Source organism: Pogona vitticeps, chromosome 3, assembly GCF_051106095.1.
Source record: "Pogona vitticeps strain Pit_001003342236 chromosome 3, PviZW2.1, whole genome shotgun sequence".
NCBI classification, from domain to species: Eukaryota; Metazoa; Chordata; class Lepidosauria; order Squamata; family Agamidae; genus Pogona; species Pogona vitticeps.
Window position 1 is genome coordinate 197,522,170 of NC_135785.1, and position 72,089 is coordinate 197,594,258.

At 40.2% G+C, this 72,089-nt stretch overlaps 1 protein-coding gene across 2 annotated transcripts; it reads right to left on the bottom strand.

The window, feature by feature from the left end:
* Nucleotides 1-14,269: 14,269 nt before the first annotated feature.
* DIPK2B (divergent protein kinase domain 2B) lies at nt 14,270-53,802 on the bottom strand. 2 transcript variants are annotated; one of them, XM_020783965.3, is made up of 5 exons: nt 53,329-53,802; nt 47,293-47,557; nt 26,966-27,139; nt 20,009-20,297; nt 14,270-15,013 (listed from the first exon to the last, which is right to left on the bottom strand). In XM_020783965.3, exons 1-5 carry the CDS (start codon nt 53,544-53,546, stop codon nt 14,673-14,675), a joined length of 1,287 nt encoding a protein of 428 aa, XP_020639624.3. In that variant the 5' UTR covers nt 53,547-53,802; the 3' UTR covers nt 14,270-14,672. The 2 variants fall into 2 exon arrangements, with proteins under 2 accessions (XP_020639624.3, XP_078246630.1); XM_078390504.1 differs by having other exon boundaries at nt 53,667-53,772.
* Nucleotides 53,803-72,089: the final 18,287 nt, after the last annotated feature.

The window sequence follows — 72,089 nt, forward strand, 5'->3', positions numbered from 1 at the left end:
CCATGGGAAGACTTGAGTGTGTTAGAATGTGAATGTCAGAATAGCATCTAGGAGAGACAATAGGATATGTGCATCATGTGGGCATGCTCTTGGTTGTATCTAGTAATGTAGTGTTAGTAATAAACTGGATGAGGTGAAGAAGCTGAAAATCTGAACAAGACAGAAGGACTCCTGGTGAGTTGAAAGACAGATCAGGGAACAGGGAGGCAGCCTGTGCTTGATGGAGTTACATTCCCCCTGAAAACCCAGGTGCACATCCTCAGGTACTCCTGGATTTGTCTCTGAGTCTGGATGTCTAGATTTCAGCTATGGCCAGGAGTGAATCTGCACAGTTAAAACCAGTGCATACTAGAGTCTGTTTTCTTGGTTTCTAAGGGTGATGACAGTAAAATAAAAAACATACCTTCACATAATAATACAGGCAATATCAGGTTTCGAATTCACCTTTTGATATGCTCATCAAATCAAACCCAAAACTAGAGCTGTGAATAATTTTTGATGAGAAGAGACACAGAAGTGTCTCTTCTCTTTGTGAACTTGGGAAATGAGAGTGTCAGGCTTTTGTTTCTGATTTCTCTGAATTGTCATAATAACCGCTCAGAGTGGTCGCATAGACCAGATGGGCGGGATACAAATAAAATAAAATAAATAAATAAATAAAATCTAATTGGGGGTGGGGACAGTGGCTGAATCAATAGAACTTATGGGGATGTTGACTCACCAAACTCCACTGATTCAGGGGGCCTCCTCCAGTGTGACTTACTACACTAAGCAACAGGATTTCAGTCAATGTATGACATTGTTATAGTGAATTCACTGACAGCAAGACCACAATTGTTACATATATTCTTAGAGGAAAATGTTCCTGAAAAGCTTCCAGTTCAATTTTTTGATAAAACCTACGTTACTAGTTGTATCCCATTCTTCCATCTGCCACAAAGTCCTCAAGAAAGGTCATCTATGTTGTGCTGTGACCTAGGTGCCAATGTGTTGGGAAGTAGCTAATCACTTTTCCAACTCTATAGTCCCTTTGCTGGGCTATCCTTAAGCCCAAATCGTAACATTCAAACTGATTTAATTGTAAAAGAAACAATAATTGATTTTATTTTATGAAGCATAATGGTTAAGTGGCACAATTCTTAGTCACACAGTTTATTGGGTGTTAAAGAACCAACTTTCTAACTATATCAAGTTCTTTCTTAGCAATGTAACTATGTTAGACAATTCTCATTTGGAAACCCACACTACTATGCTGCTAAACTACAGTATGTATCAACCTCCTTCCAGCCCTCTCTCTTAACTGAAAACACTCTCAGACTGCTTTTTTTCTTCCCTTGAAACCACCTGGTGAGTCGTGATTGCTTCTACCCTGGCCAATCATCTTCTCCTTGATGACCCGAGTGAAGTTGGCCCATCACAGGAAGTGAGAAGTGATATGACTCCATGGCAAAATATATGCTTTGCCTGTATACGTTTGGAGGCTTTGTTCATGATATTTGAAAGTAGGACTGGGGAAGACTTGTCTGGAAGATCATCTGTCTGTATTGACTAGGAGTAGATAAAGTATGGCCCACCAGATGTTGGACTGAAATTCCCAGCATTCCTTACCTTGGCTATACTGGTGATAACTGGAATGAAAAGCACCTGAAGGCCTGCACTTTGCCCACCCCACCTATAGATCACTATTAAATGAACCCATTGTCATGGTTTAGGTTATTAAGGCTAAAATACAATTTCTGTATGGGATTTGTAGTCATGGAATTATGTAGAAGGTATCCATATGATCTGTGTTAGCATAACTAGATGCTTCAAGAAGCTGTTTTCTCCTAGAGCGAGCTGGAATTTTCCATGAAGCTGACTTGGCCAGAGACGATAAGGAGCCATCAGGACAATGGTCAACAACACCTGGACATCCCGTGGGAAATGGAGGTGGAGTGTGAAGAGACAGCCCTTCATCCTAATTAGTTAACATCACTGAATAGTGGAGAAGAAGGGTGGTCCCAGCATGGAAGAAAATGGAGAATGGAGACAGACAGAGAGCTTGGATTTTTTTTTTTGAACCTTAACAAGCTGCAGTTTATTTTTCTTTTTTAAGGTAGTGAGCTAGATAAGGCAAAATAAAAGCAAAAATATAGCAGAAGCCAGATTAGAAAGCATTACATACAGGCTGGGTGTGTGTGTGGTAATTTTCAAAGTACGTAAAAGACCCCTTTCCTCCAGGTTTGCATCACTCTCATTTTTGAATGACTAAATAGAATTTTGGGCAACATGTCCATTGTCTGTTATGAGTAGATCACACCTGTAGAAGGCCACATCTGGATTGCTCAGTGACTTAAGTGTCTGGCTGGGGAGCTGGAAGTTGGGAACTCGATTCTCACTGAGCCACCCTGTCAGGGCATGACTTTTATGATCCATAGAGTCCCTTCTAGCTCTGCAGGTCTAAGATGATGATGATGAGGTCTGCAATTACAGCCCAAACTGATTTTGAACTTATCTCCATCAGCATCAGATGCAGGGGTGGTCCTAGGATAAAGTGTGATTGGGCAGGGAGTGCTTTTGGCATGCACTTGCCCACATGCAGTTTACCTGGCAGGAGAAATACACACAGCAACCCCAAGAGTGTTTTTATGATGTGTGAGATATTTAAGGAGCAGTTAGACCAGATCTCTGAGTCCCAGTCTTATCTCTCTAGCCACTATACCTTACAGGCCATCCTTGGTGCCCTCTTACATTCTTTTTTTTATTTACACAGAAAAAAGACAAATAAGAGACAAGGGAAAAATAAAGAAAGAAAGGGAAAAAACTAACCCCTCAAATTAAACTAACCCCTCCCCCCCGGAGTCAGAGACTCCAGCCTCGTTAACCACTCTGCTCCCCCAATTTCATTTTCAGTATACAGAGGTGCCTCGCACAACGATTGCTTCATACAATGATGAATTCACGCAGCGATGGGTTTCTTTGAGGAATTTCCCCCATCATTTAACGATGTTCTCTATGGGGGAATTTCACTCAATGATGTCCCTTTTTCGCTTCTGTAAAAGTGTCTTAAACTGTTAGAAACCTGTTTTAAATGCTTACAATCGTTAGCCCACCTCCTGAACCCTATGCAAACTTAATTTGGTGTTGTTCTGTGTCGTCATTAATTTTTGGTGATTTTTTGTTTTTTCTCTCATTGAAATGCATTGGACGGACAGTTCAATAGAGTTCAATGAGAGAAAAAACAAAAAATCACCAAAAATTAACGACGACTCGGAACAGCACCAAATTAAGTTTGCATAGGTTTCAGGAGGTGGGCTAACGATTGCAAGCATTTAAAACAGGTTCCAAACATTGTAAGACACTTAAAAATGAGCGAAAACAGAAGAGCTTCAAAAGCACTGAAGCCGGCTTCAGTGCTTTTGAAGTCCTTTCCGATGTCTGAATTTCAGAATTAAATAAGATTAAATAAGATAATTAAAGGAAAAGAAGAACACAGAATTTTGAAATTGTACAAATTAATACTACAGAGAGAAATAGAGCAGGTGGTAATCAAAGAAAACATGATCAGGTGGATGAAGGATATAGGAAGAACAATGCAATTTGATGACTGGAATAGAGTGTGGAATGAAAACCAAAAATTAATTAAAGTACTTATTTGAAGGAAAACTTCATGAAGATGCTGTACAGATGGTACATGACACCTGAGAAACTAGCAAAAATAACTAAATCTAACAAAAATAAATGCTGGAGATGCCAATCAGAAGAGGGATTATTATACCACACGTGGTAGAGCTGCAAGGTAATAAAGAAGTTTTGGAAAGAAATTGATCAAATAATAAAGAAGAACCTGAATATTCAAGTAAAATTGAAACCAGAGAATTAGTTGTTAAATATGATAACGGGAAAATCAAGACAGGAAACTATATATTTGAGGAGCAGCTAGAATTCAAATAGCAAGACAATAGAAAAGTAAGGAAGAACCATCGGTTGAGGAGTGTTTACTAAAACTACATGAATTTATTTTGTGGGATAAACTGACAAAATCATTAAAGGGGGAGAATACAGAAGAATTTGAAAATCAATGGGGTGGTATAAAGAAATACTTAGAAGAAAGATGGAAAAATAAAGTTAACATCTGAAATTAATAGAAGGTTTTAATAAAATCAAGAACCACATTGTCACTGATAGATGTATAATTATGTAACAACCTATTTTTAAAAGAACTGTTAATGTAAAGAATGAGAAGAAAATTAAGCAAAAGTATTATTGTATGGGCGAGGAAAATAATAAATAAAAACTAATTGGAAGGAGGTTAAATAGAAGCAACATTTTTCCTTTTGGAAAATGGAAAGGAATGTTATATTTGATTTTTTTTATTTGCTAATTAAAAAAATCTGGGTTACAAAATTGAATGTAAAAGACTTAGGGAATATTGTCAAAAGAAAAAGAACTGAAACATTGTTAAATGAAAACAAAGTGAATTTAATACTTTTGCAGGAAATAAATAAAGAGATGGAATGAATGAACTAAAATTGTTTTGGGCTGCAACTTATGAGAAAGTGTTCAGTAATTAAAGTTCCAGAGGTGTGGCAATAGTTATTTTGAAGAAATGTGAATTTAAGATGAAAAACTCATTGGGTGATCCAAATGAGAAATGTTTAATTTTGCAAGGGGCAATCAGAGAAATGGATGATACATTAGTTATGTTTATGCACCTGTAGTGTTCACCCTTATTATGTTAAGTAGTTATGAATATTCATGTTGCAGGCTAATGTTGCTGAAAGGCGGAGCCAAGAGAAATGTAATAAAGAGGCAGAGTCAGCGAGTGAGTCAGTCAGTAAGAGTCAGTAAGAGAGTAAGAGTCAGAGTGAGAGAGTGGAGAAGGAGATAAGAGTGTGGTATTTGGGAGATCTGAGGTGATTAGAATGAAAAGTGAATAAGAACTGTAATAACTAATAGAAGGTTGTGATTGATGATAATAGAAGTTACCAATGACTAATAATATCTGTAACCAATAAAAATGTTTTATTTAAAAAACAGCGAAATTTGGACCTGCATCTTCATCCTTCCAGAAGTAATGTCGATTTAGTGATCAACTGGTGGCAGCGGGGTAAAAGGAGTAGTAGTTTGCCTTTGTGTGCTCAGTGTTTGGAGGGTCAGGCAAGGGGGGCATGCGGGTGAACGCCACAGCACCCAATGAGAATCAGAATTTTATAAAGTTATTGTGACAATCGTCCATGTCACTCGTGCCATTCATATTCATGAGTTGATTTGCATAAACCTATGAGAGGGCTGGAGAGGCGGAATCAGCAGCTACATGAGGCTTGGCTGGAAAAGGAGGAGTCAGATAGGGCTGGTTAGTCAGAGAGATGAGAAAAAATAGAGAAAAGTTAGTCTGTGGTAGTTAGAGAGGGTAGCAGAATTAGGAGTTAAGAGTGTGGAACTTATAGAGAGCTAAAAGAGTTAAGAGTCAAACAAGTTATTAATAATCAAATGAATACATTAAAGTCTGTGAAGAACCTGTTTAAGCAAACTGTAATCAATAGACCTGTGTTGTTCAACTTTATGCTCAGCTCGGACATCAATCTTTCTAATTAAATGGTGTTGACAGAGGTCAACTGGTGGCAGCGAGGTAAAGGACGTGTTGGGATACTCGTGTGAGTTCTGTGTTTGGTGACACAAGGGCCACATGGGTAAACGTCACAGTTATTAAGAAAGTTAACAGAAATAAGGAGGGGATGTGTTGCAATGGTAGGGGACTTTAATATGAAGACGAATAAAATGGAAAAAATCTTATCCCTCTAAGAGAGAAAAAAAGAAATAATAGTACAATTTTGAACAATGTGATAGGTGAAATGGAATTAATAGATGTGTGGAAAAAACTGAATAGCAATGACAAGTTTTTCTTTCTTTTCTTCACCAGTACATGAAAGTTATCTGAGAATAGATTATATGTTCATTACAAGAATGATTGATTCTACAATAGATATAATAAAAGTACGAGGATATTAAAGTGAAGTATGATTACAGAGGCAAAGAAATGGAGAACTGATTCAAATATTTTTAGATGTAAAGGTAGTATTGAAAAGATAGAAAAAGAATTAATAGAAATCTGGTATGCTTCTCTACTGTCCAATACACAATGACATTTCCTCCTCAAACCTGGAATTGATAATTGTTATTTGTACCAGATGGGCAGAGGAAGCAATCTTGTACAATCTTCTGCTAGGTGTGAATAAAACCTGTACCAGACAGACGGACAAATGTTTTAATGCTTGCATTGAGTCTTATTGATTTATTTCATAGTGGGTATGCATCCCCCATCTATCTGTGGACTGCTGTTTGCTGTACCTTTTTGTGCCAATAAAGGTTATGATGATGATGAATAGATATCTGGAAAATTAAGAATACGGAAGGTACAAAAAAAGGGGGATAATATGGGATTCCATGACACTTTAGAGGAGGCCTATATTATAAAGGATCATAATATAATTTAAGAAAGAAAAAGATAGAAATAATCAAAAATTAAATAATTAGTTTGAAAAATTCATTCAGAGAATTCAAATGCATCACCACTAATCAACGGGTGATTACCATCATATCCCATGGTTATGATATTGAATTCAAAACAATTCCACTTGTTGACACCATAGGAAGTTCCAGAAGAGGAGATAAAGACATTGTTTCAAAATGATGCAATAAAGAGAGTTCCTCACAGCTTCAAAAACAAGAGGTTATATTGGTATTTTACAATACTAAAAAAAGCCAGCGGTTTATGCCCTATTCCAGACTAGAAAAAGGTCGTTACATCAAAGAAAAAGAAAAAAAATCCAGATCCACTATCAAGTATACTCCTGCTTCCAAGGAAAAGGAAACTGGTTCGTAGTTGTGGATTTGAAAGATGGTTACTTCCACATATCAATAAGAATGGACCGACATAATTTCCTGCTGTTTGTCTTGAGTCACTATAGCAGTAGGCATCCTTCAGTCTCGAGAGACTATGATAACGTGCTCTGTATGGAGGACTTAGAACAGCGTCTAGTGTGGCTGAGAAGGCCAATTCGAGAGTGATAATCCCTTCCACACTGAGGACAAATGCATTCTGTCCCCTGTCCAGCTCCCTGATTTTGGTGGTTTTGGGACTGCCTCTTTGTCTTGGCCTGCTGAACAAGTGTCTCTTCAAATTGAGAGAGGCCATGCTGCACTGCCTGCCTCTAGGCTGAATGCTCAGATGTCAACATTTACCATCTGTTGAGGTCCATTCCTAAGGCCTTCAGATCCTGTTTGCAGATATCCTTGTATCGCAGCTGTGGTCTCCCTCTGGGGCAATTTCAATGCACTAATTTTCCATACAGGAGATCTTTTGGAATCCAACCATCAGCCATTCGCACGACATGTCTGAGCCAATGTAGACGTTGCTGTTTCAGTAATGTATAGATGCTAAAAATTCTAGCTCATTCTAGGACTAATCTATTTGGAACTTTGTCCTGCCAGGTGATACCAAAAATCTGTCAGAGGCAACGCATATGGAAGGTGTTCAACTTCCTCTCCTGCTGTGCACAAAGGATCCAGGACTCACTGCTGTACAGGAGTGTACTCAGGTGACAGGCTCTATAGACCTGGATCTTGGTATATGCCTTCAGCTTTTTATTCAGCCATATTCTCTTTGTGAGTCTTGAGAACATGGTAGCTGCTTTGCCAATGCATTTATCCAGCTCAACATCTAGGGAGAGAGTGTATGATATTGTTGAGCCAAGGTACACAAAGTCATGAACAACCTCCAATTCTTGTGTGGAGATGATAATAGAGGGAGGTGAGTCCATGCCCTGGCCTATGACTTGTGTTTTCTTCAGGCTGATTGTTAATCCCAAATCTTGGCAGGCCTTACTAAAATGATTCATAAGTTGTTGGAGGTCTTCAGCAGAGTGGGCAACAATGGCTGCATCATCAGCGAAGAGGAAGTCTCACATGCATTTCAGCGGGACTTTGGTCTTCGTTCTCAATCCAGAGAGATTAAAGAGCTTTCCATCTGATCTAGTCCGGAGATAGACATCTTCTGTTGCAGTTCCAAAGGCGTGCTTCAGATGACAGCAAAAAAAGAGTTGCTGCAAGGACACAGCCCTGTTTCATTCTGCTTTGGATGTCAAAGGGATCTGATGTTGAGCCATCAAAAACTACAGTGCTCTTTATTTCCTCATGAAAGGACCTGATGATGTTAAGGAGTCGAGGTGGACATCCAATCTTAGGAAGTATTTTAAAAAGGCCAACCCTGAGTCACTATACAATAAATATACAAATTCAATGTACTCCCTTTTGCAATGGCACCAAGAGTATTCACCAGTGGCAGCACATTTGAGGGTCAAAAGAATAAATGTACTTCTTTACAGAAACGACTGGTTAATTGTAGCAAATGTGAAAGAGAGACTGAAACAAAATGTAAAAAAAGACATTGCAAATACTGCTGAATTGAAGTCTAAATTTGAAAAAAATAATCACATCTTCAACCTTCAAACAAAATCAAGTATATCGGAGCAATTTTGGATTTGAAAAACAGAGCATTTCTGCCCAAAGACAGAGTGGACAAAATAATTACAATGACAATGAAGTTCATGCCACACAAAAAATTAAGGCCCACACAATTTAAAAGTTACTGGTGTTGATGGTATTTATTACAGTGTTGGTAGCTCATGCACACCATAAAACGAGACATTTTAATCTTGGTTTCTGTCCTCTTTCAACAGCATGAGAGACAGTGCTTGAAAAAATGCTAACTGTCATGGAATAGTTAGCAAATCAGCTACAGTGGTGGCAAAAGGACACTTATCAGGTCACATTCACAGTTATCTCTCACCCTTTTCCTCATTAAAATGTGATTTTCCTGCTTTAACATATTCCTCCAGCTCTCTGTTCCAGCTCAACAGGGTCCTGAACCCCATCACTACACTGTCGCACATTTGGTGGGCAATGACTGAATAATGTAGGAGGACTTAGAATTAAAACATAACTAGAATACATTCTGATTCTGTACTGATTTTATTGTATCTTATTAATTTATTGGATATACATTTTATATTATTTCTCCAGTCTTATAATAAAATATGGTTATTTTAGTACACTTTAATTACAAGCTCTCATTCTCTTTGGCCATTCATAGGCTGCAATCCCATAGCTTGGTTTTGGAAAAGAAGGGTCAGCTGTGGAAATATGGGCCCAGGTCTGGAACTTTTAATCCAAACTCATCCCTTGACAACCATGTAGGGCTGCTGTTAGCATAAATCCTAGCTCTTGAATGTGCCAGCAGAAAGACCTGCTTCAGCAATGGATACCTATAGTCTGTTCCCAGTTAGAATGCGCTTTGCAGACGGAACCATGGCACCTGCACCATCAGAGAGATGTAATTCCTTTTTCTGAGGAACGCACAAGTCATGTGCCCAGGAGCAGCCAGAGTAAGCAAAGATGTTAAATCAGAGGGTGGGAAAGCCCAGTAACACGGACACAGAGGGGCTATGCAATTCAAAGGCTCGCCTGAATTCTTTGATTTCCCTTAGATATCAGAGATGTTAGATAAGCAGAGTGGAAACTATCTGAGGCAAAGGTTCTCTCTACACAGTTTAAATATTATTTGCCACTTTTCACAGTAAACTGTGCCAAATGTGTATCACATAAAACATTAACATCAACATTTGTAACATTTGAAAAGTCAGTGGAACAGAATGTATATATCAACACTCAACTCCAAATCAACAATTCAGCAAACACAGAGGAAACTCAATAGCCTGAATTCTGTTGGCATTCACATACAGACTACATCTTCAGTGCATTCACTTTTTCAGGCAAGCAGCCATGGCACAGTGAAAAACTGCAAACTTCCAAAGATGATGCAACAGTAATGTTTATACTGCCAATATGATAACATGCAGGGTTTTGAGATTTTGATATAAAAATGTATTGAATATTAATGTTGTATAGTTAAATGTAAAATGGCTGATTTTACCTGAGTCATGTATATATTATATTCAGGTGTGGTATCAAGGATTAAGACTTAATGTTGTACAGCTGTGGTACACAATGAAACTCTGTGTAACAGAAAATGAAGCAATGTATTTTCTGATTGGTCACAGAACAGTACATAAGTCATGTGTAAAATGAACGTCTTTATCTGCTGTAAGTCAGATCACTTTTTCCTATGCTGTGTGTTGCCATGGTAGAACGAAGATTTAGTACTCCCGTAGTGTCTGTTCAGACAAATTGAGGGGGAGAGTTTTTAGCACATTATTTTGTAGACTGACTTAAGAAAAAAAGCCATTTGTCAGAGGTGTACAAACTTAGCCACACCTGCTGAGAATGGAGTTACAGAAAGAAGAAATGGAGTTTTGCAAACTGTGTTAGATTCATTACTTGCTGATGCCAAGTTACCCAGACTTTTTGGGATAAAGCCATAAAATGTGCTAATTATATTATGAACAGAGTGTGGAACTCTGCAGTAAAAAATACAGTACATCCTATTTTCTATTAAATGGGAGACAACCTTGTTTGAAACATATGAAATTTTTTGGTTGTCACGCTTGAGCTCATATACCCAAAACATGCAGGAAAAAAGGTAGCCCTAAGGTAAGAAAGTTGATTTTCTTAGGCTATCAAACAGGAAGCAAACGCTATAGATTTTGTGATCAGTATGGAAATGTGATAATTAGCAGGTCAGTTAATTTTTGTGAAAATGAGAATTGGTCACAAATTCATGGAAATAGTGAAATACTTTTGCCATTGTCTAAAGATAGACAAGAGAGGTTTGAAAATGAGGAAGAACAAAGTGAGACATATGAAGAAGGAAATGAAGCTGTAGGAGGGGAACATGAGACATGTAGTGAGGCTGAGGAAATTGTTCCAAGATGCTCACAGAGGTCTAATTTTGGTGTCCCACCTGAGAGGTTTACAGAATCATATGTAAATATGGTACTGTCTGAACCTAAAAGTTATGAGCAGATGTTAAAATTGCCTCATGCCCAACAAGAAAAAATGGTTGGTGGCATATGGGTTCACAAGTTGAAGACATTACCAGATAGTACCCAGCAACATAAGGCACATTTGGTGAATCAAAGTTTTACTTTGCAGCCAAAGTAAAACATTTTAAGTCAGAGTGCTGCAAAACCCTTGCAAAAGCACTGGAATGGTGTCAAAAGTGTGCTGAGATATTTAAAGGGAACCATAGACTGCAAGTTGAAGGTAAATGCATCTAACAATCTAAAATTAAAGTGCTATGCAGATTCAGATTGGGGTTCATGTGAAACTGATAGAAAGTCAATTTCTGGAATAGCTATTAGTCTAGGTGAATCTTTAATAGGCTGGAAGTCTAGAAAACAAGGTTTAGTTCCCACAAGCACAGAAGAAGCTGAGTATGCTTCATTAAGTGATTTATGTGGAGAAGTCACATGGTTTGTGCAGTTACTGAAAGATGCAAACATGCAAATTGATTTCCCTCTCACAGTGCATAGTGACAGCACCACTTGCATTCAGTTGGCAACTGAGAGTCAAACAAAGGGTAGAAGCAAGCATACTTGCATAAAATATTGCAATGTAAAGAGTGCTGTGGATCAGAAGCTGATAGATTTACAATATTGTCCAAGGGAAAATAATATTTCAGATATTTTCACGAAGCCATTGCCAATGCACAAGCATGTTTATCTATGCAATAAGCTTGGTCTATACAATTAAATTTAAGGAGGGCTATTGAGATTTTGATATGAAAATATATTAAATAATAATGTTGTATAGTTAGATGTAAAATGGATGATTTTACCTGAGTCATGTGTAGATTGCATTCAGGTGTGGTTTCAAGGATTAAGACTTAATGTTGTACAGCTGTGGTACATGATGAAAATTTGTGTAACAGAAAATGAAGTAATGTATTTTCTGACTGGTCACAGAAATGTACATAAGTCATGTGTAACTGTACATAAGTCATGCTGTAAATCAGATAACTTTTTCCTATGCTGTGTATTGCTTCATATCATATTATGCTGCCAGAGGAATACTGTATCTATTCTCTATGTATATATGTAAATATACTAGGTTGTTGGTTTTACTCTCTCAGTGTCGTAGTATCATAAATATCTCTGCTAACCAATATCTCCTTACTCTGCTGATGTTATGAGACTACATGTTATAATCAAAATTCTCAACAGGTTTTAGCTAAATGTGACTTAATGTTATTTGAAAGTGCTCTGATATTGTGACGGGTAAAAGACAGTTTTGATCACGTGCAATTTATAGTGCAATCATGTATCTGTCTGCTCAAAAGAAAATCTCTGTGAATTCAAAGGACTTTACTCCTAGTGGCTATAGAATTACAGCCTTACCAATTTTTAAAAACAGAAACTGTGCCATGTGTATAAACCTGCTCATTCTTGTGTGTGGCTTTAGCCCTCCATACATCTCCTTTGAGTGACATTGTAGTTTGCCACTCAAGGCTGACACAGAATTCATAGGGTGTCAGGTGAATGCTAATACCTGATGTGTACACTTTTTCCTGTAGTAGCAAAATGTCCCAAATTGATCCTAAAATCATGGTAAAACTCTATTACAGCAAGGTAAGAAATACTTTGAAATGGGATTTATAATTCATCTGCTCTTCAGCATACCATATCTGATGTTTAACCCTATAATGTCCGAAGAGTGAAAATATAGATAGCCAATCTTTTTTTTTTGGTTAGTGCACTGAATTCCTTTCAGTTGTAGTGATTGTAGACAATAAAATAAAATTTAACAGGAAGAACTGATGCATGTATTAAAGACTGGAAAATCCCAACATCATAGCAACGTGGAATATGTCTCTAATAGAGAGCAAGTTTTCTTCACAAAGATTACCATTTGTTCAGTATCCACATGTTCAAAAGCAATACAAACCCATATTACTATGTTGGTTGGATTTTACATTGTATGGAGGTTCATTAGGATACTAACCTCTAGAGTGGCTCTTTTAAAAAAAAAATAACAATATAAAAGCAGCTTAGAAATTACAAATAGTATCAAAATGATTGAATAATTCAATGTAATATAGAGAAAGTATGGCTCTTTATAGTGCATGCCAGTCTTTGAAGTTTTGCATTCAATTTTGTTTTATGTATGGCTTGATGCCGTAACAATAAAGTATGTATGTATGAAATGTGCTGTCATTAAAACAACTATTTTGGTACATGTGCACCTATCAGTTAACTTGAAAATAATACATCTATAATTATGTATTATTTTTCATGATAATATAATGAATAAAACCCCATGTTACTTAAATAGAAAGTGTAAAATATATATATATAAGATCTGGAGCAATCGAGGGTTGGAAAGTGCGAGCTCTCTTTCAGGAAGTCTGCCCTTAACATTTCACCTCAATTGTGAATAGACATGCAGAGCCTTAACCTCAGACTTCCACCTTATAGAAGGTATTAGTAAGCATCTTGATCACCAATTGCACTATAAACAGGCATGTTTTTTCTCCAGGTATTCTTTGGGCCACTCCTTGATACATCAAACCGTTTCTCTTACTGTTGAGATCAACTTACTGAGTGAAGCCCTCTTCTGTTGCCACTTGACTTTTGCTTCTCCCTTCCCCCTTCATTTGTCAAATGTGCTTCTCCTCACACATCCTCCATTTTGTCCATTTAACTATGAACCATTTGAGCAAGAATCCCTTTTGTTATGATCCCAACTCTCCCTATGATGCCATCATTAATTCCATTTTAAACAGTTAACAGCTGCTATGTGGTTCTTTCTCCAAATTGCTAGAAGAGAACTCATTGGCAAAGATTCGTTTCCCCTCCTTCAATGATTGTCCAAGGCCTTTCACTTCATCTGTCTCTGTCCTCACAGGAGGCCAGAAGAACAAATGAATTACTCTGGATGGAAGAGAAAAGAAAGGACAGCAAAATTTTATGCACATGTAATGGAAGATGGTGACTCGGAAGCTGTCAGGTGGTGGGACCCAAATGTTCCAGTGGCAGTTACTGATTCCAAAAAGTCAGTCTGAGACAAAAGGGAAATTAAAGAGTGTATGACTTCCAGTTGGACTTTTGGAGTTTGTTTTACATTTCCACCAGAACTGGAGGGAAAAGAAGATTATGCTGCAAGATAGCAGTATGTCTTTGTTGCATCATGGGGAACAATCGATCCCATCCCCTACCAGTGGTCAGGAAAGCTATTTGTAGCTGATTCAAGAATTGTTTTCTGTGCAGATGTACAAAGCAGCTCTCTAGAGAGAAAATGTAAATATCCTAACACAAGCTTAATGCACATTAGAGAGGCTCTAAAAGTCTTTATTAGGACTGCATCCTTTTCAATAACTAGGCTATGGGGTATACATATTATTAAAAAATCTCTTAGGATGAAGTAAATATGAGGTTAGAAAATAATGGATAAATAATAAGTGGCTAGGAGATATTTAGTCACATGTGAGCTGCAAGTCTTTGAAGGGTTAACCCAAAACATTCACAATTTCACCCTGGAATGTTAGTGCAATAAATGAGTGTCTATTTATGCAGCAAAATTAGTATTAGTATCTTGCTGGGTGTATAATTCCACTTCAAAAATGGATGGGAGTAGATGGATGATTTCACTTTAGGAGGCAGAAGAAATAAGGAGAGGACAATCCAGCATACTAGAAAAGTTTTTCCATTGATTGATGATTGATTGATTGATTGATTTTAAGGCTTGATGCTATATTTGCAGTCAGGGTAGCGGTAGGCAAAATGAGAATCACAGATCTGCAAGGGTTTCAAAATTTCTACCAACACCTCAGCTGCTATGATAACCTCTTGCTCAGTGAGAAAGTTGTCTGCACAGATGCTCAGAGTACTGTCAATCTTCACCTGCATCGGAGGCAGAAATTTATCTTTTAAAAGCTTAGGCAGAAGTTCCATACACACCATGCTGAGGCTCTGAGTGCGTTTTATAGAATTACAGGAGGGGAGTGCATTCTGGCAATCTGTCATCAAGCAGCTAAATATGTCCTTTTCTTCCTGTAGTCCAGTCATCAAGTGGCTATCTAACAAAAAGGTAAGCAAAATGGTGGGTTATCAATTTGTATATTACTTTAGACACATTTTTAGCTCACAGTTACTGAAGCTTCCTGGGTGGTGAACAGGAACTTTAAAAACAAATAAAATTACAATGGTATTCCTCTAACAAAATTACTTGTACTGAAACAGCAATAAATCCAGCAGCTGGCGAACGAAAACCAGGGCCAGCTCTTCTACTGTGCCATGGCAGCAGTGGCTTACTAGAGAATAATTAGAATTGGGATCCATCACCCTGTTCCCCCTACAACTGCAAGAGAACAAGTGACATCAATGTGCAGGCTTCCCTCCACCCTACCCCCACCGCGGATGAAAGGGAAGGCAGTGGCTGAAGCTGGCCCACCCCTAAAATGATGGTTGTGGTGGTGTCAGTTGCACTGCTACCCTACTAACTGGGGGGTGGAAGAAAAACTTACCAAGGGTGAGTCACATGGATCTTGGTGTCCAAACCCCAAATAAGAGAATAAATTGGTGGCTATGTAAAGTGGCAGTGTGTACCTGCAACATATACAGCTATTGGCTCTACTGTGCAGGTCTGGCATTTTCCAAAATGCCTGGCTTAGGGTGTCCTCAAAGGCAGGTCCTCTCTGAATGATTCATTCTATTTAGCCAAACCCCAAGGCTCCTCTGAGGCAGGCATGCAGGAAGACTCTGAGTTTTTACAGTAGAGGTGAGTTATTCTGCATCCTGTTTCTCAACCACATCATCGCTGAAAGGGGTGTATTTGGTGCAGCCGTATGCTGTTGTCCCAAACTGCCATCACCTCTCTCCTTTCCATGTCTAAGACACCAAAATCTCCTGTGATGGCTTTCTTGTGCTTTCTTGTGCTTCTTCCTCTTCCTCTTGCAGGTAGCAAGGGAAGCATTATTGATGCCCCTATGCCCACACTTTCAGGGAGGGAAGTAGCTGCCCCTGAAACTACGGTCTCCAGCCTCCTACTCCTTACTTAGGAAGTTGGTTGCCTTTCCAAAACAACAGGGTCCCAAGTGTGGTTAAGAGTGCACATTTGCTGATTTCACTGTCCTGTATCTTAAGGTGGCTGCCTCATTCAGCTCTGATTAAAACAAATCAGTGTTTAATAAAACTAAAATAAAGAACACTCATGAAAATAAAGTTGTGTCAAATTCTAAAATGACTGTCAGTGCAGATTAAAAAGTTATTCACCTGAGCCTCAAAATAACAAACTAAAAACAAATGTTTTCTCTATAACCTTCTATAACCATGAATTTTGGGACCATGGGCTATGTTTCCTGGAAGATAGATGCTGGCAAGTGATGGGTTACATCTCACAAAGACTGGAAAGAGTGTGTTTGGCCACAGCATGAAGAACTTCATCAAAAAGACTTTAAACTGAATTGGAGGTGGGAGGGAGACACAAGCTCAGAGGTATAGATGAAAGCTTATGCACAACAAGAGGAACAGACCAAGCAGCTAATAATATTATCTAATAATAATCTTCATAAACATGTGAAAAGAAAAGAAGGCCACAAATCATGCAATCTCTAGTATCTATATGGCAGGAGAATAGAAAACAAACAAGAAGAACTAGAAATCTTAGTTCAGGAAGACAAATATGACTTGATAGGGATAACTCAATGGCTCCCAATCTTGGGCATACCAGGTGTTTTTGAACTGCAACTCCCAGGAAACCCAGCCAGTACAGCTGGTGGTGAAGGCTTCTAAGAATTGCAATCCAAGAACACCTCAGTTACGCAAGGTTGGGAACCACTGGAATAACTAAAAGTTGGTGGGATGACTCCTATGACTAGAATACAACTGAAGGATATAAATTGTTCAAAAAGAATAGAAAATAGAGAAAGGGAGGTGGAGTGACAGTATATTTCAAAAAATAAATATTCCTCCACAGAAATACAGGATGAGCTTAGTTGTCCCATTGAGAGCATCTGGATTAATATAATTTGGGCAAAAAGCAAAAGGAGTATGGTAGTTGAAGTCTACTACCAACTGTCTAATAAAGGAGAAGATGTAGATTAAACCTTTGGAAAAGCTGCAGTAATTTGAAAGAGATACAAAGTAGCAATAATGTAAGATTTCAATTATCTTGATATCTGTTTGGAGGCAAATTCTGCCAAATATCAATCTTCCAAGAAATTCCTGGCTTGTGTTGCTCATAATTTTCTCGAGCAAAAAGTGGAAGAAGAAACTATAGGTTTTGTTATCCTTGGCTTGAGTCTAACCAGTAGAGATGACTTGGCAGAAGAAGTGGCAGTAAGGGGAACTCTGAGAGACAGTGGAAGGAAAGCCAGGCCACGAAGGAAGAGTACAGACAAACAGCAAAGAATTGTAGGGCTGGCGTTAGAAAGCAAAAGCTGAGAATGAGCTGAGGTTAGCAAGAGACAGTAGAAGCAAGAAAAACACATTTTTCAGGTGCATGTCTACCAAAAGACAGAAAATAAAAAACAGAAAAGAAATAGTGATTCAGCTACTCACTGGAGACAGAAAAATTGTAACAAATGAGCAAGAAAAGGCAGAAGTGCTCAATTCCTATTTTAGCTCAGTATTTCCCCAAAAGACAGTCTATAACCGTCTAAGCAAATGTGAAATACAAGTGGAGGGGATAGGAGTGCAGCTTGATATACAAATACTCAAGGAATACCTTATTATTTTTAACAAGTTCAAATCTCCAGCATCTGATGAAGTGCATCCAAGAGTATTGAAGGAACAGGTTGAAGATGTTTCAGAACCACTCTCTAATTTTTTTCTGGAAAACACAGAGGGTGGGTGAAGCGCCAGATGATTGGAGGAGAGCTAATGTTGTTCCTGGCTTCAAAAAGAGCAAAAAGGAGGAACCTGGGTACTACAGACCAGTCAGGTCACAAGTTGAATATGAGCAAACAGTATGATGCAGCTGCAAAAAAAGGCAAATGCTAGTTTAGGCTGCACTTACAGATGTATAGTTTCTAAATCCTGCAGAATACTAGTTCTTTCTATTCAGCACTGGTTAAGCCTCGTCTTGAGGCTCAAGACCACTACAGTGTCTTGAGTTCTAGGCAATGCAGTTTAAAAAGGATGCAAAAAAAAAAACACAACCCAAAACAACTGGAATAAGTTCAGAGAAGGGCAATAAGGGCAATGACTGGGGGACTGGAAACCAAGCCTTGTAAGGAAAGACTGAAAGAACTGGGCATGTTTAACCTTGAGGAAACAAGGCCAAGAAGAGATCTGAAAGATACTGTACATCAAGGATAGTGATACAGAGGAGAGGCAGAATCAGGTCTCAGTTATCCCAGAGTGCAGGACACATAATAATGGACTCAAGCTACAGGAAGCCAGATTTAGGGTGGATATCAGGGGAAAAAACTTCTTAACTGTTAGACCAGTATGACACTTGAACCAATTACCTAAGGAGGCAGTGAGTACTCCAAAATTCAAGAGAAAATTGGACAGCCATCTGTCAGATGTACTTTGATTTGGATCCCTGCATTGAGCAAGGGGTTGGACTTCCAACTCCATTATTCTATGATAAATCTAGGTTCTGAAGCAAGTTGGTCTGCAAACAGTTCAATGTCTTTCTGATTCATTCACTGGAAGAAGACATTCATTCATTCATAGAAGTTCAACCCAAACTCTCCCAGAGTAAGTGGTTGCAGCTCCTGATATGACCATCCTGGGTTTTGAGATCTTTAGGGCAGGCCCTTCTACTGATCCCATCGACCTCATAGGCATGCTTGGTCCAGACATGAGAGAAGGCCTTTTCAGTAGCTCCAGATAGGCTGCGAAACTCCTTTCCAGGCTAAACCACTCTGTGCTGTCCTTCCACTGGCAGACCAAAGCCCTTCCTTTTAGCCATGACTTTAATAATTAATAATAATTAATTCATATCTGCTAAGGAAGGGGTGTTATCTTTTTAAAAGTGTTTTAAAATGGTTTTAAAAGTGTTTTATTCAGTACTTTTAAGCGATTAATAGGCTTAATTGTTTTTAGTGCTGTCATACATTATATTCTTAATTGTTTTTATTCTTGTTTTTTAAATTCTTTATAAGCTGCCTTCAGTCCGTCTGCTGAGAGAAAGGTAAAGGTAAAAGTTCCCCTTGACAATTTTTGTCCAGTCGTGTTCGACTCTAGGAGGCGGTGCTCATCCCCGTTTCCAAGCCATAGAGCCAGCGTTTTGTCCGAAGACAATCTTCCGTGGTCACATGGCCAGTGCGACTTAGACACGAAACGCTGTTACCTTCCCACCGAGGTGGTCCCTATTTATCTACTTGCATTTGCATGCTTTCGAACCACTAGGTTGGCGGGAGCTGGGACAAGCAATGGGCGCTCACTCCGTCGCGTGGATTCGATCTTACAACTGCTTGCTCTTCTGACCCTGCTGCACAGGCTTCTGCGGTTTAGCCCGCAGCGCCACCACGTCCCTCCTGAGAGAAAAGGTGGCATATAAGTTAAACATAACTAAATAAATATCAGACGACATCTAGCAATATATACTGGGACTGAACAGCTCAGCTCCCTTGTTTGGAAACACATAGCCAGCTGCATTTCATGGAGAAGGCTAATATATCTGAGAGAAAACCTGCCTCAGAACTTTTCCTAACATGCTGCCTTTCCACATGCTGGAAGCTACGGGTCATTCAGACAGCAGAGCTCAAAAAGGTGGCAGGGTTTATATTTCAAGTGCAAGGTGGCACTTGGAAAGAGCCGAGTGATGTGTCCCCTTCTGACATTGGCTGAAATGAGCCACTTTCTTGACAACCTGGAACCAGTATACTTAAGTAGAGCGTAATGTGTTTGCGTTTCAGTTCAGTTCAATACATTAACCTGACAACTACACAGAATCAGACAGTTAGACATAGAGACTGCCACTTAATTGCTGATTCTTGTACTTTTAATTAACTGATCTACCATGAAGTGTTTGAAAGGAAAGAACAGGTGAATAAAATTATTTTTCATCTTATCTCACACCCTCTTGTGACAGATACTTATTCAAAGACAATAGTGAGTACCTTCCTGATTGTCAATGACTCCCAGCATGCTGGCATCCCGGATAAAAAGACGTCCATCGCTGAAGACACCAAACGTGCCAGCATCGACTTGTGTAAAGTAGAAGAAATAGTTCAGGTCATTATTCACCATGGAATCAAGAACAGCAAAGAGCTGAAGCGCCAGATCCACCGCGACATCTGCGGATACACTGTAAAATTCCTTCAGAGGTCTGGTGCTGGTGGTGACTATCAGTCGGCCACAGGATCCCAAGTATTTTGGAAATGGCCACCCTTCTGCTCCAGGGAAAATCTATCAAAGAGAAGAAATACAAAATGTGTTGGTGATGATGTACTTTTTAAAAAAAGATAAACAGTTGTTGCTTTTATGTGTTGTCAACTTGTTTCTGACTGGCGACCCTATGACTTTGGGACATCCACATGCTCTCTTTTTAACAGCCATGCTCAGCTTTTGCAAATTCAAGACTGTGGCTTCCTTTATTGAGTCAATCCATCTCATGTTCAGTCTTCCTCTTTTCCTGTTGCCTTTCAAATTTCCCCAACATGGTTGTCTTTTCCAGTGAGTCTTGTCTTCTCAAGATCTGCCCTAAGTCTGATACATTAAATTCAGTCATTTTTGCTTCTTGAGTGAGTTTAGGCTTGGTTTGATATAGCACCCACTGTTTTGTCTTTCTGTTGGTCAATAGAATCTTTAAAACCATCCCCCAACATCACATATCAAGTGAATCATTTGTTTTATTGTCGGTTTTCTTCACTGTCCAGGTTTCACATTTGCAAATAGTAACTGGGAATATCACAGTGTAGATTATTTTTGCCTTGATTTGTAGTAACATATTCTTACATTTCAGGTTGTTTTCTAGCTCCTTCATATCTGCCCTCCCATGTCTCAGTTTTTTTCCTGAATTCTTAGCCTTAGTCTCCATTTGGATTGATGACTGAACCACAGTATACAGAATCTTTAACCATTTCAATTTACTCATTGTTACTATTTGTCGTCGTTGTCGTTTAGTCGTGTCCGACTCTTCATGACCCCATGGACCAGAGCACGCCAGGCTCTCCTATGTAATTCTGCAGATATTGTTTTGGCCTTTGTTTTCTTAATATCTAACTGCACTCCTGATATATTTATTAATTGTATTGTGGTGCTGTGAGGCAGAGCTGATCCAGTAAAACCCGGCAAGAGATGAACAGGCTCCGTTTATTTAGCACAACCTTTCACCATCTAGCACCCTCCGGATGTTTAAGATTCCAAGTCCCATTAGCTCCAGCTAGTGTGGTCTGTGGTCAGGAACACTGGGAGCTGTGGTTCAAAATATCTCGAAGGCACAAAACTAGAAAATCAGCTTAACTATGTCTCTAACCATGTCTGTTTTACCATACATAGTCAAAGTTACACTTGCTTGTGTTCATTTCCAGAGAAACACACCTATCTTTAAACCCAATAGTTTTCAAGGCATAAGTAAGATTTGACTATTCCATTTTTAAAACAAATATTACATTTATATATCAGCCCATTAGTGCATAGCATTTTTCTGGAGAGTTTATAACACAGTAACAAAATATCAAGAATACAAAGATCAAGTGAATGAATAAGTCAAACCAACCATACTACATGCAATTCTACTTACATTGTTTTTGTAATTTAACAGACTCAGAAACTGTCACTTTCATTTTTATAGCAACTGCTGCAAAATTGTCAGAAAGAGCAAAAAACAAAACAAAACAAAACAAAGGCAAGGATTCACAAATGAACCACCAGATTAAGTACACCTCAGCTTTCACTGCAAACAGTAAATTAGCAGATAAACTCAGAAACCAACCATGAAAAGGAAATATAATATGTTAATCATATTTGAAACTATTATCTTGTTTAGACCGCTTGAGCATTACTTTTCCTTGCCTTGAGTCCCCAGATGTTACTGGATTACAATGTTCATGATCTCTAACCAGTCACTATGCTTGCTGGAGGTGATAGGAGTTAGGGTCCAACATCAATTGGTGTCCCAAAGCTGAAAGACTTCATTAAGCTGGTCAACTCTATTCAGGCTTTCCAGAAATTAAGACATAAGACTGTTGAAAGGGATTGACTTGACTTTTTGCAGTTCTTTTAATTGTAAATTAGTCGTTTCATGTCACCTCATAGTACTGAATATCAAAATGCTGCTTAGAAGAGAGCTGAGGGAAAAATATTTTTGCACTACATATCCCAGAATTCTTGACAGTGAACTCTTTTTTTGTACTCTTGTTTAGGATACCACTAAGCTTCCAGAATCTCATTATTTAAAAGCTAAGCTTTAAAATGGAGGGCTGCTCTACCAGCAGTTTCACCTTGAATTCATAAAAATCACCCTGCACCCTTTCTTTTTGATCTATGATAATTTTCTTTCTCTCTTCCCAAATGACTGGAGTGTGTGCATGGCAAACTAGTGATGCCAATTGGCTGCCGGGTGCATGAATTGGCAGACTTGCAATTTTGTCACTTAGCTCATGCTGTGTATTTCAGTGTGTTCACTGAGAGCTACATCAAAGGACCTGGTGTACTACATGCACATTCAATGTGCAGGTAAGTGCAAGATTCTTTTGTATGCACTGATTCAGGCTTGGTGTGTAGTTATTTGTTCTGACCTTTGTTAGTTTTTTAAAAAGAAATCTGTGTACATGGAGAGGTTGCAGGGAGAGAGAAAGACAAATGACAAAAAATAGGAATGTATATTTTCTGCGATCTTCCCTCATGAGCCTTGTAAGGATTCTTGTGGTGCAGTGGTTAAACTGCAGTGAAGACACAGCTCACAACCAGAGTTTGATCCCAGGTTCCACCAGCTGCTTTGAGGTTGCTGACTTAGCTTTTCATCCTTCCAAGACCGGTAAACTGAGTACTCAGCTTGCAGCGTGGGGCAATGTGCAGCATTCAAAATTAAATTGTAATCTGCCCAGAGAATGTGTTAAACACCAGGGGGCAGTATATAAGCAGCACACTTTGCTTTGCTGTGCTTCCCTCCCCCAGTGGGAGTTCATCAGAGGCACATTACTTAGCAATCAAATCTGCAAATGAAGTCCATGATTACATTCCAGAAACCAACCATGAAACAAAGCATGCTAAATATAGGATGCATAGATGAAGAAAATCATGTGCTGTAATAAATAAATGCATTTTACTACTTGGGCAAAAGGCATGATAAAGTTGTATCAATGTACCAATGCAGTTAGGGCTAGACTTCATCAGATACCCCACCCCCAGTCCTATAACTATCAAAGGGGCAGGAGCAACAGGCAGATCTCTGTTGAAACCATTATGGGCCTGCTGGGCCCTGCTGGAGACCACTCTTCATAAAAAAATAGCAACACCTAAGGAGGCCAAGAAAGTTGCCACCAGGAACTGGGCATTTCTTATTGGAACCTCATATCTTTGGAATAAATTACAAATAGAGGTTTACTAGGTTCTGTCCCTCCCAGTTTTTAAGAAGCCACTTGAAACAGAATTGTTCAAAGCTGCCTTTTATTAATGTGTGCCATTCGCTGTCCAACTGTGGTTTAGATTTGCTTACTTTTGTCAGATTCGATGAGTCATGTGGTTTTATTTTATCTTTTATTGCTTTTCATTGTTAATAGTTGGTATTATATTGCCTGCAGTTTATATGTGGCGGTTGTAAATCGCCCAGAGTGTGCGTATTAGACTACTGAGTGGTATATAAGATAGATAGATAGATAGATAGATAGATAGATAGATAGATAGATAGATAGATAGATAGATAGATAGATAGATAGATAGATAGATAGATAGATAGATAGATAGATAGATAGATAGATAGACAGACAGACAGACAGACAGACAGACAGATAGATAAAACAGAAACAAATCTCTGCTCCAATAAGAAGACTGTTCAGCATTATATATCATAGTTCAAAATACTGGTACAATACATACACCATTGAGTTGTTTGATGCCCTAAAGTTTCCGATAGCTTGGAATGGCATTTCATTTGGTAAGTATGTGAGGCATGGAAATAGAGGGTCCTTTCTTAAGAATATTGCCTAAATAGTATGATTAACACCAAGCCATGGTAAGAAGTAATAAAATGGACTCAGATCCTATAAATATCACTAGGGGGAATAAACAAGGTTGCCCACTTTCTCCTATAATTTTTTGTCTGCAGTTGAACCATTAGCTAGTCTCCTCAGGACAGAAATGAATATTCAGGGAGTCTTTAAGTAGGAGTTATGATTCCCTCTGAATTGTCTAATGTTAATACCTTAAATTACAAATCACTGTTACATCTAGTTAAATAAAAACTAATGCAATGGCAAAAATTGAATCTGTCATTACTGGGTCACATAACATGTCAATTCTGCCTAGGTTAAGTTATCTCCTTCAGGTCCTGCCTACAGTGATATAAGATGTGGTCTAAGTACTGGCAGACTATGTGTACAAATTTTATTCATAGCTCCAAGAAATCAAGAGTATCTCATGCAGTGATTTTCCATAATAAAAATATGGAGCATTGGAGGTCTTAAATTTTAAAGTCGATTACGTAGCATTGCAGATAAAACAAATACTTTGTATATTTGTTGGCTCCCAGCCTCCGACATGTGTACCACTGGAAATAGAATCTCAGAATTTGGAAACATTGAAAGGGCTTTTATTTCTCCCTATATAATTTAATTCCATACCACTGATAACCAAAGCATTCATTAGAAATTTGGCAAAAATTGGGAAAGACTGGCAAAATAAATTGTTTTCTGCTCCATCCCTACTGACCTCCTTCCTTAGCTATCCCTTATTTTATGATGTTGATTAATGGAGTCAGTTTAAATTGTGGAAAGATGGTGATTTATATCAATTAAGAGATTTGTATAATAGTTCTGGCCCCAAATCAGGGGAGCAACTGTTAAATCAAGCAAGTACTATCTCACCCTCCTGGTCTCAAATATTTCAGGTTGCTCATTTTTCTTCCCTTCAAGCAGTCAAAGTACAGGCCACCAGACAATTAACTACATTTGAAACATTGCTACTAGCCTCAGAAAACATCTAATGAGGGTTGGCTTCAAAATTATATGAAATAGTAATTGAATCTCACTGTGGCTGTAAATTAGGTACCTAAATTGTTTGGGAAAGCAATTTGGGGGTGACCATCTGCACAGATGGAATTTTACACCATGCCATTTAAGTTGTATCAGTTCATCCTGTTGGAGGAAATGTGGGGATATTAGTATGTACTTTCATATGTGTTGGACATGCCCTCCAATCCAGGTTTACTGGTTCAGAGGTTTTTACAGAAATACAATTTATTACAGGGCAAAAACTTCTAAGGTCACCAGATCTAGCTTTTCTGTCCTTATTTTCAGGCAATAATGAACATCTATTTCATAAACAATTGATTATTGTTTTCTCTAGTGCAGCATGTTTGGAAATTGCCACAAACTGGAAGGGAACTTGTAATTCATCTTTACATCCATGAAGAAACCGAATATATTACATGGTCCTAATGGAAAAATCAGCACACCAGTTCAAATTACTTAACCACATTCCCAAAATGACTTTTTCAACGCTTGGTTTCCTTTTATTTTTTTTAATGTTAATAAGAATAACAAGACTTATTTTCCACCAGCCTCCCATGTCAGATTTTGGTGTGATATTCTAATCTGATGGATTATAAAACTGTGAAGGTCTGTATCAGATTATACATTTCTAGGGCAAGACCTGTGCTATTATGTTGTTGTTTTTTCCATGTTCTTTCAATAACTGCTCACTTCTAAGGCCCTAAACGGTTTAGGACCTCGATATTTGGCAGAACGCCTGCTCCTACCAAGATCTACCCGAATCACCCGTGCGAGCCAGGAGGTGAGGCTGAGGAGCCTGATGCCGAGAGAGGCCCGGAAGGAAAAGACACGAAACCGGGCCTTCTCGGCGGTGGCTCCTCGCCTCTGGAACAATCTCCCTCCTGAGATTCGCGCAGCCCCCACTCTGGGCACTTTTAAAACTCAATTAAAAACATGGCTTATACATTCAGGCCTTCCCTCCAGCTAATACCTGATTTTCTGTTTATTCTCCCTTAATTTATTTTCTATTCTATCTTTGCATTGTATTTGTCATAGTATAATTATTTTACTGTTTACACCAGGCTTGTCCAACCTGCGGCCCGTGGGCCACATGCGGCCCAGGTTGGCTCATAATGCGGCCCAGTGCAATTTTTTATTTTTAAAGAAATTCCAAAGTTTCAAGATACACTGCCAGCGCTTGCGGCCGGAATGCGGCCAGGGCACGTCACACGGTGGGGGGGGGGAGAGGGAAGGAAGGAAGGAGCAGGAGGGGAGGGGACATGGGGGCTGCGTGACTGCATTGGGCCATCCCCGTCAATAGGTGGACCCCCTCCCGGCCCCATAAAGCCACCGGAGTCGAAGCTGGCAGCCTCTGCTGTCTGAGATCGCAGCTGCCGGTAAACGCACTTGGAGCAGGGCTGCGGAGGATGGCTAGGGCTGGCCCCCCCATGCGGCCCAAGCCAAATTTATGCACAGCCCAAACCAATTTTTCATCTTCTAATGTGGCCCAGAGAAGGTGAAAGGTTGGACACCCCTGGTTTACACTATATTGGAAGCTGCCTAGAGTGTCTTACAAGCCAGATGGGCGGGGTATAAATGAATGAATGAATGAATGAATGAATGAAAGAAAGAAAGAAAGAAAGAAAGAAAGAAAGAAAGAAAGAAAGAAAGAAAGAAAGAAAGAAAGAAAGAAAGAAAGAAAGAAAGAAAGAAAGAAAGAAAGAAAGAAAGAAAGAAAGAAAGAAAGAAAATTTTTTAAATGGCTAATTTTTAAACTAGTGATTCAAGCATTCTATAGTCTGAAGTATTACTTCAATTCTGTGCAGCACAGTGGATATGACTTTTCATTCAAGTTTATTCTTCCTCTGTTCCTCACTTGAAGCCAGGTTTAAATATAATGATCTATGCTACAGGAAAACTGACCTGTAACATGATGGGGTGAGTGCTGACTGACAATGTGTAGAGTAGTCGGAGTTTATCTCGATCTGTGAAATGGTCCATGTAGACGCTCCCAGCATCTGGCACCTCAGCATATCGTCGTACTATTCGGTCCAGGAGCCTCTGTGATGGGCAGCGAAGCATTGGTGTAGGCAGGCCCTGGAAGAAAGATAAAAGAGGTGGGGGAAACAATATTTTCTGTGCATTGAAATAGAAAATGACTCTGTGTTCCGTAAGTCTCTTTTGCACAACTTGGGAACCTTATGTTTTGGACCTACAGTTCCCAGAAACCCCTAAGCAATATGACAATTGGTCAAGTTGTGAGTTGTAGTTTTCCAGCTCAACCCCCTGTGTGTTTAGGAACAGAACCCTTGAATGAGCACAGCTATACTAATTTGGCAGAGTACTTGAAGAAGCAGTTAAAGCAGAAATGGGAAACCTTTCATCTTCCAGATGTTTGAGACAACAACTCCTCTATCTATACACGAAGATTTTCACGGCCGGGATCTAATGGTTGTTGTGGGTTTTTCAGGCTCTTTGGCCATGTTCTGAATGTTGTTCTTCCTAACGTTTCGCCAGACTCCGTGGCCAGCATCTTCAGAGGACAGCACTCTGTGCTCTGGTGTAGTTGGCTTGGGAGTGCCTGGTGTAGTTGGCACTCCCAAGACAACTACACCAGAGCACAGAGTGTTGTCCTCTGAAGATGCTGGCCACAGAGACTGTTGAAACATTAGGAAGAACAACATTCAGAACACAGCCAAAGAGCCCAGAAAACCCATAACAACCAACTCCTCTATCATTAGCTCTGTTGGCTGGGGCTCCCAAGAGCTGATGTCCAAAACACCTCAGTAGCCACTGGCTCCAGCTGTACTGCTCTTCAACACCGCAGAAAGAAATTCATGGAATTAAATGGCTTCATCTTATTATTTCTTAATTAAAAGTTGCAGCAGAAGGGGAACTTAAACAAGAAGAAATATTTTAATTGAATAACTCAGCCATAACATTAAAAATGAATGGGACTTTATTAGGGCTAATCAAAATCTAGTAATAATTTTGTTTATTTATGTATGTATATATTTATTACATTTCTATCTTGCCTTCCCATTAGAAGGAACACTCAGGGTAGCTGAAAAACATAATTAAAAACAGTTTAAAGTTTTTTTAAAAAAGAAATCTTGGTTAGTAAAACCATTAAATCACATCATTAAAATCATTACTGTTATAGTCATCAGGAAAATTAGTAATTAGAAAATTAGTAAATCAAAAGTAAAATTAGTGTCAGAGCCCAGTTTGAAGAGAAGAGTCCTCACACCCTTCATAAAGTAAGGAAGTTTGGCAGGGTCTCAGAACTGGACAAGAGGCCACTGTTCTCTGCTTGCTGCCATTCTTGTTTTTCCTAAAGCACAAGTCAGCAGAAATTCAGCTCCAGTGTGCAAGAATTCTCCGTTTGCACACTGAAACCTCTTCCAAGTGAGAGATTCCTCTGCTACTCATTTGGATTTGAGGGCTGGATGCAGCCTGTGTTTTATATACCAGAAAAGGGCCAGTGGCCTACTGAGCTTCCTCAGAGCAGAAGGACCACCACAGGAGAAAGACAGGCTCACATTGCTTGAACTAGCCCTGCCCTCATGCTAGCAGTCTTTTCTTTTCTTTCTTTCTTTGTGTCAGAAGCAACACAATACAATTAATAAATATATCAGACAAATGTTGCCCAATAACAGGCAACATCCAGAACATTAGAGGCAACTAACATCAAGTCTTAAGTGGCATATATTTGGGGGGGGGGATAGAGCACACTGGCATAGGTGTGAAGTGGCCTGTTCTTTTCTGCACTCGCAAAGGACCGTCACTGTGAAAATTCAATTTTCTTATGTTCACTTTGGTTCTGCCAACTCCACTCTATAGCCTATTAATGATGTGATTACACAGCAGAAAAATGTGAACAGATCCACTGTGGAGTTGCACCCAAGAAGTCAGATTTCCTTGAGTGAACTCACTTTAACTGACTACATATAAGGGAGAGGGGAGGAAAATGACAATCTGCTTTGTTTGCAGCTGGTTAAAGTAGTTCTGCTTTTCCCCTTCAGATTTGCAGGAAGCAGGGTTATATCAGAGCTATCTTAATAGGCTGGAAAAAGCTACACTAACAAGCTTCCAAACCTGCAAAGAGCTACCTTAACAAGCAGTTTCCTCCTCACTCTTTGTACTTTTTTCCCTTTGGTCTCCAGTTGCCCTAGTACAGTGGTCCCCAACCTTGGGCCTCCAGATGTTCTTGGACTTCAACTCCCAGAAATCCTGGCCAGCAGAGATGGTGGTGAAGGCTTCTGGGAGTTGTAGTCCAAAAACATCTGGAGACCCAAGGTTGGGGACCACTGCCCTAGTAGACCAATGCTTGCTCTAAATCCCCTTCAAAAGAATAAATAATTTGGAGACAAGGGGTACTCAGTTGTAGGGAACAAACAATCCCACAAGTACACCATTGCTTTCTCTCTCTCTCTCTCTCCAATTTGAACTAGGAAGCTGGGAGAGCCAACTTCTGATTGCCTATTCAGACTTGAACCTGCATCGGCTTAAGCAATCCCATTGCCTGAAATTATGCAAATCATGATTTATGCAAATCAGTAATCTATGCACCAGACAATTAACTACATTTGAAACATTGCTACTAGCATTTTACATTATGTTTAGGTCCCTTTTTAATCTATCAGGGAGATGGACAGGGGACAGATTGTATTTATCTTCAGTGGGGAAGGGATTGTCACTCTCGAATTGGCCTTCTCAGCCACACTAGACGCTGTTTCAAGATCTCTATTCAGAGCACATTACCATAGTCTCTCAAGACTGAAGGATGCCTACACTGATGCAAATACGTTTGTTTGTTTGTCTGTTTTTTTATTGCACTTATATGCTGCCCATCTAGACATTGTCTACTCTGGGCGGCTCACAACAGGCAGGATAAAAACAGTGAATATATAATAACAGTTTTACAGCAATAGACAATGATAACAGCTCAATATGGGAAGAAAAATAAATTAAGTAGTGCCTGGAGGGAAGGCCTGTCTGAATAACCAGGTCTTAAGTTGGTTTTTTAAAATGCCCAGCATTTGATTGGGGAAAAAGCAGATGTCCTGGTTGTTAAGGGAAATAAGTACAGATGGGGTGGAGGATACACTGCTCTGATACACATTGACATGTATGTCATGTGGTCAATGGGAAATAATATGAATCTGACCATCCCCATTCTAGAGCATTTCCTGCCTTTTTCATCAGTGTCGTTGCCCCCTAAGTGATTTCCAAACAATCCAGTTCTCTAGAGCCTAGACTTGAGTTTCTATTCATTTTAAGAGGGAGTAATTATTTCCTTCCACATTATAGTCCTGGCATTCTCTGCTCTTCTTTTAGGATATACCAACGTCTTTGAGGGTGGAGGATCCCTGATTTTAATCCAGCAGGGGTGGGATGGTAGCCAAAGAGCCGATGAGCATTTGATGTAAATGATTTGAGTCTTTCATTCTTAGCTGCTGCCTCCCTCCATATATCACTGGTACAGTACCTGCTAGGTAATTGATTTTATCAGTAGGGGTTACAGGCAGTGATTTTCCTGAAGAAAATCTGCCCTCCACTGGTATCATAACAACTCTTGCACCAGTCATGCTTCCTTGTAACAGGCGGGATACTTATTTTCAAAATACAGTATTAAGGAAATCCCATTTTAAGACTCCTCAATGGAGTCAAGGCAAATCTTATTTCCCACAGAAATAAGTTGGATTAAACTAAATTAAATGAGGGATGGGGACCTAATGGTCTTCCACATGATGAAAGTCTGCTCCCATCAACCCTCACAATTAGCCAGGCTGCCAAGGACTGCCTAACAACATCTGAAGGACAAGAAGCTCAGGAGACTTGCCTTAAATCATGATTAACTTAACTAAAAGTCTGCAAAAAAAAAAAAAAAACACTTACTTGCTAGTTAAGTCTTATGGATACAGTGGGACAAACATTTGAGTAGGCACGCAAAGGTTAGCCTTGTTGGTTTAAGACCTGTTCAAAGTTTTTCCAGAATGCTTGCTGAATATTTTAGAATAGGTATAAGAGTCAAAATACAGTCCATTCCTCTCAACATGAATGAAATTGCACATATTTTGGAAAACATGGCAAATGATTAGTGTACAGTATTATTTCTTTTCATTCTTCTAGAATAGAACTCAAAGAACATGTTCGAAGCTTATGGAGAAGTATATACAGAATGTTTATCTGTATCACAGAGTGCAAGTCATAATGTATGTTTTCAAATGAGTCCATAAAGAAGGCATTCATTTTTATTTTTCCCACTATAAGATTCACATGACAAATTTGAAACCCAGACCTACAATATGTCACAGATAGTAAATTGTATCAAGCTACATTTTGGTGAGAAAGATTGCCTCCACAATCCAATAATTGTGAATATATTATCTTATTTATTAGTAGGGTTGCCATATTCTAGTTCTCAAAATCTGTCTAGTGTAATTTGTATGCAAATTGGGTAAACTTACTTGCACATTGTACAAATTTGCATATTGTGCAAATTAAGCATATTGAAGTATTGCATTGCTTTTCTACCAATATGTTTCAGCAGTGCAGCATTTACATAGTACTACTGAGTAGAGAAAGCCAGTATAGTGTGACAGATGGACAGAGAGCATGGAGACACAAGTTCATTTCGCTGTTTATATGGTATTCTGGGGTCAATCAGTACCTCTCAGCCAAAATGATCTTAGAGAGTTATTTTCAGTATAAAGTAAGAAGATTCATATGAAGCAGTCATGTGCATTGTTGCTGCATATAAATAAACAAATAATGACATCTTGTCACAGACAGGGCTTGTAAGATCTCTCTCTCTCTCTCTCTCTCTCTCTCTCTCTCTCTCACACACACACACACACACACACACACACACACACACACACACACACACACACTCACTCACTCACTCACTCACTCACTCACAGAGAGAGAGAGATTACTGCTTGGTTTTATCATTAGGTATGGCACTGTAATTGACAATGAGATTCACAGCAGAATTTGGAAAAGTTACTTTCTGGACTACAGCACTCAGAATTTCTTAGTCAGATTAGCCACTGAGCAGGTTGGCTACATGATTTTGGGAGCTATAGCACAAGAAAGTATTTTTGTCACTGTCTGCTTTCGAATACAAATATATCAATTTCTTATGGGCATTTATCAAAGAATACTATTCTTTCAACTTAGTAAGATATATAACTAAGCACTTCTAAGTGTCATGCCAAGTAAAGTAATCAAGTATGTGTACTATTACTCCTCTCAAAATGACATTCTTATTTCCTTATCATTATTTAAAACTTATTTGCAGAAATATAAGATCCGCAAGAATCATGAACTTAGAAGCCATGAGAATAATATGCAGAAATATGTAATAATTAGGGATGTGCATTCCAATTCAGAAACATCTGGAATTCACTGAATAATTCAGCTTGTGATCTACAACCATTCCAAAATCCTCCTCGCTTATAGCCAAGTATCCCATATCATGTAACTGCACATTTGTTTTTTTCCTCCTAGGTGTAGAAATTTGCACTGATCCCTATTAAATTGCTTCCTGTTGTTTTCTGCCTAGTGCTCAAGCCTATTAAGATTTTTTTTAATGTTATTCCTGTCTTCCAGAGTATTAGCTATTCAATCCATTTTTGGTCATCTGTAAATTTGATAACCATTCCCTGCACCCCCTCATCGAAGTCATTGATACAAATGCTGAAGAGCACTGGACCCAGGACTGAGTCTTGTGGGACCTACTTGTTACTAGGAAAATGTATTCAGATTTAGAAATAGTCAGAATTCACCAAATAATGCCATATTCAGATAAATGTATCCCAGCCGGAAATTGATATTCCAAATACCTATAATAATATTTCTAATATTCAAATCCCATTTATTCCTATAGATTAGAAAGCAAAAGGCTAGGTTTCTGTTTGCTGGAAAAAGTAGTGAAAATGAACCCTGTTTCTCAGGCATCCTGGAGTGATTTCTCAAGATATTAAACTTAAAGACACACTGGCACACAGGTAGTGAGGGCAGAGAACTCAGTGTCACTTGATTGGGGTTGTCATACATTTCCCAAGGGAATGGAGCTGCAGTGAGAGCAAAATTTAAAAATGATGTCTGTCTGGACCAATGAAATTTAGAAACAGGCATGACACAAGAATATATTTTTTCACATTGAGTCTTTCCAATTGAAAAGTAGGCATAGCTGCTTATAAATCCTCTGAGCATTTGCTGTTAGTATAGCCTGCACTGCAACAGTTTTCTGTGCCCTTTTCTGAACCCTCAGCTGATACTTACATTTACATCTCATATATTGTTTACTAAATATAGTTAGGAATATGATTTTGGATTACTGTAGTAGTATCATAGATTAATATAAATCACCTGGGAGATATTATATTATGTTTAGGTCCCTTTGGAATATAAGAGGGAGAGGAATAAAATTTTGTTATATACAGAAAGATGTATTAAGTTAATAGATTTTGTATCTGTGTGATTTTCATATGAAGCGTCTGTTTTCTGATACTGTTCATCTTTAGAAAGAGTTTGTAGGCAGTATGAAACATGTGTAGGGTAGAAGACATAGGCACTTAGGGAAGGCTGCAGGTATGCTGTCTGCACCCACTGCAGCAGCTTCTACTGAGGGGAATGTGAGGAGAAAAAAAAGGCAGCTTACCTCTTCTTTTCTGAATCCCCGAAACTAAATCTGTCACCCAGCTGCCTTATTCAGCACTGGCACTATGAAAGAGCAGGAGGCAGCAGTGCAGGTGTGTGTTTGTATGTCTTCCAAGAAGATGTCTGAGAAGTCTCTGGTTCAAAGTAGGGCACATATGAGTGAATCTCAGACAATTTCCATTGAGGCCTTTGTGCAATCCAACCAAAGCAGCCAAGGCAAGGGGCCAAAAAAGATGGTGAAGAAGGCACTTTTCTCCCAAAGAGCTGATGCGCCAGAGAAGCACTCAGACTAACACTTTCAGTTTGGGCAGCAGCAGTGCTTCTGCTTTTGTGATTGAGAAAGAGATTTATGAAGTGCACCAGACATTGCCTTTCATATCCATACCATGCAGCTTCATCATGTTCAAGAAAGGGTTTATATCTGACATGGGGGAGGAAGAGACTAAGGGGACTCAGGTGGACACTATTTCAAAAACATGACGGCCTAAACTGTTTCCACACACCCTGTACATTTTGTAACCTTACTTAATCTAATTCTGATAATACCCTTTTACAATATGGAATATACCATGGAATAACTACTTCCTAGAATTCCCCAGTTTCAAATCACACTGATTTGAAAATTCTGGGAGCAGAAATTTCTAAAAGTAATTTTTTTCCAAGCTCTGGGATGAACACATTGCCTTTAGCATCAGCTATTGGTTGATGTTTGAGTTCAGCATTTTGCTCTGAATGAGGAATCTTGTTTTAAAGCTAATCTATGTTTTACATATTCATGTTAAACCTCAGTTCTGATGTTTATCCAAACAACTCAGTTGGAAATGATGTTTGCTGGGAACTGAAGTGAATTCCTATGCAGGTTACTATTAAGAACTGGACCCAGGGTTATTTCCAGGCATTTAAAAGATTTGGGACCCAGGCCCACAGGAGAAAAATTTGTATAACATCTGAATAGGTTGATATCTACATCCATATCTATATGGAGGCATAGGCATATAAATAGATTTTGCAGTCTGGTTCCCTTGGGACCAGGCCTAGCGATGCTTCTGCTTGCATGCACGCGGAGAGTTAAATCTTGTTTGTCTCTGGGGCAGGCAATGCTTTCAGTCCCCAGCATTTGTTGTTTGCAATAAAGATTTTCACTGTGACAGACGAAATAATCATCGTGGCAGGCTGCTCAATTGATAGCTGGGTCAAGCAGGGCAAAGTGAAAAACATTATTTCATGGTCTGTCATTTTGATTCAAGTATGTTAAGGTTTGTCATAATTCTTTGCACCATAAAAGAAAATTACTTGAGCCCAATAACTTCTGTCAAGTCTCCTATATATCCAAAAGAACACAGCAGGAGAAGCTAACTTGTCAAGGGAGTACAACTGCCTTGACACAATGATGAGAGGGAGTTAGGGCTTGCAAAACACCATTCTATGAAATATGCCATTTCCAGTTGCTGAGCCTGCCAAAGGGAGGGAATTACCAAGTTAGGCAAGGTATCAGTGCTTACTTCATCTTGCTCACAACAAATCATTTGCTGTTTCTTGAACAGCAACTTACAACACAAACTGAGGAATCCTAAGCCTTTGAATGTTTGCATCCAGAGGGATAGCAGTGGAGAAGTGGAGTAATAGAGTTTTCTCTCTGTAGCAAAACATGGAAAAGAGGACACAGTTTTCCAAAGAAAGATTTACATTTTTTTGAGTTTCTAACATTCTTACTTATATATGCAAAGAAAGCCAAACTACTAAAGCAAAATAGCCAAATTTTAGTAGACTGGAGGACCAAAATCCAACTGAGAAGCACTGCACATCTAACACAATCATGCAAGGGGTTTCCTTGGGCTCCTGGTCATGTTACCAATCACATGATTGACTGTGCAATCGGGGGAAGACCCAGCATATGCCATATAGCCCAAGAAACAAGTATATTCTGTTGCATAATTGTGCTTAGCGTGTTTTCCCGAAAATAAGAGAGGGTCTTATATTAATTTTTGCTCAAAAAAAAAACGCATTAGGGCTTATTTTCAGGGGATGTTTTATTTTACAGTCATGTCATCTTCTGGTTGCTGCACAAGGGTGGAAGGCGGGGTTTCACTTAACTAGGGCTTATTTTTGGGGTAGGGCTTATATTACGAGCATCCTGAAAAATCCTACTAGGGCTTATTTTCAGGTTAGGTCTTATTTTCAGGGAAATAGGGTACATGGGTATGTATTTCAGGCTAGGTTGTCAGCACCGGTGTAAGGGGAAGCAGGACCTGGAAGCCATGGCATGAAGTAACAAAGAGTTTCATTTCTGTGCAGCCAATGACAATGCACAATTTTTTCTTCTTGTATGTGAGACAGCAAGATATTTCTGCCAGCGTAAGAATGAATTTGTGCATTTACAAGACCATCTTTCTGAACAACCAGACTGTCCTTGGTAATTGCATGATTATTTTCGCAAAGGGAAAAGATGCTAGAGGCATGTTGCACAAATTTCACAAACCACAACTGCAAAACATTGAGATGTTTTGCTTTTACACTGACAGCAAGATTTCTCCTGGGAAGCCGAGAATCGTCAACAGACTATATTGTTTTGTCAAGTGATAGCTTGTCTTTACCCTTAAGTAGACACTGGCAACATTTTTTCATATCCTTAAAACAATCCCAGTCATTAAGGCCCAAAATGGAAAATGTGCCCTAGCTAACTATTTTAGGGCCAAAGGGCAAGTCAAGACTGAGGAAAAACCAGAAGGTGGAATTGCACGGGATGGAAACACTGGAAAACACATTTTAGGGTCAAAGTTAGTCTTTCCAAGTAGGGGTCTATACAAGAAATGGGGGAAGGGATCTTTCTCATTTAGTTACAAAACTACCTTAACTAAGCCATAACGTCCACTGTTAAAAGGCATGACTTGAAACCCCACACTTTCAGAGTCTGGCAGGACTGGGAGGCAGAACTGCAGCATCTGTGGAAAAAACAGCTGTGAAAAAGACTGCCGACAGAAAAGAACAGTCTCTACTTTTCATCTCTGTAGGGGAGATAAAAATGGATCACCATCAGCCATAAGTAAATGGTGGCAAGAACCCATGTATAGTAATAATTATGAAAGGGATAATTTAATTTTACATCCTTTGTTCCAAAATGGGCATTTTCCTTTTCCAGAAAAATTGACATCATAAGACTCAAATGAGGCAATCCAGTACGTATAATGGTAGCATTGTCCCAGAAAATAGTAACAAAGTATTTTTTTTCAGTTTTCAGAGAGATGCCCATAAAAAAGCCCAAAGCCGTAAAAAACACACAACAGGAACATGGAACGTGAGAGGTATGAATCAAAGTAAACTGGAAACCACAAAGCAAGACATAGAACATTGCAATATTGCAATGCCTGGTGTGAGTGAACTAAAGCGGACTGGAATGGGACATCAGACAACCACAAAGCTTTTTACTGTGGAAACGACAAACTCAGAAAATCTATATTGACTGTAATGTTGAGGCAAGATATAGCACAAGAAGTTAGGGGATATAATGCATGGTCTGGCTGAATAACATTGATCAGATTCTGTGGAAAATCCTATCAACATAACCATCATTCAGGTCTATGCTCCAACTACAAATGATGAAGAAGATGACATTTAAAGCTTTCATGCAAGTATCTAAGAAGAAATTTATCACACACTAAAACAAGACATGCTTATAATCATAGATGGCTGGAATGCAAAAGTAGGGAACAAAGCAGAACCAGATGTTGTTGGAAAATTTGGCCTAGGGGACAGAAAGGGAGCAAGAGAATGACTCCCAGAAGTTCAGCAAAGCCAACAATCTGATTATTGCAAATACATGCTTCAAGCAACAACAGAAGGCTGTTACTGTGGAAATCACCAGATGGTCAATACGGAAATCAAATAGCCTTCAAAACTGAAAGTAGGAGAAAAGCTTTATTCTCTCTGCCAAAACAAGACAAACAGCAGATTGTGATATTGATCAGGAACTATTAATATCCTATATTAAAGCTGAAAAAGAATACTAAAAGAACTGTGTCTGATAAAGTCCATGTGTCCATGAAAGCTCACATTAAAAAAATGTAAACTTGTCTTTAAGGTGTCACCACATTTCTAGTTTCTATTATTTCTATTTTGCTTTCAACTAAAAGTGCCAGAATAGAATTTAAGAAACATTTCTGATAAATTTACAGTCCACATAAGGAACAGATTTGCATTACTAAATTCAACTGACCATGAACCAGATGCCAAAGACCATTGCTTAATTTCCCATGTAAGCAAAGTGCTTCTCAAAGTGTTGAAACAAATGCTTTTACCTGATATGAACTACGAAATGCCTGATGTTAAAGATGGATTCTAAAAAGGAAGAAGTATTTGAGATCATATTGAAAATAACTGCTGGAGCAATTACTGGAGCACACAAAAGAATTTTAGAAGATTGATGTACGTTTTATAGAATATAGCAAACCCTTTGACTCGGTGGATCATGAAAGAAATGGACGTGCCTCAGTGTTTGATTGTCCTGATGTGTAACCTGTGTTGTGGACAAGACGGTACTGTTAGAGATTGAACAGCTTCCTATAGGCAAAAATGTCAGACGAGATGCATTTTATCCCCTTATCTGTCCAATCCATATGCAGAACATACCATATGGAAAGGAAGACTAAATTGAGATGAAGGAGGAGTGAAAACTGGTGAAAGAAACATCAGTAATTTAAGGTATGCAAATGACATCATCTTACCGGCAGAAAGCAGCAATAATTTGAAAAGACTTTTAGTGAATGTGAAAGAAGAAAGTGCCAAAGGAGGACTGCAGTTGAACATTAAGTTGACAAACATCACAACTACAGAATAAATACACAAATTTAACACTGACAATGAAGAAACTGAAATAGAGATTTTGAATATCTTAGTTCAGTCATCAACCCAAATGGAGACTGCAGCCAAGAAATCAGAAGACTGAGACTAGGTAGGTTGGCAATGAAGGAACTAGGAAAGATCATCAAGTGTAAGGATGTGTCACTGGAGACCAAGACCAAGATTATCCACACTCTTGCATGTCTGGGTGTGAAAGCTGAACAGTAAAGAAAGCTGACAGGGGAAAAATCGATTCATTTGAAATGTGGTGCTGGAGGAGCCTTTGTGGATACCCTGGACTGCAAGGAAGACAAACAAGAGGATCCTAGAGCAGAACAAGCCTGAACTATCTCTGGACACACATTTGTTGACACTGAGATTGTCCTACTTTGGATACATTATGAGAAGGCAGGATTCTCAGGAACCACAGGCTTGAGTTTGCAATAACTGAGAAGGGTTGTTGAGGACAGGACATTTTGGAGATCACTCATTCATGGGGTTGCCTTAAGTCAGAGATGACTTGACAACATATAATAAGACAAGAGTCATAAAAAAGTGCCATCTGAAGAAATAATTTACATCACACTGGAATAAGGTCTTAATTTTAAAGATGCTAGCATGGCTACGTCTCCATTGCCAAAAAGGAGGGCATGCAGGATTAGGAACACCAAAAAGAAAGACATTCTTTTTTTAAAAAAATTGAGGATATTGTCATTAAATGTGCATATGATAATTTAAACTAATATATGCAAATATTGCTACAATTAGCCATTATAACCATAATATAAATGGAAATGCACTACTGCTCTTCATATTGCACAGGACTGCAACTAGGTAAACTACCTTGCCACACATGATTGAGATACAGATGAGGCACAAATCAAATGAATAATACACAAGGAATACTGGCTGAAATGCCCCAAGCTTTGCATTTTCTGCAGCTTACTGAAAATAAATGGAAAGAAAATAAACAGAGGTCACTGTAGTTTTGTTGAAATATCTAGCTAGGCAACAGTTAAGGTATTTCACAGGAATGGTCCAAACAGTGCTTTCACAATGTCCGCTTCCCCGAGCTAACTTACACTGAAGTTCGTATAGAACTCACATGGCACTCATCAAGAGCCATGTAAGTGCGCGGTTTGAAACTTTTCTTACAAAATGATCCCTCGTGAATCTTTGTATGTCAAAAATGAGAGGGCTGATTAGATACATTTACCAAGCAAAGAGTCTGAGGACTATCCTTCCTAAAGGAGCCCATGTGGCCACCCTAAAGCATGCCGTGACCCTTTTGCCTTGGAAGCAATTTTTCTATGGCACTGAAATTAGAATCAAAAACAATTTGAGGTTCTCCTCCCCTTTTCAACCAGACAGTACTTTTATTTACTCAATGTACAAATAACGGGGCCATGTGAAAGGAGAGGGGAGTTCTAATTAAAGGTATTCGGTGCCTGCGCACATGCACCCCAGAGGCCAAACTTGATCCAGTGCGTGGATGTCTCCAGTTCTGGCAGATGCCGTGGTTGTTCCGTTTTTGGAGCCGAGGGGCTTGACTTCCCAGCAGTTGCTAATCCTACACAGACATCGAGCTGGCGCCTTTTGCCCGGGGAGGAGGACACTTTAGCCTATGAGAAGAAGCTGGCTCGCCTCCAAGGCGAAGGAGGGCTCCGAAGGAAAGGACTGGGCGCCTGTGCGCATGGCAGGCTTTTGCACCCTGGCAGCTAATGGTGTGGCACAGGCCAGCCAGCAGGGATTGAGTTTCGTCCAAACTGGACAAGAAGAGAAAGCAGAGCAGACGGAGGTGGGTGGGAGGATTGGGGGGGGGGGGGGAGAGACATTTACTTGCGGCAAAACGGGCTTGGGAGAACGGCTTTGAGAAGCTTGCTCAAGAAGAACGAGAGAAGGAGTTCCTGCCAAGTTTTCCGCTGAAAACTCTCCTATATTTCCCCCAATAATGGAGACGGCGGGGGGGGGGCTGCGGAGGGCGGGCGGAAGGGAGCTGCCTGTGAGGCTTTATTTAAAGTAACGAAACGCTGCTGCTCTGAGCCTTACACGTCTGTAATTGGAAATCTTAAATTTGCCGGACGGGGGTTTCCCAAACTACGTGCACAGCTGCCCTCTTCTTTTGCCAACAAAGCTGCAGTCGGGGAGTGTGCCTCGTGCTGCCATCTTGTGGAATGAACGAGGGGACCACTGCGGGGATGGAAGTCATGCCATACCAATTTAGGGGGAGAGGGGTTTGGGGAGCGAGAGGGGGGAGGAGAGAAAGGAAAGGAAAATACAGGATTCTGACCCAATCTGTTTCTGTTTAGGCATTGTACTTTGGTGAAATGGTCGTTGTTTAGTGGTGTTCGACTGTTCCAGAGCACGCCAGGCCCTCCTATCTTCCACTGCCTCCCGTAGTTGTGTCAAATTCATCTTGGTTGCTTTGATGACGCTGTCCAACCATCTCATCCTCTGTCGTCCCCTTCTCCTCTTGCCTTCACACTTTCCCAACATCAAGGTCGTTTCCAAGGAGTCTTCTTTTCTCATGAGATGGCCAAAGTACTGGAGCCTCAGCTTCAGGATCTGTCCTTCCAGTCAGCACTTAGGCTTGATTTCCTTTAGAATGGATAGGTTTGTTCTCCTTGCAGTCCAGAGGACTCTCAAGAGCCTCCTCCAGCACCACAATTCAAAAGCATCAGTTCTTCGGCGCTCAGCTCTCTTTATGGTCCAGCTCTCACTTCCATACATCACAACAGGAAAAACCATAGCTTTGACTATTCGGACTTTTGTTGGCAAGGTGATGTCTCTGCTTTTTAAGATGCTGTCAAGGTTTGTCATCCCAAGAAGTAGGCGTCTTTTAATTTCGTGGCTGCTGTCTCCATCTGCAGTGATCATAGAGCACAAGAAAGTAAAATCTGTCACTGCCTCCATATCTTCCCCTTCGGTTTGCCAAGAGGTGATGGGACCAGTGGCCATGATCTTAGTTTTTTTGATGTTGAGTTTCAGACCGTTTTTTGCGCTCTCCTCTTTCACCCTCATTACAAGGTTCTTTAATTCCTCCAAGGTTCTTTAATTCCTCCAAATGGTCCTTCATATTAATTGTCATTGATTAAAGCTCATGGCTTTAATCAAAGTCCAAACTCGTATTCCAATCAGTGTGTCTGGGTGTGAAAGCTGGGCAGTTAAGAAAGCTGATGCAGGGAGGGATGGGTTTGTTTGAAAAACGATGATGCAGGCAAGCTTTGCCTGGACTGTCACAAAGAAAGACAAGTGGGTCCTAGGGCAAATTAAGCCGGAAGTGTCTCTGGTGGCAAGAATGTTGAAGCTAAGGCTGTCCTACTTTGGGTACATCAGGAGAAAGCAGGATTCTCTAGAAAAGTCAATAACACTGGGAAAGGTGGAAGGCAGCAAGAAAAGAGGAAGACCAAATATGAGATGAATTGACTCCTTTAGACGAACCACAGGCTTGACCTTGCAAGAGCTGAGCACGGCAATTGAGGATAGGACACTGCTCATAGGGTCACAATAAGTCAGAGGCCACTTGATGGCACATAACAACAATAACAAAGCCATGGGTTACAACTTGGAAATAAACACAACTGAGACTGTGAATTTCTCTTAGGCTATGGAAAAGATGGGGAGCAGGTTACAAGAGAGACTGCAGCTCCCATAATTCCCCAGCCAGTTTCCAGGGAATTCTGCTGCAAAAAATAAATTCTCGCATTTGTAGCCTTCAGATTTACTCTGCAGGAAGTTTCTAAAGTCATTTGGATTTTCTTCCAAGCATGCATGTCTATTCTTGCAGCTTCCATTTTTTAAAAAAGTATTATTTCTTTTTCTTCCTCTTTTGGTCGACAATAGGTCTGAATTCTAAAATGTCCTCTCGGTGTAAGCAATAAATTCCATCTAAAATGATATCATCTGAAAATATTACACTATCCAAACAAGTTCCTCACTTTATACCTTCCGAACCAGTGACTGATAATAAACATCATGTTCTGACATTGAAATAACTATATTTGAAAATTATACAAGCAAGTAATTACTTTTGACATCATGTCTAGCCTTCCAAAAACCAATAAAACCATACTGTGTTTCCTGAAATCTTAGGTTTTGTTGCCTTCTACCTTTCATTTTATTTTGTGCACACAATGAGAGAAATCAGACTATATTGACATCTCTGTTGTAAATGCTTATCTTACAGTTTCAAGTACCTGACTGATACAATAATAAATTCTCTAATTTTGATACTGTATTGTATCAAACACCCAAAGTAGGACGGCTTTGTTAGTACTCTAGGGTTTCCATTAGTGCTCAGCCAAGAGGAGGAAATGTAGAAAAATTGCTCAGTCTGTTCTTTTTTTTTACCCCTTAAAATGTCCAAGAGTTTTGCCTGATTAGGAGCGTCCAAGTTTTCTTTGATTTCCCCATGAGGAGATATTACTTAAAAAAAGAAGTAGGAAATAACTACAATGAATACCAATGGCATTAACTATGACATCTAAATGAAATATTTTTGTTCACTGGCATATGTTAAGAGGGGGAAAAAGAATTGGGTGGTCCCACATAACTGAAAAGAGGAGAAAGGAGGGCCCAGATTGCATAAAATTGCAATTGTATAGTTGCAAGTATAGAAATAATGATAGCATTTTAAGTATAAATAAAATATATATTCTGATGGATGGGAACATTGTGACTAAGTTATCCAGCAAAGCCTGCTGTCTTTTTTATGGTTATTTGTCTAAAGCAGTGGATCTCAAACCTGGGGTCCCCAGATGTTCTTTCACTTCAACTCCCAGAAATTCTGGCCACCACAGCAAGTGGTAAAAGCTTTTGGGAATTGTAGTCCAAGAACATCTAGGGGGGCAGCTTGAGAACCACTGGTCTAAAGCACCTTCAATTGAAAAGTTGTCGAAATGGCTAGCAGAATCTGAAACCACCTAAGAAATTGTATGTGTTTTATCAGCTTTCTTTTTATTTACCCCTGAACATGTCCAAGAGTTTTACCTGATTAGGAATTTCCAAATTTGCTTTGATTTTCCCAGGAGGAGAAATTACCTGGCAACTCTTTGTCATGTTTTTCTTATAAGCTTCCAGGAAGCCTCTGCTTTTGGAAGAGAATGCTGGAGAAGACCTGCTTTCCTTTTGATCCAGCATGGCAGTAATTGTATAAATATGAGGTAAGTTCAAGAACAAAAGAGTGACTTTCCAAGATGTCCATAGAAAGGGAGGAAGAAAGATGATGCAAGGGTGTTGGATATATGGCAGTGCTGTGCTTGCTTACACTATGAGCCCTTAATTCTTGGGAAAGAAAATAAACCTTATGCAACTCATACACATTCAGTCCTATATCTGTTCTATCCAATTTCCAAAACAGTTCACACAAAAAACCCATGAAAAATTATATTTATTTTCATGCATACTTTCTCCTAAGACATGTATTGGGGCTGAATGTTCTTAAATACATGGCTTTAACATTCAACTTTGTGTACAATATGTATTTTTGTGCACAATGTTTGAGCAAAGAACTGCTTCACAAAATTTGAAAGTGTACACAGCAAAGAATGACTGCAGCATCCCACTTGACTTCTAGTTTAATGTTAAGAAGACAACAAAAAACCGAACTGATATCTGGAGATGACAAATCCAGAATGAAAATGCACGTCACAAACTTGAGCTGTGGGTAAACATAATAAAATACTTAGCATGAATATAAAATTTTGAAGCGGAAGCAGTAACGTGTAGTCCTCCCAATATTGTTGGATTACAACTCCCATTATCCTTCAAAACTGACTATATCAGTTTGAATTAATGCAGGCAGGCCATAATTAGTTCAATTCTGCCTTCAATGTTCTTCCAGCTATATTTTCTGCCAGGAATCTTTCCAACCATTTTTCAGATAGGTTGATAATAATTAGCCCATTTGTAAATTGGGGATGAGGATTATGGCTGAATTCCTGGCAGAGGCAGAGTTTGAACCAGATAGGCCCTCATTCGTAGTTCTGTCTTTTACCTCTATGCCAAAAGACAAAAGATGGCTGAGTGTTGTACTAATTACAGCTGCCTGACATTTTAATGTCATTACTTCCTGGAGGGGCAAAGTGCTTCCCTGCAAAATTATATTGCAAACCTCCCATAGAGCTCTTTAGCACTATGGGGCACTATATATAAGTTTAAACAATACATACATACTGTACATTGCTTTGAGTACTATTTCTAAGTGGAAAGACAATGCAAAAATGTCATGCATTCATGCATGGATGCAGGCATACTGTACATAGATACTGTACCTGCAAAACAGTGTCAGAAGGAACAGTTTTCTAAAAAGTCATTTCCAGCTAAAAAGGTTCTGCTTGATAATTGGCCTTCACTATTGGGAGCTGGCATTCAGAAAGGAGTTTTGCAGGGAGCGGATGTTTCATTTATGGGTGAGATCCTGCTAATGCTTTCCACGGGCATGCAGAGACAATTGCACAGCCTTTTTGTCCCACTCCAACTGGCTTCCCAGGGCGGAAAGGATGGCACAGCCAATTTTGCACCCAGCGTGAGACTAAGCAGACAAAGGGGAGCCTGCTGTAGTGGCGGACGGGAGGACACAATTGCATAAATGAATAGGATACTTGTCTTTTGCCCCGAGGGCCAATCCTATTAATATATTGTCCAGAACTGATCTTGCTCACTCTTAATACTTCTATGCCTGATTTATGGCGACCCTTTTCAATGTTTTCTTGGTAAAGAGCACTCGGAAGTGGTTGCTCCTTTCTTCTGGGAGCACCCTGGGACTGCGCAGCTTGCCCAAGGCCACGCAGGAAGGCTCTTCTCCTGGGATACACCATGGGGAAATGAACTCCCAACCTTCGGCTCCACAGCCAGATATCTCACTCCACAGCTGTTCACTCTTTGGCCCATTGATTTTATTCACATAATAATTCATTGCGCGACAACTCGAAGCCATGTTCTATCTTCCCCTCCCCCCAAGGGACAAAATTGGCCTGTGAATTGTACTGATTTGCTTGCACAAATTCCCCTAACACTGCTTCATAGCATCTGCTTTTGAATCTCAATCCACTCCTCCTTTAGCCCTTGGCTCTAATAAGGGCAGCACTCCTTGCTGGTCCAAATAGTAGCCGCTGTTTTTCAATACAATGAGAGCTCTCCTTGGGGGGAAAAACTAAACTGCTCTCAGCGTTCTAATAAGACAAATGTCTTCTCTTTTTTTACTTGCTTAATAGTGGGCAATGATTGGCTAGTTGTTGTTGTTGTTGCTGCTTCCATGCTCTTTCTTAGCCTGTGCACTCCTGCTTTCTCTGGGCTGCTTTATTGGCTTTGGATGCCCCACATAGTTACTGCCTCCTTAGCCTTTTCGCTCCAGCTCCTTGGAGATGGCAGCTGCCCGGCAGCTGCCCTGAGGCAGCAGGAACTGTGGCCTGAATGCAAGATATACCTTTTCACTCAACCTGTGTGACTCTGAAGGAATCCTGCAAAAAGGCCAACCGATTTCTACTCATATTACAAACATCACTATAGATGGGTCAGGGATTAGGGATTAGGAAAACCTGAGAGTGCTGGTCTGGTAGCTTTGGGCATGAGGCCATGAGAGCGTGCCTGATACTCTGGCAAAGTTCTTGCGTCTGAAAGAATCTGGGAGGCCCTTTTAGTTGCTTGCTTTGATGGGAAGCGCCAAAAGGATGTCGTCAGCAGAGGCAACAGGAGTGCTTTGCCCTTTAGGAAAGTTGCTGGTGGTGTGTCCAAGAGGACAAAAGAGCACATTACTGCTTTTATTGATGCTTGTTATTTGGGAGGAATGCTCTTGAAGATTTGAAAAGGACCCATGGTCATATTGTTTCCAAATGCCTACCCCAAAAGCTCAGCCATCACTAACTAGTCTTTTGGCCCCACCCATTTTGGCTTATGCAGGTAAGCATCAAACAGGTCCATTGCCTTCAGGGAAACTGATCTGACAAGACTTAAGAGGACATCCATCCATCCTTCCTTCCTTCCTTTCAGTGTGCAGAAAATAAAGATAACACTTTACTGAATGGTAACTTAACCACACTCAGGACCAGCTCTACCTTTGTGCAGAAGTGCGACATTTGCCTTAGACAGCTGATTTAAGGTGTCACCAAATAGCAGAAATTTGTTAGGTATTTAATTGACCATGGCTGAGGGTATTTTGGTTTGTTTCTTTTTTTAACTACCAGTACGAAACAATTTCTCTCCCAAGATGCAAAAATCACTTAACCAGCCTTGGATGTTATGTACCTTGACTTGGGAAATGGCGCAACATTCTCACAGTATCAGGTAGGAGTCCATATCAGACAGCAAAATGCCTTAACACAGTGTGCCTCTAACCACTTGGAACACTTAAAACCTTTATAATTGCCTTGCCTCATGAGGAGAATCTAACCATATTGCTGCTTCCCTAAGTTTGTCTCATCAGGTACAGAAGTGTAGCAGGATTTTCATCATCACGTTGCAGGACAGTACAGTAGACTAAGCTACTATAGGCACATCAGGCTCTGTCAGCATTCGGCAAATTTTACATTTGTATTAGCTTTGATAAAGTCATGTGTCACCTGTTTTTTTCCCTTTAATCAAGTCAAAAGGTAGCAGAAGCACAACCTTTATGACTTTGGTGATGTATATGTGGAAAGAGGAACCAAGCCTCGTAATGATAAACCATTTATTTCTCAAGAAACCACGTTAAGAAGCTCTTATTTTGCACATAGATTGTGTATTTTATAAGCCTTTGTACCAACCTGAACCAGTCCAGGGGTAAGGCGTTTTGCTTTCAGCCATTTCTGGAATCTTTCTGTCTTCCACAGCGTTCGTTCAATGCTGCAGCTTTTAGCATGGGTAAGCGATGTGCATATTTTCTTGTCAGATTGATCATGTTGATATTTTGTGGCTAATCTGGAGATTTCAACTGGCCGCCAGTTTTTGCTGTCATCCGAGTAGTTCCCAGAGTAGCACGAGAGATAGTTGGGAGGGAGCTTTAAACGGGAAGAAAGCCAGCTGTCAAACCTGTCATCAGATCAAGACATAGAGCATCGTTAATCCACCTTAAACCAAGATGAGTGCCCACATACCATAGCTCCTGCCGATTTTCAGAGGTTCAGGTAGGATTCCAGACAGTTCTATAAAATGACTAAGTGAGTTACCCACTTTTTGTAGATAGCTGACCTTTGGCAAGAAAGCTTTAACTATTATAGTATCTCTCTCTCTCTCTCTCTCTCTCTCACACACACACACACACACACACACACACACACACAGAGAGAGAGAGAGAGCATTCTCTGTACCACTTAGTTTGATGAAGAGTTCTAGAGAAAACCTTTCCTTTTGGCCATGTTGACTGGATTCTTCTGGGAGACATGGTCCAGAAACCTAATTATCCAGCCTCTGTCCTTGATGTATTTTTAAATGCATTGTCCTAGTTTTCATATAAAATAACTGCAAAGCATTTACAAACAGGCTTACCTCTGTCTTGCCTTTCTAAAGCTGATTGATAACAGTTGCTAATGAAAGCCTTGCATTTACTTGTTCTCCATACTTATTAGGACTCTGCTGACAGTAAATAACTGCTAAATGAACATTAATTAAGTAGTCCACTGTAAGACTCCACTTGTGTGCCTTTTGGCAGCAACCTGATATGACAAAATTTAGTGATGCTTTAGCTACTGTTGGGCTATAAGGAGAGAAAGAACTTTATCTACTAAATATGTTTATGCCACCAGAAAGTGTTACTATAGCTTCGGAATTAGCCTGGCTGATTGAAAACTGGAAACATAGGCCAGTTGTCTTTAAAGGCATCTTCAATAATCCCAAAGTGTGTGTGCCTAATCTGAAGACTCAGAAGAAGTACTTTTACCTTTGCACCTTTCTTCTGGTTATTTTAATGTCTAATTGTATTGCTCATGTATGAGAGATAAAGGGGCAGAGAAATTACATATTTTTTACTCCAGCTTCCAGAATTCCCTGGCCGACATGGTCAGCACCCTTCTCGGCTGAAGCATTCTGGGAGTTGGTAGTCTGAAAACGTAGCTTTCCTCAACTCTGTACAGGGTATAGAAAGCTACCATAAACTAAGCTGGCCCAGCAGTGCACCAAGCCCAGCATTGTTAACATTGACCCGCAGCATATCTCTGGGTTTTCAGGCAGGATTTCCCCCCTTTCCTGTCTGGATATGCCATGAGATTGAATCTGGGACCATCTACTGTACATGCAAAACGTGTGTTCCACCACTGAGTTACAGTGGGGTCTCTACTTAAGAACGTCCCTACTTAAGAACAATCCAACTTAAGAACAGCTCCATTTGCTAAATTTTGCTTCTACTTGAGAACAGAAATCCAAGATAAGAACAGGAAAAAAAACCTTTCCTGCTCTTTTTTTAACCTTAGGTCATCTTAGGTTAAAAAAATCTCCCCCTAGTGGTAGAGTACTTATTAACCAGCTTTGCATTAGTTCCTATGGGAACTAATTCTTCAATGTACGAACACACCTCTACATAACAAAAAAACAGCCAGAACGGATTAATTGGTTTTCAGTCCATTCCTATGGGAAATTTTGCTTCAACTTAAGAACGTTTCAACTTAAGAACACCATTCCAAAATGGATTAAGTTCTTAAGTAGAGGTTCCACTGTAGTTTCTATGGACGGAAAAGAGCAGATACGGATTAAATGGTTTTCAATGCATTCCTATGGGAAATGCAGATTCAACATAAGAACTTTTCAACTTGAGAACCACCTTCCAATACGGATTAAGTTCTTAAGTAGAGACCCCACTGTACAGCCATTACCAACAGGAATGGGGGACATTTGTAATGCAAATAGACATTATGATCAATGTAGGTTTTGCACTTAATACTTCTAAACCTGATGAATGCCTTTCATTTGAACATTAAGCAACACTTAAATATGTGCATCAAGTATGTGAAACTTGATCTTAAAAATGCCAGATTCAGCTTATCCACGTGAACGCATAGACCTCCTCTGCAATGAACCCTTCTTGGCGTCAACTCTGCATCAATAAAATGGGAATCCCCAAGGTATGAATAACAGGGTTCCTGTGAGGATAATGCAGACAAAACTTTAAAAAGTGTTGTAATGATTCATAATTGCAAATGAAGTTGTTAAAATTGCTGCATCCTATCGCTTAGCACTCAGCACAAACAACAAAGCAAATTAAATGGATCTTTTTATCTGGCATACTTTAGAGCAGAGTGAAAAGGCTGTGGAAACATGACTTTATCTGCCTTTAATTGCACACCAAGTAGCACATCTAACCAGTTCACTGATCACCTGGCATGCTTGGTGGAGACTCATCAAGGGTGGTACCCAGATAATAGTTGACTCTTTTATCGGTTTCTTTCATCTGAGACTTCAGAGCATTTCATGTAGATCAATTAATTACATTACTCAGTAGGGTGGGGGACTCAGTGATCCCATTTTACTAATGAGAGTTAATCCAGATAAAGATAAGAAAGGAATGGTAGCATGAAGTTATATGTGAATTTAATTAAATAAGTGAGTAGACTTCACTAGTCAGCACTTCCTACTAATGAATACAGAATGGTTCAGATATACTTGCCATTGAAAGTCACTTCCTTGGCCTGAAAGGAAATGAATAAAGTGTGCCAGATTTGGGGGAGAGGTAGTATCTCACCTGATCTCAATCAGAATCTCTCATCCCTGCAAGCCAGATAGGACCTGATTCTCTCTGGTAGCCTCTCTCATCCAGCAACATTGCTGCAGAGTGCAGCAGAGTACAGCCCTGAAGAATCATGTGCTCCATATTTTAGAGCAGCCTTCCCAAATTGAGGACATGCTGGGTGCGGATGATGAGAGTTCCAGTTAACAGGTCTGGGGGAGTGTTCTAGATAAACAGCTGTGTCAACCTGTAGCAGCAAAATCAACCATTGATACTTGCAACACCTTACAAAGTGGAGTAAAAATAGTCCTGCTGTCAGCTTTCATGGGGAAGAGCCTTCAACATGACACACAGGAAATGCTCACAAGGGCTACCCCTTAGCAGAGATAAAGTGTCCACTTCAGGATGTGGATATAGTGTCTCATGGAAGAGTGGCTGGGTAAAACCAACTAGTGAACGCTGCATGTTCATTTAGTTGTTTATTATTGTCTTCTTATTTGCCGGTAATGCAGGGAGATGCTTATAAGATTTTTCACCTTGTTGACGAGCCCAGTACCAGGCCAACACGTTTTCTTCCCTAAAATAGAGCAGGGAATTCCCCCTCCCTATTAAAGGTACATACAATCCAAAGCCAGGCCAAAAAAAAAAACTTGCTACAAATTATATAGATAATTATATAATTTGAATAATATATATATATTATTTGAAAGAATGGGAGAGGCACTTGTAGAGGTTTCTGCTATATGTATAAAACAATAAAATTCTACAGAATCCTCAAAACTACTCCAGAAAAACATGGGTAAAGCATAAGACTCTAAAAGTAGCCGAGGAAAACAGTACATGAGAAAGAAACTAATCATCATCAGACCTACGCAAGAGACAACTGTATTTTAAAGTTCACACTTATAATCACATCACCATTCTCATCTTCATCTTCATCCTCAGTTCATCAGCAGGAAACAGTACAGATGACAAAGAGAAATCATCATGATTATCATCATCATCACAGCTATGTAAGGTGACACTAATTTATATTCATCATTATCATCATCATCAAGTCATCATAATTAACAACAATCACAGCAAGCTGTTGTCAGTGCCTTGTCCCACCCACACCAACAGTCAGTTCTCAGACTGCACAAGTAACTTTTCAAGAATGAAATAAAGTGCCTCTTTCATGATGTATTTCATTTGTTACTATCTGAAAGTCCCATTCCTAGTGGTTTCCTCATTCTGGCTAATGGTAGGACTGACCCTATGCAACTTCCCCTTAAGTTTAGCTCACTAGAGAATGACTGGGCTGCATTTCTTGATAGGGTTCTTAAACATCTTCTCAGTGCAAACACCACCGTCTCTTTCACAACCAAGGATAGTCTTCGTTTTGCAGTGGTGCCCCAGTTTGGCATTCAGAGATGAAGAAAGGTACCCCACTTTCCTCAAGTATAAAAAGAAACTGAATGGTGCAGAGTAGCACCTAAATAAAGTTTACTTTGGAAAGACTTGGGGAATGTAGGTTCAGTTCTCGCCTAGTGTCTGAATAATTGCTGCCTTTGATCTTTGGAACTGTTTTTCCAAAGCAGTTATTCTATTTTTGCTTTCCCCCCCCCACCCCTCTGTAGCTAGGAATGCTTTCCTTTATGTGAAAAGTATGGTCTTGTAGACATTTTAGAACTAGGACCGGATTAAGACAAGCCAAGGCCCAAAGCTGTTTAACAGGCCCCATTACATTGTGTAAAACCTGAAACTCAGTACTGTATAAGGTATATAGAAGCCCATCATAGTTTTGGGAGCTGAGCTGTAGCTTACTTGGCTAGTCCATTAATCCAGCAGTACTTAAAGCTGTTTTCACACTATACAGAAACAAGCTCACTTTGTCCCCAAATGGATTCCTACACTGAGCAAGGGATTGGACTTGATGTCCCCATAGAACTACATTATTCTACGATTCTGTGATATTCCCCTTTGTTCTGAAGACTTTCTGATTCTGCTTTCTGTTGTCTTATCTTAGATTTGTAAAATGTTGGTTTTTATTTTCTGAAGAAGGCAGTGGGGAACAGCATGGTTAACCTTCAATAGTCTACAAGACCAATAATGTTGCATAATTTTTATTATTTATTTATTTATTTATTTATTTATTTATTTATTTATTTATTTATTTATTTATTTATTTATTTATTTATTTAATATCCCGCCTATCTGGTTGTGTGAGGACCACTCTAGGCGGCTAACAAGATAAAAGTAATGCAATAATATACATATAACCATTTTACATAACGAAAAAGAGAAAAAAATACTAAACAAAATGGGAGAGCTATAGGAGAAGGGAAAAGTCGTCAGGAGTTATCTGTTGGGAAGGCCTGCCTAAACATCCATGTTTTTAATTGTTTCTTAAAAATACCCAGCGAGGGAGCCGCGCGGATCTCAGGGGGTAGGTTGTTCCAGAGACATTAGTAAAACAAATAGGGAAAGAAGTTCTTCTGATTCCAATGAGAATGAATTAAGCTTGTGCTTGGTGTTCTTGCTGAAATCAATGGAGTTCAAAATGGTGCCCCCTGTAGCTTTCCCGATATCATTAGTCAACATGTTTGAAATTAAGTGTATTCCATATGTACATATACCAAGATACTTCTGTGCACAGGGTGGTGGTCAGTCCACTCATATTTTCAAATTTTATTTGGCATAAGCTTTCATGGACTCCAGCTCAGATTTATCCGATAAAGGGGGCTACAGGCAGTCCATGAAAGCATATGTCAGGTGATTTATTATTATTATTTTGTCCTCAAAGTGCCATAAGACTCTTTTTTGGTTTTGCTTCAACAGACTAGCATGGCTACCATCCCCTCCCCTCAAAAAATTTTTTTACAGCCATCTACAAGCCTGTAATTCCAAACAACAGTATTGGTGCAATGCCACCGTTAAACAAGTTGTTCTTCTGACTCTTTCTGTTGGCCTAGCAGTAAAAACTGGGGATTTGCTACCGTTACTGTTGTGATCTTGTGTTACCTACATGTAGGCACATAGAAGGGATGACTTGTTGACAAAATCACATGTACGAGTTCCTTTCCCCAAAGCAAATGAAGTTTTAATAGCTAAGTCCCAACTTTCCCTTCTCCCCACCCCAAAGACGGTATGGAGAGATTCTGACCTTATTTCTTCTTTAAAGAATTTCTTGCAAATTGATGTTCCAATGCAGGCATTGCATTTATCAAGTCCCAAAAAGGTCCGGCCAAAACTGTAGCTGGGTTTGACCCGGGGCCCTGACGTTGGGGAAACTGTTGCTCCTGAAAAAGGGCTGCAGTTCAGAGTCCAACACAGGAGGGAGGCCAGCACCTTGAAGCACAGGTGGTGCAAAAAAGACCTCATCTTTAATATCTGCCAGCTTTAACTGTCGCTTCTGACATTCTGTGTTTGGAACTCAACTACATTTATACAAAAGGAGAAACTTGGCCCAGGAGACCTACAGCTTATAAAAAAAAATCTTACCAGCTATTTGCAGGCTTCAGAGGTTTGATGTAAAGGAGCATGGTCTGGGGTTGGCACAAGGAAATACATGAGGATGCAGATAACTTTTGTTGCTATAGTTACCTTTCCTTTGGTAGGAGCAGCTGTTGGCTCGCCCATCCTCAAATGCAGAATGCAACAAAAGCTTTGCTCATCATAATGATGATGGAGACAAACAAAGGATATCCTGTGCAAGGAGACCAAGGTATTCAAAGTGAAATTAAGCAGAAACAGTTTCAGATATGGACAACAATTACAGCCCAAGAATTTGAAGCATTTTTAAAAAAAGGTCTTTTGTATCCTTACAGGTTTGTACTATTCCATGTGTTAAAATGCAAATCCTTATATTACAAAGGTTGCTTAAAAGTCTTTTTCATTAGTATGAAACAAGTGAATGTTATGGTTTCATCAAGCACACTTATGTTTCCCTTCTAAGCATTTATGCAGTCCAAAAGGTGGCTAGATTACATGCTTCTCAACTGTCTTGAACAACTTATTGTTACAAATCTTGCTGAAGGAAAAGGGTGTCCTTTTGTTCTTTCCAGAGCTGAGCCCAAGGGCCAGAAACTGTGAGAACTGTTGGATTTCACACAATAGGTAGAAAACATATTTAATTAGGGCTGTGTAATGTAGACACTATATTGTATTTCAAGAAAAAGCCCTAGATTGCTATGGTAATTTGTTTGAGCATTTTGGATGAGCCTCAAATTTTCTAATGTGAGTGAGATAATAATAGGTTTAGGTGTCACTGATTCTGCATTGACAGTGACTGCTATTCTCCACCGTCTGCCAAACATTATATAAACTCCAGGAATATCAGAAAGAAAGAACAATTGGTAGCCTAAAGTGCTTTCCCCCTTTTATTCTTTTTTTTCTTTTATAAACAATTTTGTTTCAAAAACCACAATCATATTTGTTTACATGGTCTTTGAAATAATAAGGAAATTCCGAGAGGTGGTAATCCCCTTGGAAGCAATTTCCAAGCAGGTAGCTGTGTTAGTCTATCCCAACACGCTATGCAAAATTAAAGGGGGAAAGGAGGGGAAAAGAGGTGGGTTGGAAAAGACAAGATATTGTGGCACTTTAAAAGGTAACCGATTTACCCACAGCTCTGTTTGGTGCAAATTGAGCAACCACACAGTCCGCAGAAGGGGTAATCAGGAGCGCTCCCAGTTACACCAAATAAATTGCAGCCCTAGCAGTATGTTGGAAAAGGAGCAAAACAGTTCCCGAAAGGGCCAGGATGGCTCACTCTTATTTAAAACACATGTGGTTGTCAGAAAATAGGGTAAACCTAACTGCATGAATAGTAAACCAAATAGTGAGGTCTATGTTTGTCTGATCATCCTCTTAAAGTGAAAGAGCAATGAATGGATAGTGCTAGGAGCCACCAGTCCAGAAGCATTCCAGTACTTCAGAGAAACAAATGGTTCACCAATCTTATCTTAGGATCTTATCTTAGAACTATTGTAAAGGGCAGAGACACTATGCACCATTGAGTCCAGCCCCTGTCAAGGAGGCACAGTGGGGAATCAAACTCCCAACTTCTGGCTCCGCGGCCAGATACCTGAACCACTGAATGTTTTGAAGCTCAGGTGCCATTTAAATCTTATTGTTGTGCATTAACAACTATTGGGTTGCATCTGGAGGGTACCAGACCATAGGTAACTGTGGCCATGTCATCCCAGGGAGAATTTCAGTTGGTTCTCTAATAATGATTGACTTATAGGCAGGTGACATGACAAAAAATGAAACATACGTTATTTAGATCTGCTTCTATTTTCTCTGCTGCTGTTTTCAGCCTAACTTCTCTGTCTGATATGTGGATAAATCTTCTGTTCCTTGTCCTCCAGGCTAACAGATCTGCTGGTGTGTGCATAAAGGATTGGAATAGTTTACAAATTCATGGCTTGGTTGATCAACTAACCAAGTCTGATTAACCAACTAAAGTCTGCATTGATAGTAACTGGTTTGAAATGAATAATGGGCATTGATGAATTACTGTGTTGTGAACTGTATTAGGACATCTTAGGTGGTGGCTTTGTTTGCATTACTGGGGAAGCACCCCATAAATACCCTGCCTTCTTGAACCATTGATCTTTGAAACATAATTCTTCCAGCAGTGCCCTTCTGCTAAAAGACATTTGATTAGTCTCCTTCAGCTTTACATTCATTCCCCCCTTTTGGTACACAGCCATGCTGCCTGAGCATGCTCAGAATTGTATTCTTACTGTTAGCAAAGAGGTAGCAAAGACAGCAGCTGAAACTATAAAATACTGTCATGTTGTGCTTCCTTCTTTCAACAGGAACTGAGTAGGCAAAAAGAAACCGGAAGGAGGGTGGTGAGTCACTAAAATTCTAGAAGCAGTGGGCTCTGCCATTATGTTTTAAAGTTAACACGTTATGCATTTCATCTATACAGCTGAACGACTTGGCTAGACTATGTAATTTTGCTGCATTTCCTCTTCCTAATTGGATGTAAAAGCAGCAGCAAATTTATTTGGGATGCCTCCTTGTCCATTGTACTTGAGAAAGAGAGAGGAAGAAAGGATGAGAAGTTTGTTTAAATGTTATTACAGCAAGTGTATTTCTTATGATGATCATTCCCTCCACAACTATGAAACTCACTGGGTGACCTTGTGCTGGTCATGCTCTATTAGCCTGACCTATCATTGTTATACGGCTGTTGTTGAAAAAGCCCTTATTAGGTCCTGTAATATTGAATAACTACCAACCTATCTCTAACATTCCGTTCTTAGACAAGGTGTTGGAACGACTTGTGACTTCTGAGAACCAGGGATGAGACTGATGATCTAGATCTATTTCAGTCTGGTTTCATACCTGGTTACGGGACAGAGACTGCTCTGATAATCTTGGTGGATGACCTATGCTGGGAATTAGACATGTCCTTGTTGGTTCTACTGAATCTCCCAGTAACTTTTGAAACCATTGACCATGGTATTCTGACCCATCTCTCTGGGATAAGACTTGGAGGCATTGTTTTACTGTTGCTCCAGTTCTTCCTGGAGGAGAGAACTCAGAAGGTGGTGCTGAGCAACTCCTGTTCAACACTCTGGCTACTGGCCTACAGGGTCCCTCAGGGTTGTGTTTTGTCTCCTATGTTGTTTAGCATCTACCTGAAACCATTGGAAGAGGTTGTCTGGAGTTTTGGGGTTTGGTGTCATCAGTATGCGGATGACACCCAACTCTATCTTTCCTTGTCATCTAAATCCGAGGAAGCTGTTTGAGTTCTAGATCAGCATCTAGTGTCAATAAAGAACTGGATGAGAGTGAATAAATGGAAACTTAATCCAGAGAAGACAGAGGTGCTCTTGGCCAGTCAAAAGGCAAATCTAGAAACAGGGATGCAGCCTGTGTTGGATGGGGTGACACTGTTCCTGAAAACCCAGATGTGTAGTCTGGGGGTACTCTTGGATTTGTCTTGGTCTGGATGCCCAGGTTTCAGCTGTCACCAGGACTGCATTAGCACAATTAAAACTAGTGCGCCAGCGGTGCCTCTTCCTGGACACATGACTTAGTTACATCCTGGCTGGATTACTGTAATACAGTGGTCCCCAACCTTGGGCCTCCAGATGTTCTTGGACTTCAATTCCCAGAAATCCTGGCCTAGCAGAGGTGATGGTGAAGGCTTCTGGGAGTTGTAGTTTAATAACATCTGGAGGCCCAAGGTTGAGGACCACTGCTGTAATGCACTCCTCATGGCGCAGTGGTTAAACTGCTGTACTGCAGCCAAAACTGTGCTCACTGTGACAAACCCAGACCTACTGGGATCTATCACACAGTTACTAAGCTGCCACCAACCATTCCCTATAATAAGTCACACAGACCAGGGATGGATTTTTAAACAATAAAAGAATAAGGTTTATTTTAGATACAAACAGGGTAAATAAAACAATCAGGTGAATAAAATAAAGTAACGTGGCTTATTCTCACACACACAAGCATACAATTTGGTTCACCTAGAACCTTTAACTTAAAGCACAGACCCTGAACCCATCAGTTCTGGCTAACCAACAGACCCCTGAACCTTTCAGGTTGGTACTCTGACACACAGTAGTACCCTGTCAGACACCCAGACTCCCACAACAGCTTCTTCTTCCCCAGCTGCTGCTTCGTCCCAACCCAGTGTCTCACAGTCTGTCTCAGCATCTCTCTTCACCACACAGGCATCACATATTTATACCGTACAGCCCCTCCTCCTGATGTCCCGCCTTCCACTCCCCATAGGATGGAACTTTCCCTCCAAACCCATGACAGACAGGTAACATCAGTGCTGTTATGTAACACCTCCCCTCTTTAAAAGTTGTTTTGTAGGGGGAAAGCTAAAAGTGCTTTTCACCAAAAAAACAACCTGCATAAAATACACAACAACATTTATACATACCATATAATACTTACATATACTTACACTCCAAGTTAACCATAGCAAATAGACATTTAAACATTTATCATTTACATTACATCCATTTACCTTTATTAATACAAACCAATTTAAAACCAGGTACATTTTAACTTTTTGTTTTCATTATATACATATAGTCCATGTTCTTTCGCCGTCTTCATTCTTCAGGTCTTCTTGATAAGGCGTCAGCAACACAGTTCACTGACCCTCTGACCACCTTCACTTCAAAGTCATAGTCCTGTAAGTTCAAAGCCCACCTCATAAGTTTGCTATTGTGGGTTTTCATTGTCTTTAACCATTGCAATGGTGAATGGTCAGTACACAGAACAAAATGTCTTCCCCAGATGTAAGGCTTGGCCTTCTGGATCGCGTAGACTATGGCCAAACACTCCTTCTCCACGGTTGCCAAATGTCTCTCACCCTTTTGAAGTTTCCTACTCAGGTAGGACACTGGATGCTGGTCACCATTCTCATCCTCTTGGCACAGAACTGCTCCTACCCCGCTGTTAGACGCGTCGGTGTAGATGATAAACTCCCGGTCGAAGTCTGGAGCACGCAGGACAGGATAGTTGATTAACGCCTCCTTCAACCTCTGGAACGCCGCCTCACAGTCGCTGGTCCACGGGATGCGGTCATCAGCCTTCTTCCTCGTCAGATCGGTCAGCGGAGCCGCAATCTCGCTAAACCTCGGGATGAACTTTCTGTAGTAGCCCACCAACCCAAGAAATGATTTGACTTTTTTCTTGGTGTTGGGTTTAGGCCAATCACGAACAGCTTCTATTTTGGCCTCCAGGGGTTTTATCATTCCTCCCCCTACCATGTGACCCAAGTATTTTATTTCTGGGCTACCCAGCTGACACTTGCTGGCCTTTACTGTTAGCCCTGCTGCACTTAACCTTTGCAGCACTAACTCCAGGTGTATCAGGTGATCTTCCCAGGTATTACTGAAGATCCCTATGTCGTCAATGTAGGCCACTGTAAAGTCACTGAGCCCTGCCAAGGTCTGGTCCATCAGCCTTTGGAATGTGGCTGGTGCATTTCTGAGACCAAAGCTCAGGACCCGAAACTCATAGAGACCAAAAGGGCTGCAAAAGGCAGTCTTTTCTTGATCCCTGGGATCAATTCTTAATTGCCAATATCCCTTTACCAGGTCCAATGATGAGATGAACCGACAACCCCCTATGGTTTCAATCAGGTTGTCTAGCCTGGGCATTGGGTAGGCATCAGGAGTGGTTACACGGTTTAATTTCCTGTAATCAACACAAAACCTAATGCTCCCATCAGGCTTGTCCACAAGGACTATCGGAGAGGACCAAGGACTAGACGAGGGGACGATTATGTTCTCCCTAAGCATCTCGTCCAACTCCTTCCGCACCTTGTCCCTATAGGGTCCCGTTACTCGGTATGGGGATACTGCCTGCGGGGGTGCATCCCCTGTGTGGATCCGATGCATCACTCCCTTCACTATCCCCGGCTTGTTGGAAAACACCTGTTGATATTTGCTAAGCAGCATTTTTAGTTCTTGCTGCTGGTCTTGGGTGAGTGCAGGACTGATCTTTACCTCCTCTGGGTTGTATTTTACTTCCCCTCTACCCTCCCAGAAGGGTAATTCAGCTTCCTCACTCTCAGCTGCTTTTATCGCGAATAAAACCCTCTGTTCCCCTCTGTAGTAGGGTTTTAGGGCATTCACATGAACCACCCTCCTTGCTTGGTTCTCCTCCTGCTCTATTAGGTAGTTCAGGTCTGACATCTTGGAAATGACCCTATATGGTCCTGCCCATTTGAGCTGCAGTTTATTCTCTCTGCAGGGCCTAAGCCAAAGCACTTCCTCCCCTGGGTCAAAGTGCCTCTCTCTAGCTTTGTGGTCATACCATGTTTTCTGTCTGACCTTCTGAGCTTGCAGGTTTTCTGCTGCCAGCTCTAGATTCCTCTTTAGGTCATTCATCAAGGTGTCTATGTATGTCACAACGTCTTGTGGGTCATCCTGGGTGATCTGCTCCCAATTTTGTTTGATCAAATCAAGGGGCCCTTTCACCCCTAAGTGTGCAGCAGACATGTCAGAGTGACCCCTTTGTAAGATCATGGGGCGATACTTTTCAGGTACCACCAGCTGACTTCTGATCCCATCTCCCCCTTTTGAGATATTCCTCAGGGTCTCTCTATATAAAATCCCCTTTTTCTCCAGAAATCCCACTGGGGTTTCAGGTGTTAGCTGGGCGTCAGTCACCTGTTCAAAACACTTTTGGAGCGTGGCGTCTGCCTTTTGCTCCTGTCCAAATCTGCTGTCTGTGGTTAAGGTTTTCACCACAGCTTCTGAACTCCCCTCTGCTTCCGTCTCTGGCTCATCATTACCCCCCTGAACTGTCCCTGTGGTGGCTTGTGAGCGTGTAATCACTAGCCCCCGTTTCACATGTTCAGCCAGGTCATTTCCCACGAGCACGGCTGCTGGCAGAGTCGATGAAATCGCTATCCGCCAATCTCCCCTCCAGCCTTGAAAGTTGACAGGTACCTCTGCTACTGGCAGAGAGATTATCTGCCCCTCAATCCCTGCCACCTTCATGCTCTCATTTGGGATTATAAACTCCCTAGGGATGATATCTGGATGGCACAGGGTTACCTGGGAACAAGTGTCCCGCAGCCCCCTATACTGACGGTCAAGTATTCCTACGTCCACCCCAGCTGTCTCAAACAACTGAGAATCTGTTTTTATCAGCAAGCAGCGCTTTACCTCCCCAAGAGGACCATTTTCCTCAGCCTGATCAGCAGAGGTAGCTGTTCCAGACTGAGTAGTCATGGCAACAGGCTCCCTCTGTGACAATGAGCTTTGCTCTTTCTGGACACAGAACACAGCCTTTGGCTTGGTCCCACTAGAATTCTGAGGCACCACTCCTTTTAGCTGCTTTAATTTCTCACACTCTGAGATTAGATGACCCTTTCCCTGACAGAAATAGCATTTTCTGGTATATTTTGATTCTCTCTCATCTTGTTTTGGTTTTCCCTCCAAAATCTGAGGTCTTGGTTTCATGTCTGAGGGCTTCCCTTCACCATGGGCCCCTCCCCCTTGCTGGCTTTTCCCTGGTCCCTGAGAGTACTTGCTGTAGGTTTCTTTGGGTTTACCTACAGATTTCCCCTCACCCAAGGGCTTTCTTATTTGGGAGATAAAATCTGCGATCTCTGCGGCTGCTGCCACAGATTTCGGTTTCCTTTCCCTCACCTGGAATTTCAATTCCCCCTGCAGGACTGAATAGAACTGTTCCAGGGCTATCAAGTCTTTAAGCTGCTCATAGGTCTCTATTCCCTCCTGCGATAGCCATTTCTCAAGCAGCCTCACCAATTGGGCCCCCACTTGGGTAAAAGTCTGTTCTGGCTTCTTGGTAAGGGACCTGAATCTTTGTCTCAGCTGCTCTGCATTTATCCCATGTCTTGCAAACACCAGTTTTTTAAACTCTGCAAAATCTTTCATCAATTCCTCAGGCATCTCGGCATAAACCTCAGCCAGGCTACCACTGATTAAAGATCGCATGATGGTCATCTTCTCAGTTTCCCTCACTGAGAAGTCCACAAACGCTCTTTCCACTAGGGAAAAGAACACCTCAGGACAATCTCCCTTGTGGTACACAGGGAATTTCTTCAGGTCAGCCTTAGACAGTTGGCCTCCCTCAGAATCCCTATTATTATTATTGTTCTGGTTCATTAGTTCCAGTTTTCTTAATTCAAACACCATTCTTTCTTTTTCCAGAGCAATTTTCTCTCTCTCTCTCTCTAGTTCAAATTGCCTTTGTTTCTCCCTTTCCTCCCTTCTTTCTCTCTCTAATCTTTCCTCCATTTCCCTCACCCTCAGTTCATGCTGTTGGGCTAGGAGTATTTTTCTGAGTTCTGGGTCCTGCTCTCCTGTGCTGTCACCTTGCACTGAGCCAAATTCATCCTCAGAACCTTGGTCAATCTGGGGGTCTTTCACCTCACTCATGTCTGCTACTTGGCTTCGAGTCAAGGGCATACCCCCCCCTCAGAACAGGCTGCTTTAAAAAGTCAAGCCTCAAAATAAAACGACCACTTTTTTCCTTTTACCTCAGAACCAGCTCTCCCTAGAGATTGCTGCTGTTCTTCAGCACTAAAGTTGCAACAGTATCGAGTCAGAGCCTACCCCCCTCTGCTGGGCCTCTCAGCTGGCAAGCTAGCTCACTGTTGCTACGCAGATTTGCCTCAGCTTTTCCCGCCAAAACTAGGCTGCCTCAGAGCACCTAAATCTAAGTCTCCCCAGTTGGCACGTTCTTCTACTAGTGCACCTCCCCGTGAGGTACACCTAGAAGATTACCTACGCGCCTCAGACTGTCCCTGACTAGACCCCCCTTGCTCTGGGCACACTTGCCAAGGCTTTGCTGGACCGCTGGACAACTGGACCAGTCGTATCCCACACGCTGGACACCAATCAATGTGACAAACCCAGACCTACTGGGATCTATCACACAGTTACTAAGCTGCCACCAACCATTCCCTATAATAAGTCACACAGACCAGGGATGGATTTTTAAACAATAAAAGAATAAGGTTTATTTTAGATACAAACAGGGTAAATAAAACAATCAGGTGAATAAAATAAAGTAACGTGGCTTATTCTCACACACACAAGCATACAATTTGGTTCACCTAGAACCTTTAACTTAAAGCACAGACCCTGAACCCATCAGTTCTGGCTAACCAACAGACCCCTGAACCTTTCAGGTTGGTACTCTGACACACAGTAGTACCCTGTCAGACACCCAGACTCCCACAACAGCTTCTTCTTCCCCAGCTGCTGCTTCGTCCCAACCCAGTGTCTCACAGTCTGTCTCAGCATCTCTCTTCACCACACAGGCATCACATATTTATACCGTACAGCCCCTCCTCCTGATGTCCCGCCTTCCACTCCCCATAGGATGGAACTTTCCCTCCAAACCCATGACAGACAGGTAACATCAGTGCTGTTATGTAACACTCACGACCTGGGGTTCAGTCCCAGGTAGCCAGCTCAAGGTTGACTCAGCCTTTTATCCTTCCGAGGTCAGTAAAATGAGTACCCAGCTCGCTGGGGGGGGGCAATGTGTAGCCTGCATAATTAACTTGTAAACCGCCCAGACAGTGTTTGAAGCACTATGGGGTGGTTATATAAGCAGCATGCTTTGCTTTTTTGCTTTACATGGGTCTGCCTATGGAAAATGTCAGGAAACACAACAACCAGATTGCTAACTGGGGCTGGACACAGGGATCATACAACTTCCCTGTTGCAGCAGCTCCACGGGCTGCTGATCCATTTCTGGGCAGAATTCAAAGTGATGGTTCTAACCCATAAATCCCTAAACAGCTTGGGCCCAGGCTATATCAAGGACCCTTATCTCCTTTATAAGCCTGCATACATGTTATGATCATCAGGAGAGGCCTTCTTCTCGGTCCCACCACCTTCACAAATGTGTTAGGCGGGGATACAGGAGCAAGCCTTTTCTGTTACTGCTTCCAGAATTTGGAACTCCCTCCCCGGGTGGGGATTTTAAATGGCTTGTTGTACCTTACTGCATTGAATATGTTTTGGTATTGTTTATGCTCATTGATAGTGTATTCATGGATCCTTTTTGTATTGTATACTCATTGTTACTAATCTTAAATACTGTCTTTTAATTGTTATAAGCCACCTTGGGTCCTTTTAAAGGAGAAAAGTGGGTTAAAAACATTTTAAATAAATAAATAATACCTCACAAGGTGTCTGTGAGAACAAAGTGGACAAAGTGTGAGTCTGGCTCTCATGAGAATATCTGGTGACTCTTTTCCCCTCTGTAGCTGGACACCACTTTTTGTGGCAAATCACACACACTAGGCTTTTAACGGCACATGTGATGGGCCAGTCTGACATACCAACATGATTGGTAGAATGACTCCCATTATCTGTCAATATGATATTTAAGCATTGTCTGCTGAAGGTATGACTGGAGGCTCATTCTTTTAGTGAGCTCCTCCTGCACATGCACACACAGTGGCCCTTTCTCATGAAACTGCTGAAGAAAATCATATGGTTCATGAATTGTTGGAAACTCCTGCCTAAAGGTTGTAGCTGCGATTCTGTTTCAGTGAAGTGCATACACTCCTGGCAGGATGCGGCAGTGGACGGGAGGCGGGGTAGCCCCTTCTTCTGCCCTTCCGCCTATAATTCCCTTTACTGTTTCGTATGTTTTGTAATGTAGTTTTAGCACTTTTATTGTTTTCTTAGGATGTCCTGTTTACCCTTTTTCTAAGAGAACTAGATAAAGATTATTATTTATATTTTGTCTCTGTGTCTCAAACAGTGGCCAGGAGGTGGGGTAGCCCCTTCTTCTGCCCTTCTGCTTAGAGTTAGAGTATAAGATCAAAGAGTTATTTTAGTCAACCCTAGTTAATGATTAGGTAACCACTATTCTATCTGTTTCTCTCATAACACACTGTGTAATCAGGCAAAGTCAGAGCCCTTGGGGCATTACCAGGAGGCTCCGCGGGTTCGGACAACTGTTGTTGACGCCTTTGTTCTCTCTCTCCAAGGCAATTAACTTTTCCTTTGTTTCAGTGATCACCACAATGAATCATGTGCAACAGTTTCGATCTAGGTAGGACAGATCACTGGAAAGACAGATCCTGAAGCTGAGGCTCCAAAACTTTGGCCATCTCATGAGAAGAGAAGTCTCCCTGGAAAAGACCCTGATGTTGGGAAAGTGTGAAGGCAGGAGGAGAAGGGGACGGCAGAGGACGAGATGGGTTGGACAGTGTCATCGAAGAATCCAACAAGAATTTGACCAAACTCTGGGAGGCAGTGGAAGACAGGAGGGCCTGGCATGCTTTGATCGATGGGGTCACAAAGAGACGGACACAACTTAATGATGAAATGTACCTCTTTTTAAAAAAGCAGAGTAAATATTGTGTCTATTTTTACACTATTGGTTTTGCATTACTGGTTATTGAGAAACAGCATTTTTTAAAAAGGGCAGTCAATTCATGGAATTGATGCTGTTGTGACAGGTAAAATTTGTGTATCACCAGCTTGCTCCTGCTAGTTGTGTCTGATTCAAGGAGCAAAGTATCTTCTGCTACTTTCATTTTTGCTCAAGCTTCACTGTTTGTAGAATAGGAACCCAATCAATCTACATGTGCTATAGTCCATTTTGCTTTTTCAGAATCAGAAAAAAACACATAGCTACATGTTTTGCGACAAAGGTTTTTTGAGATCTAATTTAATAGGTGGTGGCTGGCAGTGGCTTAACATGCACATGTACACATGTAAATGGCCCAACGTTTTAAAATGAAATAAACCAAACAATTACCCAAATTCATTATTACTTTTTGTTTCAAGTAGTCCAGATCAATATGCATGCTCGTCTTGTTTCTCCCAGCATTCAGTCATTTGAAAACTTTAAGATTAATGTTGAATTAATGTTTACAAATGAAGGAGCCTCATGTAACCAGTAACCCAAAATTTCATCTTAACAAATACCTGATTTTTTCCCACCTTACAAACTAAGCCCAAACACAATAATTAGGCATCTACATTGTTAACATAATTATTGTAACATTGTTAGTTCAGGAACATAAGCAGAACCACTACTTCTGTATATGTGCATGTATGGGCTCTCTTTTTTCATGGGGCAGCTGTGTATGAGCATGTTTAGATAGTGCATTAACAATATGAGGCACAATGGGAGCAGTGTGGACAACAAAGCAGCAGTCTATACAGGAGCAGTGAAGGGCCATGGGTAGAAATGGGTCCCAAATCAGTGACCTGTTCCAACAGTAGGAATGGTGTTTCATCCTTCAAATCAATTCAGGGCCAAAGTGTGCATTGGAGATAAGTAATCAATATAATAACAATAGTAATTGTGTGCCATCAAAATCAATTCTGACTTATGACAACCTTTTCAGAATTTTCTAGGTGGACAGTACTTATAAATGGTTTACCATTCCCTTCTTCTGGGCATACTTGGGGATTGTGCAGCTTGCTGAAGACCACCAGGGGCTGGCTGTGGGACCGCCAATGTTTGGGATGCATAGTGGGGAACTGAATTCCCAACCTCTGGCTCTGGAGTCAGATACTTAACTCACTGAGCTATTAAGCCACCTTGGGTCTTTTTAAGAAGAGAGGTGGGTTAATAATAATCTGAATAAATAAATATGCAGTCAGCTAACTAATAATTAACAGAGGGAGTTCCTTAAGTGTTGATAGCATGTGGTTTTCACAGAAGGAGCTTTTCACACCTTCCATTGTTTGTAATGTAGCTTGCTTTGTTTTGTGACTGGTGTTCATGACACACTCTGGGTAAGAGTGTGCCCATGGTATGTAAAGGTTATGTCTTCTTCAAACCCTAGTCTTGGGTCTCCTCTGGCAAGATTAGGGTTTGAAGGCCTGGTGTTGGGCTAGAGGGACAGACTGGGAATGGATTAGTGAACTGTTTATTCTGCTGCATTTTATCTCTGACAGAGCCAACTAAGGTGGCCTCAAAGGTGTTGTGAACTCCAGGGGAGTTCAACATTCATGCTGGGGCCACTTTGGAACTTGCCTGGGATTTCATTGTGTCCATAGCAGTTGCAAAGATTAGGGTTGCCAAGTCAGCAGTTTCTGGACAGGCAGCAGCTGAAAATAGAGCTAAACACCCTGTCTCTCTCTCTTTTTTCCCCCATGGTTTTTCCCAGTCACCAGCAAACTACTGAGTAAAGGACTTTAAAAGAACTAAAGGCACATTGCCTAGAATGGCAATGCAGAGAGCCAATCCTTCTCTATACTTGTCTTGCTCCCACCCCCTTCCCTAGATCTAAAATTAATGGTGCAGCCGCAGTACAGAATGTGTGACTTAATTCATAACATTGCAACAGGAAAGGCAAAGGAGGTTAATTTCTAAGGCAAAGAGCATACACTGTTTCTCCTTTGGCAACAATTTGACATCTTTTTCCTTCCAGACTTCCAATCATGATGCAGGAGAGCTGGAGTTAGCACAAGGTATCTGTGGATGTGCTGTTTCGCTGAGTTAAGGTCTCTGGGCCCTTTGCTCCATCCCCTGGTTACCCTGAAAATCAATAAAGACCACAATTTGGTTCTCTTTTACACTTCTGCCTAAAGAGAGCACACATGCCTAATAAGTATCTTAAGTGAATAAACTGCACTGTCAAATAAGATAACAAAAGATATACTTCTCAAGCAAAAAGATGTAAAGAAAACAACAACGGAAAGCCCCTTGTGAGTCTAGAAGAAGCAACAAGTATTCTTTTAACATTTTTTTCAAGAACTACACAATCCCTGAGGAAAAGATATTTCCTCTGCTTTTCTTGGAGGTATAGGCTTAGCTGTAGACCAGCAGTTCAAAAGATCTAAAAATAATAATTAGAGGCTTAGAGCCAGGACTTAAGTACTGGCATATGGAACAGGCCTTGCTTTTCCAGGGGTTCCGCTGACAAAGCTACTGTAAGATTTCCCCCCCCCCCAATTATTGTTATTTATTGTACTGTTCTAAAAAACTGAACAAATAGCACTATAACTGGGGGAAAAGAAGAAATTGTAAAAGAAAAAGAAAAAAAAGAGAACCAATAAACACATGCACAGAATTGGATTAGATGAAAAATTGCCATAATTACCATCACCACCATCTTACAACAATATTATAAGTCTTCCTGTAACAGAGTTGCAGGATAGCTCACAACAAGAAATTGAAACTATTTAAAATTCCATCACAATAAAACAAGTATAAGACAATACAAAAATAGTCAGAGACTGAAAACAGTTTAAAGTCAGACCAAAAGGCCCAGCTATGCTTCTGAATCTGGGGTGGCTTTGCAGAGTCTCTTACTGACTACACTTTTAGATCTTTCATTCTAGGTTGCATACAAATATTAAAGATCTTTGAAGATAAACATTTTGGAATTGTGTTTTCCTAAATATGTGTCCAAATTCAGTCTAGACAAAAAAAGAATTTGATTTTATTCCAAAATTGCACATAATATTATTTTTGTTGTAACATCAAGTTGCCTCTGAATTATGGTGACCTCATGAATGAGTGATCTCCAATATGACCTGTCATTAAAAGCAATGCTCCTGCAAACTGTGACAATTTTTATGGAGTCAATCCATCTCATACTTGGTCTGCCCCTTTCCTGGTGTCTTCAACTTTTTTTAGCATTAATGTTTCCTTCGAGAGAATTGCCTTCTTATGATAACATGAGAAGGCATTTTTGCCTCAAAAGATAGTTCAGGCTTGATTTACACTAGAACCCAATAGCTCATCTTCCTCATGATCCAGGATACTGGAAAAATTCTTCTCCAGTACCACATTTCAAATGAATCATTCCCCCCCCCCCAGCCTTCTTCACTGTCCAGCTGTATATGTTGGCTGGGAATATAAGAGTGTGCATAATTTTTTATTTTATTTATTTATTTATTTATTTATTGTATTCATACCCCGCTTATCTAGTCATTTCGACCACTCTAGGCGGCTAGAGTTTTGCTCTTGGTTTTGCTCTCCAGTGACATATCCTTATACTTGATTATCTTCTCTAACTCCTTCAATGTTTGCATTCTGAGTTTCAGTCTTCTGATTTCTTGGTTACAGTCTTGATGAGTCTTTAATAATTTCAATTTATTTGTCAACATTAAAGTTGTGTAGCTCTTCCGTATTTTGTCTTCTTAATGTTCAGCTTCCGTCCTGATTTGGCATTATTTTTCCTTTCAATTCCACTAAAACCTGTTTCAAGTCATTGCTGCTTTCTGCCAGTAAGATAGTGTCATCTACATTTCTTGATGATTTTTCCACCACTTTCCACTCTTCCTTCATCTGAATCTAGTTCAGGTTTCTGTATGATATATTCTGCATATACATGAACAGATACGTAGGGTGATAAAATGCACTGTTATCTGAAACTTTTGCCTATAGGAAGCTAGTCTCTCCATAGTCTGTCCTAACAGTAACTTTTTGTCCATGGTAAGAACAATCAAGCACTGAGGCACATCCATTTCTTTAAGAATGAGCTCTAATTTCTCATGATCCACACAATCACAGGATTTGCTGTAGTCTATAAAGTATAGAATAATATTCTTCTGAAATTCTTTGGTGCTCTTCAATAGCCAGTGAAAATTTGCAATATGATCAGCAGTGACTCTTTCTTTTGGGAATCCAATTTGAACATCAGGCATTTCTCACTCTATATAAGACAAAAGCCTTTATTGTTACACCTTGAGCAATGGCTTGTATGGGAAATTACAGTGATGGTCCTATAGTTACTGCACTCCTAGGCATCTCCTTTCTTGGGGATTGGAATGTGAATCAAATGTTTGCAATCTGTGGGCCAGTGTTTTGCTTTCTGTATTTGTTGGCATATTCCTGTTAGGATTTTGACAGATCCAGTCTCTATGGCCTGAAATAATTCTATTGGTATTCCATCAATCCTGGTGATTTATTTTTTCATAATGATTTCAGAGCAGCTTTCACTTAATTTTCTAGAACTGCAGGTTCTTTGTCACAGGATTTCTCTTCAAAGGATTCTATCATTTTAAAACTCTCTTCTATATAGGTCCTCGACAACCTAGCAGTTCGAAAGCATGCAAATGTGAGTAGATAAATAGGTACCACCTCGATAGGAAGGTAAAACGGCGTTCCCTAGTCACACTGGCCACGTGACAACAGAAACTGTCTTCGGGCAAGCGCTGGCTCTACGGCTTGAAAACGGAATGAGCACCACCCCTAGAGTCTGACACGACTGGACTAAAAGTGTCAAGGGTAACCTTTACCTTTTTATATAGATCTTCAGTATTCTGTTTCCATCTTTTCTCCTGGTCAGGTAGTGTGCTTCCTGTTGGTCCTTCAGCACTCCTAATCTAAATTTTCCCTTTGATTTTTGGATCTTCTGGAAGAGATCCCATGTTTCTCTCCTTTTATTGTTCTCCTCTGTTTCTTTGCACTGACTATTGTAGTAGTTCTCTTTGTCTTTATGTGACAGTTGCTGAAAAACTGTATTCAGAGTTCTGGCCATGATTCTATTGCTTTTTACTTTTGCTTCTTGCCTGCCCTTAGCAATTTTGTTTGTTTCTGCTATCTTCCATCTATGTTTTTCTTTCCTTTTTACCACAGGAATTGTCTTTTTGCATTCTTCCCTAATAAAATCTCACCTCTTGTAAAACTGATGCAGTATGTATAGGTGATGAGAAATAAAGGAAAACAACATAATGAATTTGTATGAGGACCTCCACTTTGTCATCATATGATAATAGACAATTTTATTTCCTCCAGCATGATGTAGATCATTGTTGAAAGAGATAATCATAGGTGGATTGTAATAGTATCTTCACATTTTGGGTTTTACATGATTAATAATTCTAGTTATATTATCTGTATAATTGCTACCATCAGCTACTGTTTCTTTTAATTGGTGACTGTGGTGTCTGTAATATTTAATTTCCTAACTTGTGGTGCTGGAGGAGACTCTTGAGAGTCCCCTGGACTGCAAAGAGAACAAACCTATCTATTTTGAAGGAAATCAACCCTGAGTGCTCACTGGAAGGACAGATCCTGAATCTGAGGTGCCAATACTTTGCCATCTAATGAGAAGAGAAGACTCCCTGGAAAAGCCCCTGATGCTGGGAAAGTGTGAGGGCAAGAGGAGAAGGGGACGATAGAGGACAAGATGGTTTGACAGTGTCACGGAAGCTACCAGCATGAATTTGATCCAACTCTGGGTGGGAGGCAGTGAAAGACAGGAGGGCCTGGCGTGCTCTGGTCCATGGGTCACGAAGAGTCAGACACGATTTAAAGACTAAATAACAACAACTTGATGAATTCAAAATTAAAACATTTACATTTTGTTTTTATGAATCACTGAATATATTTCAGTTAGTAAGAGGTCACCAGTAAGTTTTGTGGCTAATTTCTGCTGATTTTTAATTTAACTAAAGCAAGGCAAATGAAATAATCACAGCTTAGAAATCTTTTAGATCTTTTGGAAACTTTTAATCCAACTAAATAACTACTCTCGCCTCTGTGAATAAAACTCTATAATATTTTTCCTGAGGGAATTTTTAAAACTTATATATATAATCTCTTTCTCCCCCCACCTCATATGGAGTGTGTGAGAGAATGGCATGGGGGAGGGAGAGATTATATATATAATTTTTAAAAATTCCCTCAGGGAAAATGTTATATAGAGTTTTATTCACAGAGACTAGATAAGTTATTTAGTTGGATTAAAAGTTTTCAAAAGGTCCAAAAGATATATAGCTATATGTTATATATAGATGCCTAGCATAATCTTGGTTTTCACAGTTACTTTCTGAACTCCTGCAAGTGCCCAGCTGCTAAGGGAAGGACCACTTTTTAAAAGTTTTCTCTGTAAACGTTTACTTTGTTTTTACTTCCTTTATACCAGTTTCCATGGAAATGGAAATAGATCAAGACTCCCAGTGGTACGTGACATCTGCTAGTTCCATTTTGTTATTTAGTTTCCACAGAAATAGGTGCCAAAGGCTAATTCAGTGAAACAAACACACAAATTATAATTTTTTTCTGTTTTAAGAATTCATTTTTGGTTGACTTCTATGGGATCACCAGCAGCTACAACACATAGCAAGGGATTTCAGAAACAGTCTCTGGTGCATTTTAGGTGTCAGTTATCTGGTGGAATCTGCACGGCAGGGCTGGCATACTTATTAGACATCTAGAAACAAGACCTGCAATAAAATAGTGGAGTGTGTCCCTCCTAAAAGGGCTCCACCCAGCTGTTGCAGAAACTCCCCATGCACCTCTGTGCTCATTTCCCCCCTTTCCCCACCTGTCACTTGGCTTTTTTTTTTGACTTGTGAATACCATGACGACTAGTGCCCATTGTGATTGTTGGGTGGGAAAGTCAACACTGAAAAAAAATGACTGGTCTAAGCATTGAAAGAGTCCTTAGAATGCTCAGGAAAAATGAAGATGTATTTGCTTGCTTTTGAATAGATCGTAAGATCAAGGGAG

Excerpts from the sequence above, each read along its gene's own strand:
- DIPK2B (XM_020783965.3), bottom strand. The coding sequence starts at position 53,546 with ATGAGGTCTTTTTTGCACCACCTGTGCTTCAAGGTGCTGGCCTCCCTC. Across the intron at positions 20,298-26,965 it reads CTCACCCCATCATGTTACAG|ATTTTCCCTGGAGCAGAAGG; the intron begins GTCAGTTTTCCT and ends TCTCTTTGATAG. Across the intron at positions 15,014-20,008 it reads AGTCATTGACAATCAGGAAG|ATAGCCACTTGATGACTGGA; the intron begins GTACTCACTATT and ends CCTTTTTGTTAG.